Source organism: Sminthopsis crassicaudata, chromosome 4, assembly GCF_048593235.1.
Source record: "Sminthopsis crassicaudata isolate SCR6 chromosome 4, ASM4859323v1, whole genome shotgun sequence".
In the NCBI taxonomy this organism is placed as follows: Eukaryota; Metazoa; Chordata; class Mammalia; order Dasyuromorphia; family Dasyuridae; genus Sminthopsis; species Sminthopsis crassicaudata.
The window spans coordinates 221,796,827-221,868,915 of NC_133620.1; the positions used below are offsets into that span (position 1 = coordinate 221,796,827).

Below are 72,089 nucleotides of genomic sequence, written 5' to 3' on the forward strand. Positions count from 1 at the left end.
TAATCAAAAGACTGAATTTCAGAACCAAATGGAAGCAGAATCTGACTAACAGGAGAAACTTCTTAATGGCCAATCACCAAGCAGCAGGGAGGGAGACAGTGATAGAGAGAGAAGAGAGAGAGAAAAAAGCCCTGATCACCAGACGAAACTACTGCTTCAGAAAAACAGCCTTCTCTAATAATGATCCTCCAGGTTCAGCAAAAACCTGGGATTTTCAGCTGAGTCAGTCTGGAAACCAGGAAAGACTTATCCTGTAAGAAGTAACTGGACAGTAGCCTAGTTCCTCACTGCCTTTCCCAAAATGCCTTATTTTTTCAGACTCCTTTTATTCCTTTTTTGCCTCATCCTTCTTGTGGAAAGCAGGAATCCCAGGAGGAGACGCTGGTCTGGACAGCTGGAAATGCCCAGGCTAAGGTAAGGAACCAGAGGAGGGTTCTGAAATTCTTGGGCATATTCTCCAGACTTCCATGTAACATTTGTTTGACCCCTCTTGCTTGAAAAGGTCTTATTTTGTAATTAGACAATGTTTCTTGGAAGTCTATTATATGATGGAATTATATTCAGAGTTAACCTGCAAATTCCAAGGAGTTTGTCAGATTTGGATTTCCCCCCCTTCCAATGGTTTGGAATGTTATTGATGCTACCACCCCCTCACAGTGAATTTACACCAAGCAAGCTCCTCTTAGTCTTCCCAGAACAGTGTTCTTTAATCTTGCCGAAGCTGGGATTTCTAAACTGCTGTCAAAAAAAGGGCTAACTTCTTATAGCTCTGTGAAAACAGACTCAAATACAGTGTCCCTGGGCAAGCAGCAGGACTCAATTCATTCAATCGTCAAAGTTTTATTAATCCTCTGCCTACTGTGTGTGAGACAGACATAAAGACAAAAAGGGAACCAGTTAAATGATATATTCATTCATTTTATTATTTTCCCCAGATGAAACTCTTGATTTAAGAGGGAAATTTCTGAAAACTATGTGTGGGAGGCCTTGGGGAACAAAAGCTATAATCCTCAGATTGTACTTTAATTTCTCTTCACTAATATTTTATTTTTCCAATTACATGTAAAAAAGTTTTCAGAATTCATTCTTGTAAGATTTTGAATTCCAAATTTTTTCTCTCTCTCTTAGTTCCCTTCTCCCCAAGTCAGCAAGCAATCTGATATAGGTTATATACATACAATCAATATACTTTTCTTTCTCCATGTTACCATATGTGAGAATCAATGTAGATAAGTTCCATTATCAAGGAATCATGCATCTTCCAACCCTCTATCATCCTTGACAGATATATTCAGAGGGAAAGCCCCTTTCCTTTCGTGTGACAGTAGGACTTAATCATCACTTCATAGTTTAGAGGAAAAGATAAGCAATCCAAATCTGCCAAACTGAATTAAGTGAAATATTCAAACCTGGGACAATAAATATGGTGCTTGTTGGAAAAAGTTCCAAGAAATGTAGGTGAGACATGGAACCTGTATAGGAAATGAGTAATACTACCTGGGTCTTGCTGTTTAATTGTTTTTCCTTATACAAAGGAGGGTTCAAAGATAAGGATAGTTAAAATGACTGTGATGAAAAGACAAACGTCAACAGTAAAATAAAAATATTAACCACCTTCAGATCATGATTTTTGTAAATATAAGTTAAACATTTTAGATTTTTTAAATTGGCATTTAATTTTTTAATTTTAAAAAGACATATGAATACACAAAACAAAAATATATAAAATATATAATATGGTTTTCCATTGGGCATAAATAGAATCAGGATCTGTTAAGTCTGTGAAGATTTCATTTCTAAATATATTCTGAACAAACTAGGGAACAGCTAGGATTGACTGTTAAACATTGATATTGGCTCCATACAGAGTAATATAGAAATGTTACTGAATTAAATTTTAATTATTAAATATAGAGTGATAGTATCTTTGAAAATGAGTTTGTTACTTTATTTCTAGAGGGTGATAGTTTATTCAGGGGTTATCTGTTCTTAAATACATAAGCAGCAGTTCTTGAGACTTTTTCAATAACAAACATTTAAGCATTTTTCAGTCATAACCCTTTAAAATATATAAAACACACATAATTACTTTCAGTTTTGCAGATGTTTGTATTTGAATCATTAAGTTGCCAAATTTTGTTTTTAACTATGAAGATTTTATTCCCCCTTTTCCTACACATAAAGAATATGAATCCTTTTTTTTTTTTTTTTTTTTTTGAGGAGGAGGTTAGGAACAAGAGGAAAGGTCTAGATCTGTCACTCCTTCTATGGACACCCCCTTCACTTGTGTAATTCAATAACCTTTGTTTGACTTGTAGTCTTAGAGAGTGGTCTGGGGTACTGAGAGATAAGCAGAACTTGAATTCGTGTGATCCTGAATTCAAGATCTACCATTTCTTCCATTATATCATGATATCCCTTCCTCATATTGCATACAAAATATATGTTGTACAGCCTCATGAAATACACTGCGTTCTCTTCTTTCAAAGTTCAAAGGGGTCCCAACAAATCTTAATTTATTGCTACCTAACTTTATTTCCTCCTGCCCCCAAATTCCCCAAGTTATTTCTTTACCATAATGGATGAGCAGTTCATATTGGTAAAGGACATCACAAATGTAATACCTGAACTCTAGGTATTGTGGATCTTGGGAGTTCTGGCTATTAATATCATTCTCTCTCCCTACCACATAAGTTTTCTAGCTCCGGGCTTGACTGTCAGAAGACTTAACTTCAAGTCCCAACTCCAATTCTCAATCAATCAGCATTAAGTTCCTACTGTGTGTCAAGTACTGTGCTTCATGTTGGGATGCAAACTACAATGAAATTATCTGCTTTCCACAAGCTCACAGTTTTATAATAGAAAGCAAACATACACTTTTAAGTATATATATATATATATATATATATATATATATATATATATATATATATATATATATATATATATATATATATAATATTAAGTAATTGAGAAAAGGTAGTGCACTAGCCACCAGCAAACATACACTTTTAAGTATGCATATATATATGTGGATGATAAGGCTAGAAAAATAAGTGGAGCCAGATTGTAGACATATTTAAATGCCAAGTAGAAGGCTTTGTATTTGATCCTAGAAGTAATAGGGAACCACTGAAACTTTTTGAAAACACTGAGTGACATGAACTTATAGAAATTTATACTTTACGAAAATCACTTTGCGGGCTGTTAGGGGGATGGAGTGAAGAAGAAAAAGTCTTGGGGGAAAAGAGACCAATAAGGAGGTATTGCAGTAGTTTATGGGAAAGTGATGAGGGCCACTAGGGTGGTGGCCCCATGAATGGAAAGAAGAGCATGGATAGGACAGATTTATTTACTATATATTGTTTATCAGAGTTTATCAGGGCACTCATTCTTGCTGGAAGAGCTATTCCTCCACCATAGCATTTGCTTTTTTAAGTTCTTTGTAGTTATTTCCAAGGTCTCCTTGGAAAATCCCATGCACATTTCTTGCATGTGGCCCTATCCTGTGTCCATTACTATTTTCTTACACAATTCATTTGCATTTTCTTCATTTTTGTATATTGGTTGAATGCAAAATAGTCTCAGTAGAGAAGATATGGGAGAGAAATGTAGTCCTATTTACATGCAAATAAGAATTTGTCTGATAAGAAATTTCAAAAGTCAGGAGTAGTATAAACAAAATTAATCTTTGGGATGATAACTACGGACTACTTATAAGACCTTTTGTTAAACAGCTCACAAGTTTTGTGGAAATTTTTTTTTTATTCATGACACTCCAGGATTATGAAATACTAAGAAATATCAGTAGCAATCAGTTAATTTGTCCTTCTTTATCTTTGATCTCTAGCTGTTTTCAGGGTGGATACCTTAACCTGAATCTTCTATTGCCAGATAAAATGTATTATGGCAAAAATTGTCTCCAAAGCCGCCTTTTGATACAATTTCTGCATCACCCTAGGTTAATGCATCCATATAAAACTAATTATAAAGTTTAGATTCTTCCTTCTTTCTTCCTTTCTTTTGTTGTCTTCTTTCCTTCTTTATGTACATTTTTTTCTCTCTTCTTTACTCTGATTCCTTCTTTTTTCTTTTTCCTTTTTTTCCTTTTTAATGAGCTTTTTCTTCCTATCTTCTTGCTTAACTTTTATTCCTTTCTTTTTCTTCCTTCCCTTCTTTCTTTCTCTTCCTTTCTTTCTTTGCTCCCTTCCTTCCTCCCTAATTTTTCTAAAATCTCTCATATTCACTTGCTCCAGCTCATTGCCAAATTCCTACTTTAGCAAACTTCATGTAAGCCACCTATCACCTGTTGCCAAAGTCACTATTCACATCTGAACACTTACCAACAACCCTCTTTGAAGAGATGAGAGAGTGATGTCAAAATCAATCTGGAGTTAGAGTTAGAAAAATTGGGTTTGGATTGTTCCTTACTACCTGTATGATTTTAGTGCAAGCCAAATAACTTTTGGCCTTATCTAAAGATGAATGGATTGTACTAGAGAGTCTCTGAGGTCCCTGACCTCTTCTGGAATCATATAGAAATTTCTGACTCTAATCTTCAAAACTTTACATTCAGAGGGACCCTGGCATGGTAGAGAGGATAGAGAGGAATTCATCTTTCTTTTTTTTTTTTTTTTTTTTTTTAAAATTACAGCCTTTTATTTTCAAAACATATGCATGGATAATTTTTCAAAATTGATCCTTGCAAAAACTTGTTACAAATTTTTCCCTCTCTTCCCCCTATCCCCTCCCCTAAATGTTAAGTAATTCAATATATGTTAAACATGTTAAAATATATATATATATAAACTCCTATATATATAATATATATATTTATACAATTATCATGCTGCACAAGAAAAATATCAAAAAGGAAAAAAATGAGAAAGAAAACAAAATGCAAGCAAACAACAAAAAAAGTGAAAATGCTCTGTTGTGATCCTCACTTAGTTCCCACAGTCCTCTCTCTGGGTGTAGATGGCTCTCTTCATCACAAGATTATTGGAATGAGGTCATTAGTTTTGAAATAAGCAAGACCTGAGTTCAAATACAACCTGAGACAGCTTCTACCTGTGTGACCCCAAGCAAGTCAATAACATTTCAGTCTCAATTTCCTCATTATGTAGGGAGTCTGGTTGGATCTGTCCGGCCACATCTAAATCTATGGATTCATGATACACTGGTCATCACTACCCTGTCTGCCCTCATATACCTCTCTAGCCCAGTGTGTTATATTCTCTTCACTCAAGTCTTAACCTGATCCTTCCTCTTGCATTTGGTCCTTTTCCGTACTATGAACATTCTCACCAAACTGTTATAAATACATGGAAGAGAAAAATTTCACTCTTTTCTCTCAGTCTGGAGGACATCTGTTTCTGGAAGCTTTTCTAAACTAACTGGCCATTCTCTGGTGCACCAACATCTCCTCTTACTTCATTCATTCAGCCTTTCACTCCCCATTCCCCTTCTTGGAAATTTGTTCATACTGAAAACTTGTTGATCATTGCTCATGTTTTTTGTTTTGTTTTCTTTTGTTTTCTTTTTCTTTTTTTTTTTTTATTGTCTAGTTTGTAATGAACGACTTATCTTGATTAAGGTGCAGGTGAATTTAGCCATTGTATTAGGGAGGTATTAGAAAAAAAAATATTAAAAAAAATTTTTCCCAGCAATGAGAAGAATTAGGGAGTGAGGACAAAGAAGAGACTTTTCTTCTGTTTTAAATTAAATTTTATTTTTCAAAATGACTTAAAATCCACTTTCTCGCCTCTACCCCCATTTTGAAAAAAAATAGAAAAAACAAAGCTCTTGTAACAATATGCATAGTAAATAAAAATAAATTCCCAAATTGGTCAAATAGAATAATATATATCTTGTTTTCTACCCCCAATTCCATTACCTCTTTTTCAGGAGATGGATAATATGTTTCCTCATAAGCCCTCTGGAATTATGGTTGGTCATTGTGTTCTTCAACATTCTTAAGCCTTTCAAAATTGTTTGCTTTTTACAATATTGATGCTATTTTACAAATATTTCTTCTGGTCTTGCTCAAGTCACTTTGAGCAAATCATTGACTTCACACTAGTCTAATCAAATTTCTCTGAAACTATTCCTTTCATCATTTCTTACTGCACCTTAGTCTTTTGTAAATAAGTGGAACATACAAGATGAGCTGGAATCCGGGTATGTTTTTCTTTATTACCTAAATCAGTTAAATTTTATCATGTTCTCTTCATGGTTGCCCCTAGACTACATCCTTCATAGAAAAAAGAATGTCTTAAAAATTAAATGAATTATTTTAATGCAACAGGCACTTCCCAACAGATAACCAAAACAACTCCTCTTTCAAGTCCACTTCCTTTTCAATGAGGGTAGGCATACATCTCTACTCCCATGAAGCCAATGGGTTCACATTGTCCAGCCATTCTAACATCAGAAATTTCCACCTTCTTCAAACCCCACCCCTAGAGATCCTAAATAGATTGTAATTATAATAGTGTCACTCTCTTTTATTATAGTTTCTTTATTGTTAACAAACAAATTTCTTAATCAAGTCATCATCTATTCTCTCAATGTCTTAAAAAACACTCAAATCTCATTCCTTTTTTCTGATATTTATATGAGGACTTTTTCCATTTCCCACATCTGTAACTTTCTGAGAAAAACTTATATGAGAAATCCTATAGAATTATAAAACTTTTTCAACATAAAGCTTTCAGAAATCAGATCCATGCTTTCTAGATGCCAACCTCACACCCTTTGCACTACTCCTACAAATGACACCAAATATTTCTGTCCTAAGTCAAGGCTTGCTTTTTATTCATTTTTATTCCCTGAGAGCCTCTACAGCTGTGAATCATAACACTTGAAGGAGTTGCAAAGCAGCCTTTAACGCAGATATTCCTTGTGGATTGAAGGAATACTTGGAGGCAAAGAGGAAGAGGAGACAGGTCAGAGAACAGCAATTGCCTCTCAGTCTCCTTGTATCATCATTATCATCATCATCATCATCATCATCATCATCATCATCATCATCATCATCAACCCTCTCACAGGAAGAGATCATTCTATGGTCTGAGTTAGACCTTCGCAGCCACTGGCAGGGGGCTCCCTAATCACAACATAAGATTATCCACTAGTTCAAGACAAAAAAACAAACAACAAACAAAAAAAAAACTTTTCAAACACATCAATCACCGTCCCCAAACACACTAAGAACAAAACTACCGAGTACAATAGCCTATGCAGAATCTCTGTGATTTTATTTCACTTGGAACTCATAATGTCTCTGAAATCAGAGACCATAGTGCCAAGGCTATGCTTTTACTAGTAGCAGGCTGTTGTCTCTTGTGCAAAGGGTAGGTTGTTAATGGAGCAGGCTATTCAATAGCTGTTCCTCAAAAAGCAAACAAAAATCTCACAAAGAACCTTTCACTAATGGCCCCAGGATTTAAATCTGCGTTCTCTCCTCTGGACCACAGAAATTCAGGGACCTCAGTTACTATAATCCTCGTTTTTAAATTGATGTGGAACTGTGTTCTGGCAAAGAGGGATTTTCTCTTTGAGATGCATAGAGGCAGTTAGCTTGCCCGATTTATAATTTAATTTCTATGATCTGTTAAGCCCTCTAGTTGAGCTCTTCATCAGAATTCTTGGAACATTTCTGCCACTGAAGACAATACTCAATGTCCAGTTCTTGCTTATTTCTGTATCAAAAGATATGGGCTCCTCTTCCCTTTTAACAGAATTATCCCTTGAGACCATTCTTAGCCAAAAGGCCAGTTAGTTCTGGAAAGTCATGCATATGGTACTATTACTTTAACATTACACACCTTTATTTTCAGTGGCTTCAAACTGGGGTGCTATTCAAATTAAAGACATTTAATACTTCCTAGCTGTGTGACACTGGGCAAGTCACTTAACCCCAACTGCCTCAGCAAAAAAAAAAAAAAAAGGATTCAGAATGATTCTGTAACGTAGATCTACTTTAAAATGTAAGAAGGAATTTTCTGCATTCTGGAATTTCATCTATCTCATATTCTTTTGTAAAGTTAGTTCCACACAACTTTTTTGCTTACCAAATCTATTCTGAATGTCTCACCTGGAATATGAAAGCCATCTAGAAAAAAGTAAGCTCACTCTTTCTCTTCTCTGTCCCTCCCCTTTCCTGTCCCTCTCCTTTCTCAATCTTCAAAAATGAAGTTTTTGTTGGAATCTATATCCCAAATCTACATCTATTTCTTTACCTAAAGATAAAAAATGGAAACCAGGTAAGCTAAATTCTTACTGAAAGGGTATTCTACTTTCTGAACATGAAACAATTATAAATGAGAGCAAAGTAAAAAAAGCTCACTCAGTGCTTGGGAATGAAGGACTGCTTGAGAGAACAGAAAGAGTTCTTGACTTCTAGTTCTAGGTGGTGCTGTAGATAGAATGCTAGGCCTAAGGCAGTTACTAGCTATGTTGCCTTGTGCATCTTTTGTTTTAATTTAGTTTTCCTCTCCTCTAGAGTGGGAATAATCATATCAACTACCTCCTAAGATTGTTGTGAGAATCAAATGAAATTATATCTTTGAATTATTTCGCCTAGTGCCCAACATATAGTAGGTGTTATAAATGTTTATTCCCTTTCCTTTTTTCTTATTTTTCATAATTAAGGTTTAGGAGTGAGAATCATTTCAGGTCCTCTCCCCCATCTCCTAATCTCAAGCTTTTGACTAAAGCCAAGTCTCAATAAAGACTAAAAGAGTTTGTTCTCATGGAATTCTTGAAGGACAGGACTATCCCAAAAGATAGGTTGCTGGGAATGTCCCAATGGGATTATTATACTTGCTTATATATTTTGGAGGGTTGTAAAAGACTCTTTGCAAAACTCAAAATATATCAGAAATGGGAGCTAGTGTAATTACAGCAACAAGTACTGTAGTAAGTAGCCTGGCATTCAAGGACAGTGGAGCTTGACAACTTGGGAAAAAATTTAGGATTGAGCTGTGAGGTAAAACATCAATTTTCCAAGTTTGATCCTCAGACTCCAGGAGGTTTTCAAGATTCTTTCAGTGGAATCGATGAAGTCAAAACAATTTTCATCATAATTCTAAGATGTTATTTGACTTTAAAACACTCTTTCCTTTTCTGTGAAGTTAAATATTATTCATATACTTCAACTAGATTGCAACAGATTGAATACTGAAGCACATATGAGAATCCTGTTGTCTTCTATTAAGCCAAACATTAAAGGAATTTGCAAAAATGTGTAAAACAATGCTGTTTGTACTGATTTTTTTTTGTTTTGGAAAAGATACTTATTTTTCCTAAAAAAATAATTTGTTTATTATTGTTATTTTAAGTGAGTAAATGCATATTATAAAACTTTATCAGGTGTAATTTCTAAAACTATAAATATATCATATAGACCCTATATACACAAAAGTTTTTTGAGGTCTTCATTAATTTTTAAGTGTACAAATGGATCCTGAGATCAAAAAGTTTGAGAATTACTGCTCTAAAGTACAGAGTGAGCCAAAACAAATTGGACCTACCAAACCAACTAAGAGAAATAAGTTCCTTAGTCAGGCAACTTCCCATTCAAAGTATGATATGATATAGTTTTGAATCTTCATATGCAAATCAATAACCAACATTAAGTATCTATTGTATTCAAATTCCAAGGCCAGATGCTAGAAAAGAGCAAAGTTTGGATTTGATGTAGTCCCTGCTCTCAAGTACTTTAAAGTTTGCAAAGAGAGGTCCTCACAGCCACTTTGGAAAACAGTCAATCCCCATTTGACAAAGTTCAGGGGGACTTGTCCAAATTCACTGCTTCTATATTGTCTATAAAAGCTTCTTAAACTCTGGGCCACAGTCCCATGTCGGGGTCCCATAACTGGATGTGGGGATTATCAAAAATTTGGCAGCAGTGGAAGGTATCAGATATTCCCCCAAGATTTAATTCTTTATGTAAAAATAAATAATCTCATTATTATGCAAATTTTCTTATAGAAAAATATTATACATAATAAATAATATTTATATATTATAATACAATATAATGTAATAATTATTATATATTATATATATATAATATATTTCTTTATAAAATTGATGCCTTTTATTTTTATATCATTCATTTCTAGATATACCACCCTCTCCTCTCCTCTCAAAAGTTGAATCCTCTTTTTTCCCCCCCTGAAGCAACTGGGGTTAAGTGACTTGCCCAGCGTCATACAGCTAGGAAGAGTTAAGTGTCTGAAGCCATATTTGAACTCAGATCCTCCTGACTTCAGGGCTGGTGCTTTATCCACTGCACCACCTAGCTTCCCCCTTGAATCCTCTTTTGTAAAAAAGAAAAGCAACTTAAGCAAAAAAACATGTTATAATGACTGTATCTGATAGTATATATTACAGTCTGCTCCCATATTCTCCCACCTCTCTGATTAGAGGTAGGATATATGTTTGTTTCATGATTTGTTCTCTAAGATCATTACTAGGTATGTGTTTTCTCTCTCTCTCTCTTTCACTTACATTTCAACCATAACTTTTTGAGAAGTGGCAGAAAGTTCAATATAATTATGCCCAAGATTGTGCACAGGTAGTTCAGATGAGCCATACTAGCAACTTTATCCCTCCCAGTCTCCACTGATACTTCTAAATAGATATGATAGGAAAAAAAGATTAGCTATATCATGATAGAAAATTTTTTTCTAAAGGACAGGATGCTACAGTATATACCTTTTCACTATCTGATTCCGTTTGTTTGTGCTATGGAATAGTGTCCAATGGAGGAGGTTTTATTTTGTGTCTTTGCAGTTACTTATATAAGAAGACTCATGACATAACTAAATTACAAAAAGGAAAAACCGAACAACTTCTGAGAGTAGATGAACATGATTTCACCATGAGGCCAGCCTTTGGAGGTATGACATTTTTACTCCCTTTATTATCTGCGCATTGTGTCATTAGTTTTACAGAATCTTTCCCTCTGTTCTTATCTGTGTAGCCAATTCTCTGCCTAATAGTAACTCTGACATTTATATGGAGCTTTTAAAGTTTTCAAAGTACTTGACAGGCATTATCTTATTTGAGCCTAACAACAGCCTTTTGAGGTAGGGGCTGTTATTATTATCCACTTTTTCTAGGAAGGAAACAGCCTAAGAGAGGTAATAATGCCTTGTTAGAAAAGGTTTGCCTGTAAAGGGATGGGGTGGAAAATAACAAGTTCTTCTCAAACTTGAGGAGAATCTTAGGCCTTAACTTTTTTCAATAGATTGTAAGTTCCCTAAAAGTCAAACTTTTTTTTGGTCCTTGTATCCCCAGGGAATAATATCGTGCTTTATACTTAGTGGAAACTTATTAAAGACTTGTCATATTCAATTGTTTTGAGGACAAGTGGTATGTGCCTTTCATCTCTCTGGGAATGAGGTTTTAATTAGCATTCGTGTTTTGGAACTAGCTCATAATGGAGAACCAACTATTAAATTTTCATTGTAAACATTTGTACTATACTACAGTATAAGAGCTTGATTTTTATTTTGTTGCTCTTTTAGAATTAAGGAAGTGATGAGGAAAATATTTAATAATGCAGATTAAACTTAAAAGTGGATCTTTTATGTAGGTCTGTTTATTAAATATTTATTAGCATACACCTAAGATGTGTAGAAGTAGGGCAAGTCAACAACTCAATATAAATGGTATTTGCATGTCACATATAATAATTATGGAGTTAGGATAGAGCTCAGGACCTCCTGAACTGGTTTATAGACTTTTAATCCATTGTATTTGTTGTAAGATTGGGCCTGGTGGTCTTGAGACCACTGTAACAGTTTCACCTTAATGAAATATGTAATTTATGTGAATGGAAACTATTGATATTATTAGGCCTAAAAAAAAAAAAAAAAAGGATTAGGTTTGATAATTTTGAGGCAGTCTCCTATTAAGGGAGACTAAGAGCTTTTAAAATTTACTCATGGAAAAATAACTGACAATAAAAGTTTTGAAAGTTAGTACAACTATGTCCCCACAAGTAATATTTTGTCTACTGCCAGCTTGTCTTTCTCCCTGATAACAATCTCCCAAGATAATATTTTGCCCTGACCCCTGACATTCATTTTGGCAAGTGTCAAGAGACCATCCAAAGGCTTCTTCTCCATTGCTTACACTGAAACTTTGTATTGAACTGATTCCCATTGTTTTACATACTACTCCCAGCATCTAAATTCTTTAAAGGGTTGTTTTCCCAGAAGTATTCCTCTGGTCCAAGAGCCTTTCCTTAGATATAAACTGGGTACCCAGATAAGGACTTAATTTATTGACAGTCATATCTAGAATGGAGGAGAATATGACATGTGAATACAATTGTAGAAAGCAAGAGTCAGTAGGAGAATCCTATATCCTACCATGACTATATTAACTCAATTAAAATGATTTTAGATGCTGCACAGATATCAGCACTTCAAATATATACCAATCTCATGGAGTTGCTTATAAATATGACATTTTTTCAAATTTTTCTTATTATAAACCTAATAGCTAATTTTCTAAACTAAACATTTTCATATATAAAGAAAGAAAAGAAGATATTTGAAACTGAATTTCTATTATGTACTCCTTGGTTTTTCAAAAAATATATACTAAAATGAACATGGTACCAAACTTGATCTGCTTCTCTGGGTCCCTTTCTGAATTTTCTTCTGCTTTTTTTTGTGTATTTTAAACATTTTATTGGCATTTTTAAAAAATCTTAATTGATGACCCCTTACTATATCCCATAGTTATGCCCAACAAAAAAACAAAGACCCTCCCTTATATTGTACAGCATAACAAATTCATATAGCAAGGACTGTTTTTGGCTTTTTTTTTTTGTATCCTTAGTGCTTTCCAGGGTCCCTGGCACTTAGTAATCCTTATTGACTTCACTTGTTAAGTTACTCTAAAAGACTGATAATGCAGCATGCTTCCCACTTCTTCCCACAAAAATCATGGATTATAAAGGCATGTTGGGTTCAAATGTTTTATTGCTGATGCTTATTAATTGTGTGATCTTGCACCTGTGTAACTTTTAGGTTTTTTTTTTTTTTGTTTGTTTGTTTGTTTTTTGTTTTTTAAAGGGATCTCTAAATGTTTGATACTAGTTGGAATTTTCTTTTCTTTTTAAAAAAATTTATTTCAGTTTTGGTTTCTATGAGACCTGGCTCTACTTTCTGCTGAGTTTGGGTGAGGTGGTCTTGCCTTGAGTTCCCCTACTTTCTGGGGTTGGGACCTTTGGGATCTTTGAAATTCAGACTGATGGATCTTTCAATATGCCAGTTACACATGTAAAGCTTATTACACATAGAGTGGCACATTAGATAGACTGCTGGGCTTAGAGTCAGGAGGACCTGAGTTCAAATTTCCTTCAAATACTTATTAGCTTGTAAAACCCAGTGCAAGTCACTTAATTCTGCTTGCCTCACTTGAGTTGGAAAAGGAAATGACAAACTATTCCAGTATCTTTGCCAAGAACAACCCAAATGGAGCCACAAAAAGTCAGACAGACATGACTGAACAATAGCAAAAAAGGTTGATAAAATATCAAAGACTTAAACGAAATTGACCTTTGGAACTAGAATATATTTTTTAAAGGGGCACATTCTCAGATCCTAAGAAGGGTTGATTTAACCCAACCTTATTATTTAGAAGAAGAAGAGATCAAAACAGAGAAGTTAAGTGACTTGTTTAAAGTCACAAAAGTAGTAAATGGTAAAGCCAGGGTTTCAACCTAAGGCCAATGACCTTATTCATAATAATAATAATAACAGCTAATATTTATACAATACTTTAAGCTTTGCAGAATTTTATCTTTTTTTACAAATCTTATTTTACAATATTTTTATAAATATTATCTTATTTGATCTTCACGACAACCCTGGGAGGTTGGTGGTGTTATTATCCCCACTCTAAAAATGAGTAAACTGAGGAATAGGGCAGTTAAATGACTTGCCCAGTATCATATTACTAATAAATAGATGAGACCAGATATGAACTAAATGACTCCTACTTTAGTGTACTATCCACACAACTGATTCTAATTTAATAATCTAAGATTATTTGGCAATATATTAATATGTGCAGATTATGTAAACATTTCCATTTATTTCCTCTTCCTTAGGCACTTATCAGAACATTTCAGCCGAGTCTTTGAATAAGCTGCTTTAGTTAATACTTAAAATAGCTCTATCTCCTTTAGGAGGAAGTTAGATTTTCAAATGCTTGGTATTCAGGCCTGTTTTGGTTGGGCATTATTAGTTATCAGCCCTCACAGACTTAAGGATAGAAGGTAAGATCTGAGTCCTTTTTTTCCATAACTTGATCACCCATATCACTTCATGCCCATTCTATGGATTTTGTTCTTGCAATTTCCTAGTCACTTAAGGTTGGGTCTTCTACTTTCTCCTCCTTTTCTAATCAATCAATAAGCATTTATTAAGTATCTACTAAATTTCAAGCACTGTTCTAATGCTGGGGAAACAAAGAAAAGCAAAAGATAGCATTTTGCCATGTGTCATTGTAATTGTTGGAAGCAGGGATAAATCTATTCCTAAATGATGGCTGTTTGTGACCCTGGATTTTGGCTTCCAAATAATGCTTTCTTGGACACTGTTAATGGCACTAGCCAGCAGAGCAGGGGAATTGAATAATGCCTCTGGGTGGGAGTAAGGGAAGGGAGGAGAAGCTGACTTACCACTTATTCTAGTACTAAAGGGGTCCTTAAAAAAAGATTCACTGTCTTTAAATTCTTCCAGTCCTTAAGGGAAAGAGGGTGTGGACTGATCTCTTCAGACATTTATTATCTCTGTAACTCTGGGCAAGTCATTTGGGTTTCTGCAAATGTAAAACGAAGGGATTAAACTAAATTCTTTTTAAAACATATTTTTATCTATATCCTATTTTCCCATCACTTATATTTTATACTTTATTTCTCCCCTCTCCCCTTCCCAAAGAACTATTTTTTAATAATTTAAAGGAAAAAAAAGTTCTGAAAAACTAACCAATAAGCCCCCAATGCCTGATATATATAATGTTCACAGCCATATCCCCCTCCTCTCTTAAAAAAATGGGAGAAGTATTGTCAAAATTATAAAAATACTAAAATGTAGACCAACAAAGTTATCAGTAAATAATAATAAGTCTTTTTTTTCAGAGTCAAGGAATTGAAATTTATTCAGAGAGGGAAACTATAAACATAGGTTTTACAGCACACAGGAGGGGAGTCTAGGTAGATATATCTAGAACAGGATGTGGGTCACAAATTATTTATTGCAGAGTGGTAGCTCCTTAGGAAGCTTTGTGACACAGTGGTTAGAGCTCTGGACTAGGAATCAGGAATATTCATCTTGTTGAGCTCAAATCTGGCCTTAGATATTTCCTACTTGTGTGACTCTGAGCAAGCCACTTGACTCTGTTTGCCTCAGTTCCTCATCTGTAGGATGAGCTGGAGAAGGAAATGACAAACTACTCTAATATCTGTGGCAAGAAAACTTCAAAATACGGTCACAGAGAATCTGACAAGATCGAAATGACTCAATGACAACAACAAATGATAGATCCTTTCTGGAAAAACTATAGTATTAATATAAGCTGCTTCTAGGCAACAAAGGGATACCACTGACCATATCCCAAGCTAGGATCACTTGTAAGGGTCAATAGATTACCCAAATTGTAGGCAGGGAAGTATCTTTGCAACTGTCTTTGTTGGGAATAGGAATGGTTAGAAACTACTGGTGGGAACAGAGATTCCCAGGAGTTTACAGAGATGGAAGGGGCAGATGATTAGAAACTGCTATTCAGAACAAGGGGCCAGAATTCCCCAGAGGTTGTCAGTGTCTCCTAATATCTTTTCTTTGCGGCCAAGCTTGAATATTATAATTTTCATTATAAATTTGATTATTTTGTTGTTGTTCTTTCCATTTATATATAGTGATTGTGAGTATTGTTTTCTTGATTCTACTTACTACATTCTGCATCAGTTCATAGAGAGCTTTCTGTGCTTTTCTGTACTCCATAATGTTCCATTACATCAGTGTAACACAGTTTATTATTTAGCCATTTGCTTTGTTTTCAGTCTTAGCTATCACAAAATATGCTACCATAAATATCCTGTGGGTTAGATAAATTCTTAAAATTCTTTCCAGTTCTGTTTATGAGCCATAATCCCCATTTTAAGCACCTTTCAGGATTGTTTTGGGGACATCTTTTCCCCTTCAAGGCTGCCCTTTATGCTTATTTTAAATAATCCATGTAAAAATATTGGGGTGGGGTGCAATGAAATTGGTCTCATGCTCCACCACTACTCCCTGAGACATTTTGAGCCATGTTCCTATTTAGGCCTAGATAAAGAAAGAGATTTAGGGTCCAGAGTGGGTTCAAGTCCCAGCTCAGCATTTATTAGCTATAAGACTTTTTGAAGGTAGGTCCCTTAATTTTTTTTAGCCTTAATTTTTCTCCTGTAAAGTTGAGATTATGTGTTTATATATGTATATGTATATATACATATATATACATGAATATATGTTCATATAAATATGCATAATCAAGCAAAATAAATTCCTGCATTGGCTATGTCCAAAAACTATATGTCATTCTATACTTTAAGGCTATCACTTCTCTGTCAAGAAATGGGTAGCATGACTAAATGATAATTTCTGCAGCTTCAGCACCCCTTGAGGGTAAGCAGATAACTTGAGTAATGGTTCTGTGGAGGAACTATGAATTAATATGGATGTATTCTATGCTAATGTTGGGAAAGATTAAAGGAAAAAAGAAAAGTGGACAGCAGAAGATGAGATAGATAGAAGGTGTCATGGAAACAATGAACATGAAAACTTGGAGAGACTTCAAGAGATAATGGAGGATAGAAGGACCTGCCGTGGTATGGCCTGTGGAGTCACAAAGAGTCAGACATGACTAGAGGACTGAAATATAACTTGTTCCCATCCATTTTCTGTTTCCTTAACAGAATTTTCCCTGTGCACTGACCTTTAAGTAGTAGTTGATGGAGGAATTTGACTAAGCAGCTGAAAACCTTTTGGATGACCCTTTTAGTTTAGAGAGGGAAAGGATTAAAACTCTAGCAGCTTCCTAATGATCCCATGGATTAGTGAAATTGGAAATCTCTTGACATCTTTCTGTGACTAAACAGCAGCTGTCTCATTCAGCTATATGCTTGCTTTTAAGAACTCTGTGTGTTTGTGTTCCATTTGTCCTTAGAATTCAAAAGAAGCTCCAGATTTCTGGGGCTTTAGCTTTCCTAATATTATTCTTATAGGATTCTCTTTGATTTTCATACCTAGTTACCTGCTTCCCTTGCTGCCTCTTTATTAGTCAGAAACAGATACAAAATAGGACTTTCCCTTCTTGCATCCTCTAACTTCTGATAGATGGAATTGTCAACAAAGAAAGCCTGATCCCTATTTTCTCCTCTGTCTGTACCAGGTTTTTAGTTTTTTTCCAGAATTTTTCTTGTCAGTCATTTCTAACTTTTTCTTCCTTCCTTTCTTCCTCCCTTCCTCTTTTCCTTTTCTAATTTCTTTCTTCCCCCTCTCCCTCTCTCTCTCCCTCCTTCCCTCCCTTCCTTACTTGATTCCTTCCTGTCTTCTTAGATCCTTAGACAGAAGATTGTATTGCAAGTCATCATGGCATAGTTGAAAGAGCCCTGAGCTTTTGAATTAGAGAATTTAGGTTTAAATCCCTACTCTACGATTTACTGTCTATGTGATCTTTTGGAACCTCAGTTTTCCTTGTTTATTGTATAATGGGATTTGTATTACAGTTCTCGGAGTGTTGTTGTGAAGATCAAAGAGGATAGTGTTTTTAAAGTTCATTGTAAAATGCCAACGAGAGAGCTATTATTACCTTTCTTAATTATAATTTCTTTTTTTTCCCCAGTAAGTCTCACTCAAATGTTTTCCATCATATATCCCCTCTCTAGCTTGTAGATTCTAGCAAGAGTAAAGATTCTTGATATTCAATGACATGCCATCATTTTTTTTGTCAAATTTTTTCCTTTCAAATAGAGTGGATCATTCATTACCTTTTCAAATTCCAGTCATATGTCACATCCTAGTCAACATAAATGATAACTATGAGCCTTCCATATTTTAAGATCTTTAGTTTAAATTCATGTGTATTACATATACTTTGTACATTTACATAAGGACATCTGAGACTATGAGTAAAATTATTATTTCTGATTTGGGATTTAAGAGACTTTGTATCCTGTTAATTATTGGGTGTTTCCTTCATTTTTAGTTTAAGACCCTCTTTATCATGTATATAAATGTTTCTAGACAAATATAGTCTTCTTGGCTCTTGTTAGGTACATTCTAAACTTGACTCCAGGATCATTATTTCTACTTCCTTTTCTCTTGTTTATAATTCCAAATTCTATTCTCTGCCACCATCTTATTTATTTGTTTATTTATTTTGGATCATCTGGGTACCTCATTTTTATTTTTTTTTTATTAATTTTATAATTATAATTTTTTGACATTACATATGCATGGGTAATTTTTTTTACAGTATTATCCCTTGTACTCACTTCTTTTCCAAATTATCCCCTCCCTCCCTCCACTCCCTCCCCTAGATGACAGGCAATCCCATACATTTTACATGTGTTACAATATAACCTAGATACAATATATGTGTGTAAATCCCATTTTCTTGTTGCACATTAAGTATTAGATTCCGAAAGTATAAGTAACCTGGGTAGATAGACAGTAGTGCTAACAATTTACATTCATTTCCCAGTGTTCCTTCTCTGGGTGTAGTTGTTTCTGTCCATCATTGATCAACTGGAAGTGTGCCACCATCTTATTAACTAAATGTTAACTTCCTTGTATAAGACACACTCTCATGATCCTGGGGATTTTCAGTGTTCCTGATACACAGGTTTCTCTGCTCCCTTATCTCCATCTCCTAACTTCCCTGATTTCCTTCAAATTTCAGCCAAAATCCCATCTTCTACAGGATGCCTTTCCCAATATCTCTTAATTCTCATGCCTTCTCCAGTTTATCCTGTAATACTTCTTGTTTGTTCATAGTTTTTACATGTTGTCTCTTCCAGTCAAACTGTTGACTCTTTGTCTTTCATCTTTCTTTGTATATTTAGCCCAGTGCCTGGCACATAGTAAGCACTTAATGAGTGTTTATTATTAATTTTCTATGTCTCATTTTCCTTTTGAAACTCACAGCAGAAATTTTGGAAACACAACCTGCATCCCTAAAACCTTTAGTTTCTTGTCCAAAACCATCTGTAGAGGTGCCTTTCTAGGTTCCTTTTGGTGATTATATTTGTCCCCATATGAATCACCAGAAGCAGATAGTCATTAGTAAGTTTGCCAAATCTCAAAATGTTCTCTACAATGAACTGCTACTTTCTGATTTTTTCAGTAACCATTACTATGCATTTTTTCATCTCACAGAACCTCCAAATCTTCATCATCATTTAGTAAATGAATGGATGAAAAAGAATTTATTAAGATTTTACTAGGTACCAGCCACTATGCTAAGCACTAGGAGTCCAAATTAAAAGTGAGACAGTCTCTTCTCTTAAGAAACTTGATACTCTGGTTGGGAAGAAAATACATAAAAAAAAGATCAGCTACAGGGTGGAGGCTTGGAAGTCCTGAGAGTACAGAAGCAGAGAAGATGGCAAGACCCCAATAATATTAGGTTATATCAGTAGATCAGATGTCAGTGAAGAGGGTCTGGAAACTGAATAAGCAAGGCAGAGGATGAAGACTAGTGAGGGTAAGACCTTAATCTTTCCATAAAAAATAGATTTGATGACTTCTTTCTCATCTAAATATGTGAGCAACCAAGCATTATAGTTAATAATAATAGTAATAATAGCCAGCATTTATTTAGTGCACTCTATGTACCAGGTACTTTACAAATACTATCTCATTTGCTCTTCACAACAACCTTGAGAGGTAGATGCTATTATTATCCCCATTTTGTAATTGAAGAAACTGAGGGTAGACCAAGATTAAGTAAACTGCCCAGGGTTACACATCTGCTAAATGTCTGAAGTTCTATTTGAATCCAGGACTTCTTAACTTCAGGGTCAGCTGCTTTATCTACTGAGCCATCCAGCTACATCATTTGAATTCAGGGTGATTAGGGCTGGGTAAGAGAAGGGGAAAGCAAGGAGGAAGTCATTCTAATGGTAAAAAGGTTTTCTGATACTCAGCTCCCAGGACACGTTCTGTGGATCATGAGAAATTAATTTGTTCTTAGCATCTGGAATACATCCTGTATTGGAAGAATCCCAAATCTACTAGATCCCTAAAGGTATACAATGTTCCTTTTTTTTCCCCTTCCTTCTTAGTGATACATTTTTCATGTTCCAACAAACATGGATTTGTCTTCTTATTTGCCTCCTTAGATTTATTTTATCTTTGTTTAGCTCTTTAAAAAATAATTGATTTTTATTTACAAAACATATGCAAAGATAGTTTTCAACATTCATCTCTGCGAAATCTTGTGTTCTATATTTTTCTCTCTCCCTTCCCCTACTTCCCTCTTCTAGGCAGCAAGTAATTCTGTATAGGTTAAACATGTGCAATTTTTCTAAACATATTTCCTCATTAATTATGTTGCACAAGAAAAATCAGATCAAAAAGGAAAAAAATGAGAAAGGAAGAAAAAAGCAAGCAAACAACAACAAAAAATATGAAAATAATATATTAATGATTCACACGTAGTCCCCATAGCTCTCTTTCTGGATACAGATGGCTCTCTCCATTACAAGTTTTTTCATTGTTGAAAAGAGCCAAGTTCAACTTCGTTTAACTCTTAAAGCAATTTTTTTCTTCAAGGAACACATCATTATCTTCGATAAACCTTCATTTCTCCACCCCTTTTACCATCTCCTCTAATAGAGAGACAAACCTGCATTTTTTTTTTGTACATTAATACTACTTTTTGGCAGTGGTAAAAGCACAAATAAGGGTTGTCTCAAAGATCTTAATGTAGTTCTGAAACTTAATAGCTTAAAACAATCATTAAGACTTTTGATGTATCTTGCTTAGTTCAATCTCTAAATATCATTGGAACATTGACCTTTAGTCCCATACTTAGTAAAATTAAGACTATGTTTTCTGTGGCCCTTGCTGCTAATGCTGAGACAAATATTTGTTCATTGGGGGTGGGGGTAGGAAACCTGGCACAGGAGCTTCTTTCCACTCTTTGTTCTTGGTTTTCCCTTGAGCTCTCTCCCCAAAGGTTTCCTAAGCTGTTTATATCACTATTTTTTCCCAAGATCCAAATTGAGTAGTAATTAGCAAATTTCTAGCCACTTTCAGGCAGACAAAATACTTCCTCTGAAGGCCTTCTGAGAGGTAAAGTAATTTGCCCAATGTGCCGCAGAGCTAGTAAACAGCTGTTTTTTCACTGGGAATGACCCAGGGCTTCATTCAACAGGCAATTCTGTTTGCTGGTTTCTGACACTATGGATTGTATTTCTTTGTAACCTCCACACTGCTTAGCACAATGCTAGGTATGTAGTAGGCATTTAATTTCTGTTACTAAGCAGTAAAAGGAGCTCTGGGGCAGTGAAGTAATACTCTGGATAAAGCAGTCCAAAAGGCTCATCTTCCTGAGTTCAAATCTGGCCTTGGACATTTATTAGCTGTGTGATCCTGAGCAACTCATTTTACCCTGTTTACCTCAATTTCTTCATCTGTAAAATGAGCTGCAAGGAAGGAAATGGCAAACTGCTCTAGTATCTTTGCCAAGAAAATCTCAAATGTGATCAGTCAGACATGACTGAAATAACTGAAAAACAATGAGAAAAGAGCTCCATCATTGGTGTTATAGAACCCAGGTGCAAATCCCAACTTTTCTGCATATTTATAGGATATTGGGCAATCAACTTTCTAGGATTTGGCTTCCTTATCTATAAAATGAAGGGACTAGATTAAGTGATACATAAGACCCTGCTTGACCTTGCTTCTAACTGTACATCTATAGTCCTATGAAACAGGTAACAAATTTACTGTTTTCTGTGGCTTCCCATTCCTGAGCTCTGCCAAAGTATTCACTGCCTTATTCCCTGTGGAATGGAAAGAATAATCAAGGATTTCTGACTTTGCATTTAATATTTTGTTGGATTTTCATGATGAGCCTAAAACTCTCTTGATTTTAAGAAGCCTAAGCCTGTATTTAAAATTCAGTCTTTGTAACTACTTGTGGGTATAAATCCAGAGGTGTATTCCTAAAACCCAAGCTTCTCTTGCATCCTTGATTTTTCATCTGAGCTATTCTGGATCAAATATTTGAACAAACATCCTTGAGTTGGACACCAAGTTTCATGTATTTTGAATAATTAAAATGGAGGATTTGTTACAGTCTTTTATATGCTTGAGTCCTGATTTTTCTCATTATAGTTATCCTGTGCCCTGCCTTCTATATGTATTTTGTCATATAACTGGATCTTTAGAACCTTAAGGATAGAGGCTTTGTGTTTTCTTTCATACCATTGAGAAGATTAATATTGATGCTGTATCATTTTCATATCGATTATAGTTACAATTAATTGATTTTGTCCTATTTACAGCTTGTCATGATTTTTTTTTTTTGAATTTAGTTCTGAGTTCAACTGGTCTGCTATAGGCTAAGTTTAAAAGCCTACTTCTTGCCTCAAGGAATTTTGCTAAACTTGAGAAATGTGTGTGAAAGAAAGGGACTCAGACCTGGTATCTTTATCAACCTATCCTGAAGTTCACTGAACTTCAGTTTTGCAACTAAACATGTTGTACTGAATCCTATGATGTCATTTATTCTATTGTGTTCTTTGCTCTGTACTTCCCCAAAATCTATATAAGGGGACCTGTCTTCTTTGTGTCCTTGACATAAATGAACGTAAGTCACTGACCCATTTATTGATAGGTAGTATATCCCTGCTATTAAATCTTATTTCATGCAGAGTTTCCCCATTGTTAATTGCCCATTTGTTTATTTATTTTTTTGCTGAGGCAATTGGGGGTTAGTGACTTGCTCAGGGTCACATAACTAGGAAGTATAAAGTGTCTGAGACCAGATTTGGACTCAGGTCCTCCTGACTTCAGGGCTGGTGCTCTATGTACTGAGCCATCTAGCTGCCCCATAATTGACCATTTGTTAAATTCCAATTGCAACACCATCAAAATTTATGACATCCTAGATTTTGATCTAGAAGGGATCCTTTTATAACATCACAATGTTTATTTGAAAGGGAAGAAGGGACACCAAGTCCTTATGTCCAGAGCCAAGAGAGAAAATTTACCATGAGTATGTCTAATTCAGTCTCAGTTTCCTCATTTGTAATGTGAGAGGCTTGGACTAGTTCTAATTCTTAAAATGGTCTTGTGAGTTTCTGTTTGGTTTGTGAAGAAGAGTGTCCTTGCTCTAGGTTTATACATGTATTCTTTTATCTTGGTTATATGGGAGGTAGTAGTAGGTAGCAAGTCTGGTCAGGGAGGGAAAGGGGCAGATAAATTGGGACAGGCTTCACACAGAGCATGAACAATTGCATAGTCTTTGTTACTATGTATATCTCTATGCCTTGTCCATAAACAACATGACTGTAAGCATGGTGTGATGAAAAGAACACTGGGTTTGGAGTCCAATGCCTGGATTCAAATGGTGTGACTTTGGACAAGTTGTGTAATTTTGTGGTGCAGTGAATAAGACCTGGAGTCAGGAGTTTAAATCTGACTTTAGGGACTTATAGCTGTGTGATCCCGTTTGCCTCAGTTTGCTCCTCTGTCAAATAAGCTGAAGAAGAAAATGGCAAATCACTCCAATATCGTTGCCAAGAAAACCCCATATGGGGTTATGGAGAGGTGGACATGACATGAGAACAACTCAACAAACAGGTCCCTTCTTATTTTAAACAGGATATTTGTAAAACATTTAACATAATGCCTAGAACATAGTAGACAATTAATAAATGCTTATTACTTTCTCCTTCCCTTCTGCAGCTTTACCACTTACTTCCCCTTTCCACCTGATATTGGAAATACATAAAACAGCATCTTTGAGAATAATTTAATAAAATAAGGGCAGCATCATTATTCTTTTGGGAGAGCCACAAGAAAAAAACTTAACCCCAGTTAAGTGACTTGCTGAGGGTCACTCAGTAAGTGTCTGAGACTGGATTTGAAATCAGGTACTCTGGGCCCAACTCTATCCACTGCACAATCTAGCTGATCACCAGATCATAGAATTAATAGGATTTGAGCTGGGAAGTCAAAGTCATTTAGTTCACTCTTCTCTTTTTCCAAATGAGGAAAATGAGGTGCATGGAGGTTAAAGGTAATGTCAGGATTTAAGTCCACGTCCTCTAGGTCTGAATCCACTGATCTTTCTGAGGATATGAGGACATCTTGCTATGAAATAGCACAAGTTCAGACTTCAGTTCCTGCTGAGGGAGAGGCTCTCTATTGACTGTGACAAGAAGTCCAAGCTGAATTTTACCATCTTCCTAGTTATAGTAAGGTCTGTAACTCCACCCTGACTCCTATACCACAATGGAGCAATCATATGGTGTTTTCATAGTAAACAGTGAAGCCATCTATGACATCTGCTGCTGTAACCTAGATATCAGCCACTCCCTGTGTAACAACCTCAATTAGGTAGATCATTTCCTACTTCGTGCCTCTCTGCACTTTCGTGGAGTTCTCAATGTGTACTTCACAGAGTTCCAGATCAACCCCTTCCTTGTCCCCACATATACTTCCCCCAGTCACTTATTCATCCATTATCTGCTGAGGTCTTCCATAAGCTGTTCTCAGTAACTGAGCTCTCCAGTGACTGCTTTGAGCCCTGCAAACAGATGATGAAGACATGTTAAAATAAATACATGATCTATTGTATCCTGTATCTAATGACATCATTGCTGTCATTTTCATGATTAAGATGAAACAAATTATTCAGTTTGTAGATTGGTATCCCACTGGCTTCAAGATTGGTACAAATTATCAGCCATAAACCCTAGGGCCCTGGGAGGATTTAGCTAAAATTCAGTGAAGTATTCATGCTAAATAACATAAACTGTAGTTGATACCAAAGTGTGGGTCTGCTGAGATCCCAAGTTAGATCTATGTATTCCAGGTGGGCATTTACACTGCTATGTAGGTGAAAGTAGAGAGAGGAGAATTTGGCTGCTCCTGATAAAGGATTATGGGAAAATAGGGACAGAATTTATAGAAGGTCAAGATGAAAATAAGGAATTTCAAAAGGTACTCTGCAACCAAGCTCATCTGGAATATCCATTGTTTGTTAACTACAAATTGATTTTTACCACAAATTAGATTTTTCCTTACTTGAAAAAAAGTGACATAAGATATAAATAAGTCCAACAGTAAGTGCTATAGATGCACCTAAATACCAGAAACATTAGTAGAGAAAGCCACTCAGTGAATGTGGTACATGGTTATAAAAAGTTAGTCCTTAAACGGTTTGGTTTTGTTATTCTGCAGGCCCCGCAATTCCTGTTGGTGTGGATGTGCAGGTGGAAAGTTTGGACAGTATCTCGGAAGTGGATATGGTATGTAACTATAACCTGAGGCTAGTCTTGCATGGTCAGTGAAGAAGCTAATGCTCCACTGGGGATTAGAAAGGACTGTGTAACTGGAGACAGCACTGCCATTTGAACAAATTGTGTTTCTGCACAGGGAAATGGATACTCAGAGGTGACAAATACAAAACAATGAAAAGGGTACTGTATGTGAAATCAGAGATCTTTCGTATTTCAACTCTGCCATTGACACTAGTCTTTTACTCTCTGTAAGCCTCAGTTTCTTCATCTGTAAAATAGGGATAGGAATTAGAATCATGAGGGATTCAAGAGATCATCTCCTTCAAACTCTGTATTTTATGGATAGGAAACTAAGAACCAGAGATGAAAAGGGACTTGTTCAAAATCACACAGGTAGTGAATGTCAAACATTCAAACCCAGGGCTTTTCGTTACAGAGTGCCTCCACTGATTTCCATTTGCCTGTTGTTTTTCACTTGCTGTCCCCCAAGCTTGAAACTCTATCCATCTTCATCTTTGCCTTCTTGCTTCCCTGGCTCCTTTCAAATTCCAGCTGGTTTCATCTTCTATAAGAAGCCTTTCCTGGTCCTCCTTAATGCTAGCATCTTCCCACTGTTGATTATCTCCAATTTTTCATGTATCCATTTTGTTTGTATGTAGTCATTTTCATGTTATCTCTCTGCATTAGACTTAGTTTCTAGAGATCAAGTTCTGTCTGTCTTTTGCTTTTTTTTTTTTTTGATCTTAAGCACTTAGCACCACTTCTGGCACATTGTAAGTACTTAAGAGATGCTTGTTGATTGTGTGATTAACTGCAGAGTTTACTGCAGATTAACTGCTTCCTATTTCCTTGAACAGCATATGTCACACTAAAAATCTTCAATAAAGAGAAACTAAGGCAGAGTTTATTAGCTAGAGTAGCAATTTCCAGTAAAAGGGATCCAAGGTCCCTCAATAGCCAAGTACCCCTCTAATAGGCAGAACTCTTTAACACAGTTGGTCACATAAAGTACATAAGATACAGTGAGGCAAACTAAACTGAGACTATGATTGGTTTACCATAAAGATGAAGGCTGAGCTTACATTTACCTTGATTCAGAGAAGGGATTTCCAGGACCCAGGGCAATAGGGAAAACCAGAATTGATTCATGATACTCTGAAAAGTCTTGTGGAGGGCAAACATACTACAACCAGGTTAACTTTTACCTTTCCCTCCCTTTCCCCTTCCTTGGTGAGCAACAACTTACAGATTGAGTCTTTGTAGTCAGGCTGTAGCCTAAGGTATAGGGAAGGTAAACTCTTACAACAAACTTTACCACTGATATATATATATATATATATATATATATATATATATATACTCAAGCCTAAATTTGATCCATAAATATTGATTCTAGTGATTAGATTGATGTAATTCTTAATCAATACTTCAATCAATTTTTTAATAAGCAATTGAAAATAAAGCGGGGTGTCAATGATCAATTTCAGATAGCTCACAGCATTGCAAGGAAGAAAACTCTTTGTAAGCCCAATATGAGCCTGAGCTCTTCTTGCTTTTATTTGAAACAGGCTCAGAGCTTTTTGTCTGTTGGAGGCTCTGATTGCTGTCCTCCTCATCATCATCATATTCCATGATGGCATATGAGGTTTTTGCATGCTCTGGTGCTAGCTGATTAACTCCCTCCCCATCCAGGAAAAAACATAGCACATGTTTGGGAGAGTTACTAAAAGGGACAGGCCTAAAGGTCTTCAGGAAGCTAGAGTTCAAAGTGCCAGGCCATTTGTAATACTGCAGTTTAGTCTCTTACCTCAAGCTGGGGAAAGTCTGTTGGAGCTGGGTCTGGCTTTTTTCAGTCTTCAGTAACTTTGGGAGCTCAGGGGTAGACATATATTCAGTGGTTGGAACACTTGTTTAACAGATCTAATATCAGCCTGCTTTCTGGGGAGCTAGGGTGGGGGTATATTTTTGGCCCCTTAGGAACAACTCAAGTGAACTATATATATAGCATAACTTTTGGGCTGATCTCACCAGGCCCAAAACTGGATCCAGCAGAATAGAAGTGCCCACAACTGATATATGGTTCACATATAAGGTGGTCTGTGATCAATAACATCAGAAATGACTTCTGTTGGGATGTGAAAGAACTGTAAGGGGTATTTGAATATACCTAAAAAGAGGCATCTTCTGCCCTTGAATAGCTTACAGTTTAACTGGAATTATATCATGTACATATATAGGAATATACAAAATAGATATAGATATAGGTATAATAAAATACATAGATATAGATGAAATAATCTGGGGAGAAAAACATTCATTAGTGTGAGTGACTTAGGGAAGAGTAGGTCAGGAAAGGCAGGTGACATTTCTGTAGAACCTTGGAGGAAACTAGGGATTCTAAGAGCTGCATTTGAGGGAAAAGTATATTCTAGTCAAGGGACACTGCCAGAGCAAAGGCATAAAGGTAGGAGATTGAATACTGTGTGTGAGGAATGCCCAAAAGTCCAGTTTGGCTAAACTCTAGAGTGCAAGAGCAGGAATTATGTGTAATAAGGCCAAAAAGGTAAGTTAGGGTTGGTAAGTTAGGTTTGTTTATTCAGACATTTACTCAAATATTTCAGGCATCAACCAAGAAAGTGTAAGGAGACATTTAGGGAGCAGGAGTATGGATCTCTATTTAAAGCAGCCAAAATCACACTAAGTAGGCAACTGACTATTCTTCCTAAGGGGAAATAAGGTCAACTCTATTATGTGCATTATCAGACAATCTTTTGGTTTATAACTGCAAATTTTTCCTTTTAAAAATATTTTTCAAGTAATTTGTTGACTTCTCTCACTCTCAGCTTATTCCTGTTGGATCTGGAGTGGTTCTTTTTTTTTTTTTTTTTTTTTTTTTTTTTTTTTTTTTTTGCCTTTGACCTTGGAACTGTCCCATGGAAAGAAACACTCTTGTCCCATATTGTTGCATGCCAGGATTCTATATAACTAGAAGTCATGCTTCTAGAGTCATATTTTTAGGGTGTTCTTAAAACACCATAGTAAGTGTCTGAGGTAAAATTCATGAAGATGAGTCCTTCTGAATCCTTACTTTTCTTTAAAACCCAGAACTCCTACAAGCCTTTTCTGATTCCACAATTGGTAGTGCTGTCTATCTCTTGAAGTTACTTTGTATTATTTTGTTTGTTTTTATTCCTCTGTAACACATGTTGTATCTCTTCAGTAGAATGCCAGGTCTCTGAGGACAGCATCTGTTGCATTTCTGTCTGTATTCACAACATTTAGCACAGTTCTTGGCAGAGTAGGCACTTAAATAAATGCTTGTTTACTTGGATTGAAGTCATTACCTAGTGTCCTTTCTTTTTCCCACAGGATTTTACAATGACTCTCTACCTGAGGCATTATTGGAAGGATGAACGCCTCTCATTTCCCAGTACCACTAATAAGAGCATGACATTTGATGGGAGACTAGTGAAGAAAATTTGGGTCCCTGATGTCTTCTTTGTCCATTCCAAAAGGTCATTCACTCATGACACTACAACTGATAACATCATGCTCAGGGTATTCCCAGATGGTCATGTTCTTTACAGCATGAGGTAAGGCACCCATCCAAGTTTGTTTTCCCACAAGTACCATCTGGAGATCTGCTTAGGTACTGTGACCTTCAAGGTTTATAGTCCTGCTGAGGTGATCAGCAACATCTTCTTGTGGTTAGAGAACTGGCCAAATTTCAGAGAAAAGTCATGCCAGCCAAAGTGGTTTCTGGATAAGCCAGAGAGATGCAGACTAGAAAAATGAACTTGTTCAAGGAGGGCTGAGTCAATCTGTGCAAGGTTATTAAAGCGAAGTCTTTAGTGTAACACTGGTGACTGCTACTGTGATGAATAGAGCTGATCAGCCAGTACTTGACTGTTTCTTTCTTCTCCCATCTCTCTGCTAGATAAGGGGTAGACTGGAAGAGGGAAAGGGAGGAATTGGTTTGGGATAGTGTCTTTTCTCCAGTTATTACTGTCTCCCCTTACCCCTTTCTCTCTGAATATTTAATTTAGCCACACACGTTGTTATAACACTTAGCTCATTTTTTAGCACAGGGGCAATATAGAGGTCCTCAAGTCTATGTGGTCCCTTTCTCTATTTTTATAGAGTTTATTTCAGAGATAATTACAATTACAATAGCTTAGAATGGGCAAATTTCCTATCATTCAGACAGACTTTTGGCTTTTGCCCTGATTTAAAATTTTGCTTATCTCTAGCTAACTGTTGGCCTTTTTATGTTTAAGGGGAAAAGGAATCAGAAAATAAGCAATGTTGAGGAAAATAAATAGCAGAGTAAACTATGAGAGCCTATCTCCATTCTTTTGAAATTGAAGTTATGGAGAACAAGTCTATCTTCCTCCCCTTTGATACCATTTTTGGAGTCAGAGTACCAAGTTGGAGAGACCATTGTTGTGAACAATTGGCACTTTTCACAGGTTTTCTGTAGCAGATATTCAGAGAATTCTGGAAGAACCAAGCAGATCCAGAGGTAAAAACTATCCTTGCAAGTGCATGATGTAACTTTTCTTTAGGGAGAAGTAGGATTGTATAGTGAATAGTGTGCTAGCTAAGTAGTAATGGACTGGGAAAGATCTGGGTTCAGAGCCTAATTCTGAGACTTATTAGCTTTGTGACCCTAAGCACAAACTGCCTAATGCTTAGCTTTGAAATCATAGGCTCAACATAGATCCTCATTTTCATTTTGTGACTAAGGAGAAATAAGAGGATGAAAAGTCTTAAGTCCATGTCTTATGAGGATCAATTGAAGGACCTGAGAAGGTTTAGCATGAGGATGAGAAGACTCAGGGGGCATTGCATAGCTGGTAAGCATTTGAAGGCCTCTTATGTGGAGGAAGGATTAGATTTATTCTAATTGCTGAGTAGAAAATGCAAAGGGGCAAATTTAATTTTAATACAACTAAGAACTTCTTAACAATTTTTGTTGTTAGTTATATATAACCCTGTGTGACCCAATTTTGGACTTTCTTGAAAAAGATATTAGAGTGATTTGCCATTTCCTTCTTCAGCTCATTTCACAGATGAGGAAATGAGGTAAACAGGATTAAGTGACTTGTCCCATGTCACACAGCTAGTTAATGTGTGAGGCTAGATTTGAATTCAGGAAGACTTGGTACTCTGTCCACTATACCACCCAGCTGTCCCCTTCCTAAGAATTAAACCAAGTGAAAAGTAGAATGGGCTCCTTTGAAAAAATGGTAGATTTCCTCTCCTTAGAAGTCTTCAATAAAAAGAGCTCTATAATATACACAGAGTAGTGGAAATGCCTTTCCTAAAATGCACTGGAGAAGTTTTTTATGTATGGCATGGCCTTTGAGATCTTATTTCATTTTTAAATTCCATGATTCTGGGAGAATAAGGAATGTGCATGAGAGTTAGTGATAAAGATCCACAGACCATGGCTAATTATTTCATTAAAAGATTTGTGTATGTGATTTTAATACTCTTAGGTCTGCAAATCCCTGTAACAGATATCCTGGGTTTTGAAACCTTTTAAGAAAGTAGGAAAGAAATGGCCTCCCCCCACAAACTCCCTGTATTTTCCAGCACAAAAATTAGAAAAGCAAAACAAAACAAAATCCCAATTATCTTTTTAAAAAAATACCTTTTTTTTTTTTTTTAAATTTTCCAGGATTACAGTCACTGCAATGTGCAACATGGACTTCAGTCACTTTCCTTTGGACTCACAGACATGCTCTTTGGAGTTAGAAAGCTGTAAGTGGTTCCCTTATCTTGTATTATAGGCCTTCCTTCACCTTATGACTTCAGTGCCTTTTGAGACTTTTCCACCACTATCAGTTTAGTGTCACCTGCCAGCAAGAAGCACTTTTTAGTTCAAGATTGGGTTATGTTTTGTGGTTTGTGTAATTCTGATTTAAAAACAAATTCCCTTTCTTGTCTGCTCCCTCTCTAAGATGCATACACAGATGAAGATCTGATGTTGTACTGGAAAAATGGGGATGAATCCCTGAAAACAGATGAGAAGATTTCTCTGTCACAGTTTCTGATTCATAAGTTTCACACGACATCCAGACTGGCTTTCTACAGCAGTACAGGTATTATATCTTTGTCCCTGCCTAGAAGGCCACAAGAGAAAGAAATGATTGCCTAGTTGACCTCTGCAAAGCAACATGGAGGTGACATTTCTGCAGTTTGGGATGATGGAGATGTCCTAAAATCTTATTGTTAACTCTTCCTTGATTGTGGTATTCACTATCACCAGACTAAACTCAGTTACCCCTTCCAGGCCTAAGAGCACAAAGAAACTTTGTTAGGAGGAATGAAAGCTCAATAAGAAGCCAGACTCTGCCACCTTACTACCTTTCCAAGTGACCCTGGGCAAGTCACTAAATTTACTTGTTTTCTCATCTATAAAATGAGGGGAATTGGAATAGAGCTAAAGTTCCTCCCTACTTTCAGTCTGCTCTAATGCAGAATCCTTTCCTCATATCTTGGTTATGGCAATAATTCTGTAGGATTTCTTAAACTTGTTTCACTTGAGACCTCTTTTCTCCTGAAAAATTTTTACATGACCTCAGGTATATAGATATATAAAATAGACATACTAATCAAACATTGACTGATAATAAATCATAATTTCATGACTCCCACATTCAGTGAAGAGATCCCCATATGGAGTATAACCCACAGGTTAGGAAGCTGAACAAATATCCAGAAAAAGAAAAAGAAGTTTGAATGCAGATTGAAACATACTATTTTTTCCTTTTTTAATTGCTTTTTCTTTATCATGTTTTTGCCCTTTTGTTCTAATTCTTTTTTTTTCTTCACAAAATGACTAATGTGGAAATATGTTTAATATGATTGTTATATAACTTATATCAGATTGATTGCTTTTTGAGGAGGAGAGGAGGAAAAATGGAAATCATAGTCTTATAAAAATAAATATCAAAAATTAATAAATACATTTTTTAAAAAGAAGCTAGACAGTAGCCTAGTGGTAAGTATGTCTGTCTCAAGTCTTTCACCATTCCAATCTAACCTTCATTTAGCCCCCAAAGTAGTTACCCTAAAATACAGGTCTAATTATGTCACTCACCACCCTCCTCCCCAATAAACACACACACACACACACACACACACACACACACACACACACACACACACACACTAAACTCCAGTGGCTACTTTTTGCCTCCAGGAACAAATACAAAATGCTATTTGGCATTCAGAGCCTTTCACAACTTAGTCCCCTCCTACATTTCCATTCTTCTTTCATTTTACTCCCCAGCACCCACTCTTCACTCCAGTGACACTATCCTCTTAGCTGTTCCATAAATAGGATATAATGCCCATTTTATAGGACCCCACAACTAATATCTGAGGTCACACCTGAATTCAGTTCTTCCTGATTCCAAGCCAAGTGCTCTACCCATTTTTTTTACTTAATACCCCTCCCCTACTTTATGTAACTTAGTCTCTTTTTATCCACAAAATGGAGATAAAAATATTTGTATTTCCTATTTCACTGAGTTGTTATGAGGCTTAAATAAGGTAATGTTAAATAGCAACAAATTAATTATTAATTAATAAATTGATGTAATAAATAACATTGAGGTTAACTAATTTAATGAATAAATAAATTGATGTTAATAATAAATAACATAAAATGGTATTTAAAAGAGCATAATTATTAAACTTTTGGTAGGAGTGTGCTAGTAAATGTTTAACAAACAACTGTCATAGGGAGAAAAGTGCAAATAATACATTTTTAAGTTTAACCTATATTAGTAACACTTTACAGAACTAATAAGATATAAATGCTCACACTGAAATTTTAACAATTAAGGTCAGTTTGGTTCAGTAGATAGAGCACTGGCCATGGAGCAGTGTAGTCTCAGACATTTACTTGCTATGTGATCCTGGGCAAGTCACGTAATCTTGATTGACTCTACAAAAAAAAAAAAAAAAAAAAAAAAAAGAAAATTTAGCAATTGAGTATCACAAGCTGATCTGAGCTAGCTCCAGCATATTCTACTTTGGGGTAAAAATATTGGTTCCAGAGAAAGTTAAAATATTTATAAATAAATATAAAATAAAATAGGCAGAAGCTGTGTAAACATAATCCCCAATGAAAGTGTGGTGTAGTGGAAAGACCCCTCCATTTGGAGCCAGAGGGCATGGGTTCAAATTCTTGCTTTCTCACTTTCTGCTATATCATCTTGAGAATGTCCTCTCTCTGAGACTGTTTCCTCATCTGTAAAATGAGGAGTGGAGGCAGGTGGGAATAAAGATCCTCTGAAGTCTGTTCCAAGTCTGAATCTATGGTCCCATGACATTTCAAATCAGACTACAATTCACTGAATATTGCTGGACACTGAAGATATGTGAGGACCTCGGGGAACAGAACTACCATTAATGAAACAAAATCTGTCACTTTATCCCAGGTACTCTGAGTCTTTTTTTTTTTTTTTTTTTTTTTAAAATCACTGAATCCATGCTTCTACTTTGGAGAAGAATGCAGTTAATTGTTCCAAATGCCCTTTTCACGTTTTCTCCTTTTTTTAAAATAGAATTCTAAAATATCAGAGTTAGAAGGACTGCAAAGGCCATTTAAGCCAAGCTGCTCCCATAAAGGATTCCTGTCTACACCGTCCCCCCAAAGTGGCCATCTGGCCCTTTGAGAATTCTGTAGCAGTTCTCAGATTGAAGGCAGCTATATAGTTAGATGCAATGGTTAAAAGCTGTCTTGGGGATAAGGAGCAAGGAACAGTTTCATTCTCTTCTCGTCTCCCTCCCACCATAACCTCCCACATTTATCTTGTGTAAAGATGGCTCATTTTCAGTGTCTTTGTAGCACTTTCACTCTGGTATATGACACACTCCCCTGGTCTATTCATAACAGTACTCTTTTAAGATCCCCACTGCGTGATAGAGTTGGTTTTTTTGATTTTCTCTATTTCGGTAACCTTTCATTGAGGGTTTTCAGTGGTCTCAAATGCAGTGTACTTGGTTTGTTTTTCTTTTTAAGTAAGTTACTCTGTACCACCCAGATGAGCCTGCCATCACAGTAGTAGCCCAGTTGTTGTTATCTCAATAGCCTTTTTGGGAACACTTGATACTTATTTTTAAAGTCTGCATTTGATCCCCATTTTTCTAAGCCAACTATCACCTCTGGCACCTTAGTACTAAAACAAGAGGATCAGGCTAGTTCATAAAAGGAACACTTCCTTCCTCCAAGAAAAGGCACTATGTAAATCCAAGGTTTAGTGAGATTTTATAGGATCACAGAAACACACAACTATAAAGGAACAGAGGTCATTGAATCCATTTATCTCAGTGCTATCTATTCTGGATGAATGGGAAAAAGGGGGAATAATTAGGATAAACTGACTTTATGATGGAATAAAGGATGAAAGATAAATATACCTTGTTCACTCACTTGCTGGTGAATCTCATATTAACCTACATTCTTTTTTGTTGTTTAGTCATTTACAATCAGATTGGACTCCTTTTGGGATTTTCTTGGCAAAAATACTAGCTAGGTTTTCCTTCTCCAACTCATTTTACAGATGAGGAATTGAAGCAAACAGGGATAAGACTTGCCTACGTAGTAAATGTCTGAGGCTGGATTTGAATGTAAGTCTTCTAGGTCTGGCACACTGTCCACTGTGCTACCTAGCTGCTACTGTACTAACTTACCCTCATTAAAATCACTTCCTGTATTTGAACAAACACTGTAGCATGCAATTAAAAATATAACTGGAGCACCATGGTTGAGACTTTACCTCAGGCACTGACATCTAGGAGAAAAGTTTATTTCCTTTACTTATATGTTCTTGCTCTTTCAAGCATTCCACTGGCTTCCCCTCCCAGTAACATTGGGTGGGGAGAAGAACTGCCTCGTTGAAGGTTGGTCAATGAGATCTTGGACTATTGGAACTTGGAGAAAGTCATAAGAAAATATGCTAGGTATATTTCATCCTCCAACTGAATTTGTTTCAGGTGCTGGAATTCCTAGTTATAATTCTACTCTCAGTTTGTCTCCACAATACACTTGCTACTTTTCCAAAGGAACCCTACATTCTAATCATTTCCCCCTGGATGCACCAGACATATTCCTAGTTCCTAACTTTGTCTTAGTTATGTAATATTCTGCTTTTCCTCTTTACTTCCTCAGGTCATGTCCCTTTCTTTCATGAAGCCTTCCCCATCTGCTTCAGAAGATTCACAACCCCCTTCTCTTAAAGCACTTGTCTATGATGCTTAATGGACAAGGACTAGACCTGTGATCTCATTATAAATATTATGTAATGAATGTTTAAAGTATTTTATTATAGATATAATGAGGCAGTTACATTACAGGCAGTAGATGCATCTTGACGTCTAAGTTAAATCCAGCCTCAGATACTAATTAACTGTGATCCTGGTGGCTTAACCCTATGTGCCTTAATTTCTTCCTCTGTAAAATGGGAAAAATAATAGCATCTATCCTGAAGGGTTGTTGTCAGGATTAAATGAAATAACTGTAAAGTGCTTAGTACAGTGCCTTACATATAGTAAATGCTAGATAAATTATCATAAGTGATTCTAAAGTGAGCAAACTTCTTCTACCAATGCAGATTGGTACTTTCTCTGCAACTTCTCATTTTACAAAGCTGCCTAGAATTTTGAAAGGTTGTTTTGCCCAGGATCATATAACCAGACATAAACCTGAATCTTCCTGGCTCTAATACTGACTTTCTATTCCCAATATCATGTAGTTTCTCTTAATTAATAAGGTCTTTAATTGTTTCTTAATTGGTATATAGATTTTTTTTTCCTTAAACTATTTAAGGGACTATACTTTATCTATCTCTTGAGCTCTTAAATGACTAGCCCAGTACTGTTATGAAAAGATTCTCCTATGGCACAATAATTTTCCATTGCTGCTTTTCAGCTTGTTCAGCCACTCCTCCACTGATGGGCATTCCCTCAATTTCTAATTTTTTGTTACCATAAAAAGAGCTGCCACAAATACTTTGGCACATATAGGTTCTTTTTTCCTTTGTTATGACCTCTTTGAGATACAGACCTATTGCTGGATCAAAGGATATGTATAGTTTGCTTGCCTTTTGGACATAGTTCCAAATTGTGCTGCAGAATAGCAGCCTTCTAATTTTATAAATCCTTTAGGCCCAGAGGATTTAAACCCGTCTCTTCTACCTCCCAGAGAGGAAAAAGTTGGAGCAGCAAGTGAAAGTTTCAGAGGAAAAAAAAAATTCAGCTAAATATAAGGAAACACAGGAGGTTATGGATTCTCTATTAGTGGAGAATTGTCTAGGATGACTGTTCAATGGAAATATTGAAGATTGATTCTTGTTCAGGTGTAAAGTAACCTTTGAGGTACCTTCCATCTCTGAGATTTATTGATGTTTGGTGATATTTGTTGTTTCTTCATTTTTTTAGAGAAGGATTTTTCTCAGTGTCAGATTTTGAGCTGGTGCTAGAACTTTAGGATAAAGCCATAATTGTTACTTCTATCAACTCCCCCTACCCTTCTATAATTTACACAAAGATTAAGAGTTTGGCTTTAAATCACTTTGTGAATGAGTCAAGTATCAGAGTGCAAGTTTCTTGACTCTAGCTAAGCTAGTTGCATGGACAGTAGAGATTAAAGTCCCGATGGATTGTGATTATGAGCATGTAGTATTGTTTTCTTTCTTAAGCTAACCTGACACATCTCCAATTTAGCATATTACTTGCTGGTATTATACAGAGTTAGATAATATAGATTAATTTAATAGATTTATGAAAGTCAGCTATGAGTTCATATTAAGAATTGTTTTGACCTCTTTGAAATACCTATATGTCTATTTTTTTGACTTGGGATTTAATTGATTTAAATCTATATTAAACAAATAATTTCTATATCTGCTTATCAATCTCTAAAATCCTAATTGATATCAATATTTATATCTATATCTATACTGAAGTCTAGAACTGAAAATCTATTAGATATATTTCCACTATAGATATAATTTTCAATGGAATTTTTAAAAATTATTTATATGTTTCATTCATTCATGAAGCATATGAATATATATTTTAAGAAATCTGTTGAAAGTGAGAGATTTGGGAATGAGAGGATATGATAGGAAAGATGACTCGATTTTTTTTTTTTGCCTCAAATTATACCTCAACATATTATTTCTTCTGGTTAACAGGGTGGTACAATCGACTGTACATTAACTTCACCTTGCGTCGCCACATCTTCTTCTTCTTGCTTCAAACCTATTTCCCTGCTACTCTGATGGTCATGCTATCCTGGGTATCCTTCTGGATTGATCATAGAGCTGTGCCTGCCAGAGTTTCACTGGGTAAAAGATATTTCAACAAGTTCAGAATAATGTTGTCAATTATCCATTTATGAAAAAACATGTAAACTCCTCCTCAGAGGCATTTTATGCAGTTTTTGCCCAACTTGTACAAACTGAGTTATGACTGTTGAGATAGTGAAAAAGAAAACTTGAGGAAAATAAATGAGAGAAAAAAGTTTAAGGTATTGTACCTGCCATCCCCTTAGTTATGTACACATCCTTCAATAGACTATCAGATACCAGATGATTGAAATGAATGAGAGTGAAAGAGAATATTCAAATGCAATATTAAAAGCTTCTCAAGTCTAAATCTACATTTCTAGCTCTGTTAGCAAATGTGAGGCAAAATATTGTTACCTTGGGGAGGTGAAAGATACTTGCCAGGAAAATGGTCCTGTTGTTGAAGGTTAGATCCTGAGGACTCTGGTAGGGGGAGGTAGTGAGGAAAGCATATGGTAAAATCTCCCCAGATTTATAGAGAACAAGAAGGTGTACTTGTGAATCATGAATCACATTAGTAGTTAGGTAAGGAAACCAAAATAAGCCAAATTTTAACTTTTAATCTTATTTTATTGATTATTTTTGTTTATCACTTTTATTTCCATTCCATTCCATTTCCTTCTTCTCCTACCCAACATTCCATTTCTTGTAATAGGAAAAAAGATTTAAGAAAGACAAAAAGTAGTCAAATAAATCAATTCATCAATTACCAATAATGAACACCTTTTGTTCTCCACTTTTGCAAAGAGAGTAAAGAGATTAAGACACTTAAAAACCCTTTATGAATTCAATGTCTGAACTAACTTTGGGGGCCTTTCCAGGTAGTACAACTGTCCTCACCATGTCTACAATCATCACTGGTGTTAACGCCTCCATGCCTCGAGTTTCCTACATCAAGGCTGTGGACATCTTCCTGTGGGTCAGCTTTGTATTTGTGTTCCTTTCCGTGTTGGAGTATGCAGCAGTGAACTACCTGACCACCGTACAGGAGAGGAAGGAGAGGAAGCTTCGAGACAAGGTGAGAAAAATTTTCTTCTTTTTAGTTTGTCTAAGGATAGAAAAATAGCAAGAATTTATTCCTTGGTTATTTTGTATCAGGCAAAGCATTAAGTACTAGGGATACAAATAAAATAGCAAAAAGAAAGTTCCTGCCCTCAAGGAGCTTAGTTTTCTAATGGGGTAAAATGACACATAAAAGGGATCTCAAAAGGGTTGAGGCAAGGTAAAGAAGGTGTTAGTGGTAAAATCCAGACAGTCACAGCTGAGATGGAACTAAAGCATGGCTAGTGAAGGCTCATCCCTAAAATAGAGACCATGAAAGGAACTCAGAAATGAGACAAGAGTGCTTCTAGAATGGAGAGATGTTTTAGGATGGGAAGGTCCAAGGTGCTTGTAGAATCCCTAGGATGAGAAGGCCTGGCAATTAGGTTGCACAGTGGATAGAACACCAGCCTTGAAGTCAGGAGGATCTGAGTTCAAATGTGGTCTCAGATTTTAACCCTTCCTAGCTGTGAGATCCTGGGCAAGTCACTTAACCCCAGTTGCCTCAGGAAAAAAAGAAAAAAAGAAAAAAGAAAAAGAAATGCATAGCTGGGGAGAGAATGGGAAGAAGAAGAGAGATGCACATGAAAAGTTCCCAGCTAAAAGGGCCACTGCGAGAAGTGTCTTAAGAGTTAATCCAACCCTGCTTATCTTCCCCCAATAGAAGAATCAAATAATGTGAAAGTCTCTTTGGTTTAGTAAAATTCAGGTGCTCTTCTGAGTGTCTTTTGTCCCATTGGTAAGTGTAGAAACTCTGGAGAAAAGACAGATTCTAACTAAGGAATCATCTGAGAGCCACAAAACTTTTTGCTTGGAAGATAATTGTAAGATACTTGTTTTATTAAAATGAGACAAATTAGGCTAGTAATATTCATAGACTCATAGGATAACTAGAGCAGGAAATAACCTTAGAGATATCTAGTATGATCCTCTCATTTTATTAACAATGAAATTGAAACCCAAAGAAATCATAAATTATAGGATTGAGAGTTACAAGAGATCATCTAGACAGACCCCTTAAAGATGAGGAAATTGAGGCCCAGAGAAATTAAGTGACTTGCCCAAAGTGTGATATGCATATTACATCAAAGAGCCAATATTCAAACCTGTATTCTCTGATTTCAGATCCAGTGCTAAGACCCACACCTACTATATTAAGAAGTTAAACTATCCAGACAATATCCATTTGTTATCAACTAACTTACCATAGTTTAAAACCTACAATGGGTGTATCTCTAGAGCAGAAACCCACATTTATGAATATAATTATAATGCTAGTTATTATTGAAAATAAGGAAATGATTTTTACTTACAGAATTCTAAAAACAATTGAGGCAGTCCATTTTTTCCATGATGCTCTATTTTTACAACTGTCTCTTGAATATTTTATATATATATATATATTTTTGTAACTATGCTAGATAATTTGAGAGGATAAAAAGAGGGAGATAAGCCTTATCCACAGTAATTTTACTTCAACATCTGAATATGTTTTAACTTTCTGTTTTCTACTCTGTGATCATTTTTTGAGTATTCCTGTAGCAAATGCTAATTTTTTTTATTCTTTAATTTGCTGCATTTCCCAGCATTCTGGGAGCATTTGGTTCCTTTGCCTTCACTGATGCTGAAATGGTGTTACTGTAAGAAATAGCATCTGAGAAGGAAAATAGCCTGGTAGAGAGAGACTTATTGAGAGGGGTTATCCCCTCATAGCCACATCTGCAGATAATAGATTGAAATGGTCAAATATAAGGTTAGTCATAAGATTATGGGATCAAAAGTGAAAGGTTCAAGGTCCCCAATCTAGTTCTGTCTTTTAAAAATATCTTATTTATACCTATTATTTTTTTTACATCTCAGTTATTTCTAGAAAGAAACCTCTCCCACTCACATCTTTCAAATGATTTTTTCCTTTACAATAAAAGAAAAATTGTTATACAAAACCAACCAACACAGTGACTGCATCTGACAGTGTATATAGCGTTCTGCATCCATAGTACTCTACTTATTATTGAAAGATGCAAGGTGTTTCCTCATCTCTTCTTTGGGACCAAGAGGGATTTCTCAGTGTTTGCCAACCCTCTTATTTTATTAAGGAAACTTAGGCCAAAGGAATGCCTTTGAACATCATAAATTATGTTTCTTTATGATTTCTTGAAAATATTTAAGGAAAGACATGCTCCCTATATGAACTGGCTTTTATAAATCTTATATAGCTAGCTTGAGTACAAAGTACTGTGTAGGTCTGTATTCCCCCAATAATCCAAACCATTACTCACAAGCCCTCAACAATGTATTTATTTTTACCAGTCAGAGGAAATTATTAATTCATTTATAAGGTATTTATTGAAATGGCATAGTAAGAAAAGTAGCAACAAAATATTTCCCTACAAATTTGGGGCACACTGTCTCACAAATAAATGTACCATCAGTGGAAATAATAGACATATGTAGGGCATCTACATAGAGGGACACATAGCTAGGGAATATGTGTTATAAGAGTACACACATGGAGAAATGCACATGTAAGGAGTGCAAGTGTGTAGGCCATATATGTGGAGGGACATCACCTATAGAGAACCTAAGAGACATGGGATATACACAGAAGGGGAACTTGGGTCTATGGCACTGCAAGGTTGTTGATATTTTCTACTAATGTAATTGTACTGCTCCCAAGCAATCCTGCTTGCTCCTAGTTTCACATGAGTTCAGTCTCTGCCAGACAAGGCAGTAAGTAAGGAAGGAATTGCTCCCTGTTGGTTTTACATGGATGCTTCCACTCGGCATCAGTTGCTGCTGGATTTTGCCATGTACTGCTCTCCCAGACTTGAGGGTGTATGGAGCTTCTTTCTGCCTCCTGCTGGAGACCTCAACTAAATCACAGGAAAGATGGTCTCTGCCCACCCTTTTTTAAAACCCAGAGTTTTTTTTTTCTTGATGTAGTTCTTTTAGAAAAGGCAGAAACCCTAATACATATAAGCCACTGGATTTGAGAAGGATGGGGGGAGATCTAGCTAGTATTTTCCCCTAGAAGTAAGTATTTATCTATTTCTCAGAACCTTGACTAGGAATTTCCAGAAGAGTCTTTGCCTTTAGATGCCAAGCTCTTGGAATACTGAGCAACCCTAGCTAGCCAATGCTTTCAGATTTGTATTTATTTTTAAGCTTTATTTCCTGATCATGGGAAATTGTTTGGTTTTTTTTTTTTTTTCAGATACCTCTTTCTAACTTAATGTTAGAAAATCTCTGTAACACATTTCTTAATTTCCATAAGCCAAAACTATTCTCAAGCATCCTTTTTAATAGAAGCAAACTTCCAGGAAGTCCAAGGTTTTCTTGTTTCTTGATTCTAAAATTCTTTTGTTCTCTGCTACATATGAATATCGGGGGAAAGGCCCTGGAACAAAGCAAAGCCCAGGGAGCAAGGTCATTGTCTCTCTCAAGTCCATGTGTATGTATACCAGCAAAGTCTTTCTTAGTTTTGAGCCTTCTCTACAGATACAAGGAAGGGTTCCACATTGGGAAGTGGAAGGGAGGATAAGGGAAAATGATTAGTAAAAAAGAAAGAAAGAAAGAAAGAAAGAAAGAAAGAAAGAAAGTCACTTAACCTGTTTGCCTCAGTATCTGCATCTGTGAAATTAGCTGGAAAAGGAAATAGCAGCTCACTCCAGTATCTTTGCCAAGAAAACCCCAAATGGGGCTGGGAAGAGTCAGACATGACTGAAAAAATTGAACAAGAAATTGAACAAGACAAGACTGAAAGAACAATTGAACAAGACATAGATAGAGTATATTCTCAAAGAAAGACAATAGAGGCAACTTTCCTGCTACAAATATATAAAGCTAATTTTAATCTTCGCAGAGGACCTAAAAAATTATAGCTATCACATGCTGTTTATTTTAATAAAATGCAGCTTCAAAATAAATAAAAATGAACAGATTGTTATAATCATTTTACATGAAAAACATTGGCGCATATACCAAATAATAATAGAAATAGAATTAAATTACATTTAAATTATTTGAAATGATTACCTTTTCCCAATAACAAAGAAAAGACAAAGGACAATTTAGACATGAAGCCATTGTTTCTCTTAAGAAACCACACACAATATGGATAAGATATTGGATAGTAAGGGACAGCTAGCTGGTCCAGCAAATTGAGTGCTGGGCTTGGAGTCAGGAAGATTCATCTTCCTATGTTCAAATCTGGCCTCTGACACTGTAACTCTGTTAAGTCAGACATGATGAACAACAACAACAGTAAGAGCAAAAGGAAAGTTCTGCTCAATAAAGAATCAGAAACATGACCTTTGTCTCTTCAGACAATTCTTTTTTATGTTCCATCATATCTATTTCTTTTATTCAAAGAATTTTGAGCCCTAAGTTCTGTCTATAGGACCAAGGTCCCTGATTCATTTCCAGTCAGTTGCCAAATCTTGTCAGTTTGACTCCATCATGTATCTTGCTTGTATTCTTTTCTCTCCATTCTCACTGTCATCCTCCTTCTGTCCCCTAGTTTAGACCCTCATCACTTCCTATATACTATTGCAATAGACTCCTCATTGGTTCCTGTCTCTAGTCTCCTCCTTCAATCTGCCTTCCATAGAGCTGCTATATTGCTATTTGCAAAGTGAAGATCTGATTGTCAGTCCTTTTTTATGAAGCTCTTAACTTGCCTCTAAGATGATATACACCTTTCTCTTTAGTCTTCACAGTCTGGCTCCAGATTAGGCTTATTATATATATTAATTTTCTGTATTCATCTATGCTCCAGTCAAACTGGTATTCTGGTTCTTTTTTTTTTTTTTGTAGGTCCCATTCCATCTTCTACGTCTATATCTCTTTATTTTATTTTCAAAATCCCTGGTTTCTTTTAAAATTCAGATAAAGTATCATTTCCTACAGGAATTCTGATTCTGATCCTCCCACTTCCTAATCCCCTCTCCCTAGGGATCCTTTTTATTATGTAGCCCAGGCTCTACGTTGTTAGCATAAGCCCCTATTTATACTGCCTGTTTAGGTCCCCAGAGCTTGGCTAGTTACTTGTCCTCCCAATGGCACTAGTACAATGTCTAACACATGAAAGGTGCTCAATAAATGCTTGTTCCCTTCCCTATTTAGCTGTGTACATGTGGTTAGCCCTGATGGAAGTAAGCTTCTTGCAGGAATTAGCCCTTTTTAAAAAATCTTTTTTATCCCCAGCATTTAGCTTAGGACTTTGCACATAGTAGGTGCTTAATAAATGCATCTTGATCAGTGTATATAATCTCAGGCAAAATCATAAAGTGTCTATATTACAGTAGTGCTTTCTAAATATGACCCTTTAGGATAAAAGAAGATTTGGGATGTTTTCTTCTACTGGTCTGAATATGGCTTCCTAATAAGTAAATTTCTGATTTATGGACATGTTAATTTGTAGCTTCAAGAAATATAGGAAAAAGTAATTCAAATGAACTTCATTAAATACCAAAAGCTATTGCAATTACTGGAACTCAAGAACAAAACACATTTTGTTTTCTTTTTTTCTTGTAACTTATTTATAAATATACAAATCATAACTATCAATCCTAGTGTTTTCTTCTTTCCCTCCTCCTCCTCCTTTATGGGATAAAGCAGAAATAGAAGCACAGAAACCAGAGAATTAGAAAGTAGTGCTTTGGAAGTTTGGGAGATTTATGCTTTAAAACTTAGCTGTGTGAATTATTAGCTGAGGGGCCATAAGTAAGTCACTTTTTCTCTGAGGCACAGTTTTTTTCTGTAAAATGAGGGAATTTAAGTGTTTCTCAAAGTGTACAGAGTCTTAGGTTTCCCCAAGACTTTTTTCAGGGATCTATGAGGTCCAAATTATTTTCATAATACCAGGATGTTATTAGTCTATTAAGATACTCCTCCCTTTTCCAACAACATATTTTTATGAAGCTACATTTTCTTTTTAAAGTAATATCAGCCAAAACAATCTCTCATAACAGATTGCATGCAGAAACATGAAAATCCAGCTGTCTTCTATCAAGTCAGATATTAAATATTTTACAAATATATATAAAATGCTATCACAAAATTTTATTGTTTTGAAAAGTATTATTATTTTCATAAAAACATGTTATTTATCAAACATAATTTTATTATTTTATAATAGGTTAATGAATATTTGTAAATTTTATCAGTTTTTATTTCTAACATGGCAAATATTGATAGCTATAATCCACATAAGAAAGAGTTCTTTGGAGTCATCAATAACTATTAAGAAGTTAAAGGAATTCTAAGATCAAAAAGTTTGAAAATTGTTAGATTAGGTGGTAGCTAAGGGCTCTGCCAGTTTTAGATCCTGTGATCCTATGATCCTATGAGGTCTGGATAGACCTTGGCTCTTCCATTCATTTGTTCTTATGAGTAAGCATTTTTCTTTCCCTGGTACTAGTTTTCTTCTTTTTCAAGTGAAGAGATAGATCCCTAAGGCCCTTTCCAATTCTAAGCTTATGATCCCATATTATTTTGGAATGAAAATAGAAATCCTTAAATACATTGAATAATGAATAAAGGTCAGTTTTGTGTATTTCATAAAACTACAGGTATACTCATTCTTCTGTGCTTTAATGGATATATGATACTTTGGCCCCACATATTACTATGTATTTATACTCAGATTTGAAAGAACTAAACTTTAAAAGTTGGTCATTCATCTAAACCTTAGCTAATATCTTAAGGAGTCAATAAACTGGGATGTGTTAATAAGCTGATGTAGAAACATGTCATTTTTATTTTCAGGATTTTTAAAAAAGCAATCCCTAGCTTCTAACTTAAAACTTGAGAGGAAAAAAGCCTTTTTCATTTTCATGAAATATTTCAGATTACAAATTGGAAATACAATAAAATCTTGAGAATTTTCTTTTTTTAAAGACTGAACTTCTAAACCTAAAACTCCTCTTTCACATAAAAGACAATAATTTCAGGCCAATTCTAATTTTATCTGAAAATTTTAAAAAATTAATATTTTATTTCTAAAATTTTGTGTTCTAAATTCTCTCCCTTAACCTCTCTTCCTCAATGAGAAAGCAAGAAATTTGACATAGCTTTATATGTATATATGTACTCATGCAAAACACATTTCCATTTACATGAAATTATTAATCTCTCTTTGCCATATAAAATTTCATGACATTCACTGGAAAATTTTAAAGCTCTGCAGAAATAGGAACAAGTTGGATAATTTCATCATCTCTGTTTCCCAGATGGAGAAATCAGGGCATTGAAGGATTAAGGATTAAGGCCTGCAGGCACAGCATGAATCAGAGATGGAGAGAGCCAAGAGTAAATCCTGATTTCCAGTGCAGACTTTGATATATCTCACTGCCTAATCAGCCAAAAATGTCCCCAACTAAACTGTAAGATTTAAGTAAGCAGGAGCTATTCTTTATACATTTTGGTGTCGAAAAGCTTGCCTGGCTTTAGTTCAATTTAATTCAATAAATGTTTATTAGATAATTACTAGTAAGGTAAGCAACTAGGTAATATAGTGGATAGGGCAGCTGGATTCAATGTCAGGAAAACCTGAATTCAAATCTGCCACATATACTTGCTAGCTCGGTGACCCTGGGAAGGTCACTTATTCTCTTTAAGACTTCAGTTTCCTTGACTATTAAATAGAGATCATAATAGCATCTATCTCCTGGGGTTGATATGAGGATATGCAAATTCTTTTGAAAACCTTAAAACACTATATAACTGTTAGTAACTGTTGCTGTTCATCCTTTGTTTTTGAAGAGGACCAATGACATCACTAGTGACATCTTGACTTATACATGAATTGGATTTAAGTGAAGCAGAGCTGTGCAAAGTCTTCAGCCTCATTCTTTCTTCCTGAATTATTGACTTAACTTTTTTCCTGATATTGATATTAACTATTATTATATACAAGAAAATTTTCCTAGACTCTGATGATAGTCAAAGAAAAAAATGAAATCATCTTTACCCTTAAGGTGTTTACATCCTATGATATGATGTCTATGTAGTACACATTTATAGCCACTTTGAATTTAAATCTTTTGCAGGTGCCTACCCAAAATACTTCCCTCCTCTCCTCCATAAAAATGATAAATCTAACTGATAAGAAGGAAATGATTTGTATAATAATATTTGTAAAAAGGGATTGAATTTGTTCTATTTCATTCCAGAGGGCAGAACTAGGCTTGATGTCAGAGAAAACTTCCTCACATTAAGAGCTGTTTCAGAGCAAAATGGGTTACTACAAAGCCTATCACTTGATGGACATCTTAGGGGCAAGGAGCAAAAAAGACTCCAATCTCATCCAAGCGAAAACTTCAATGTCTTTTCAAGCAATGGCAGGATGATCACTTACTAACTTATTATACAGAGGATTTCTGTTTAGGAATGGATTTGACCTTTAAGCTCTGAGGTTCTGTGATTCTATGAACTTAAAAAAGTCAGTGGGGCTTCATGTTAAAACAAAGAAAGCATCATCCTAATTGGATTTTTTTAATTTATACTTTTAAATGACTAATATCTACCATTTTTCCTTTGATTGCTCTTAGGTCCCATGCACATGTGGGATGCTTCATTCAAGAACCATTATATTGGATGGCAATTATAGTGAATCAGAAGCCAATAGTCTAGCAGGCTACACAAGAAGCCACATAGTGACTGATGAAGAAAAACAGGAGAAAATTGTGGTGCATTTGGCCCTGAGTGATGAATCTAATACATCCAGAAAGAAGGGACTGAGGGGCCATGTAGGGCTACGGATCATTCAGAACACTCATGTCATTGACAAATACTCCAGATTGATATTTCCTATTTTCTACATATTTTTTAATTTAATATATTGGTCCGTTTTTTGCTAGATGTGATATGACAATACCTGTGTTAAAGATTAGGTGTGTTTACACAACTGGTACATTCACTTCAGGGTGAGAAGAACACTGAATTTGGAGTTGGAGATCATCTCTTCCATTTGCTGGTGTGATTGTGGACTGTGTCAGATTCCTTCTTGGTTATATGAGGAAATTGAATTAGATTAATTATAAGGGTCCTTCCAGTTCTAGTTCTACATCCATAATCCTGTTATGTGATGAAATTTTCCCTCCCCCACTAGATGGCACAGTGGATAGAGCCCTAGAGTCAAGAAAAATAGAGTTCAAGTCCTTCCTCAGACTTCGGAGAGAATTTCTCTTTGGGTGAAATTGGAACCTTTTTTTTTTTTTTTTTTTTTTTTTTTTTTTGTCTGAGAGCAAAATATCTCAGCTCAAATTAAAAGAAAGCACTGAATTCTGGATCTATCTTCCATACTTGTCCTGGGAGCTAACTAAAGAAGCTCTCATTGATAGTTTATGTCTAATATTGTTGTTGTTAACCCTTTGTTTTCAAAAAGGGCCAGTCACATCCTGGGTGATGACTTTTGTGTGAATTTGAATTTAAGTGGGAAACCAGCTAATATCCCAAAAGACCTTTAACAAGCTGATGAATCGAAAATTTATTTATCTAGGGAGATAAGGAGAAAAAAAATGAAATGGAGGACAACTTCATGGGGATTGGAATATTGGAGACTGGACACTGGAATTCAAAGTAACCAAAATAGCAAAGGGGAAAGACCCCTAAATACATGAACTCCAAGCCAAAAGTGACTCATTCTGTAAAGGAACTGGAAAAACGTGTTAGATTGTGATAGATAGTTAAGTAACATTGTTTGCTCTTAAGAACACCCAGAGGAGGTTCACTTGTCCCTTTGAAGCCATGCTCAAGTTTCTCTAGGAATTATCAGGAATTATAGAGCAATTTATGCCTTTGCCTCATGGCCTTACCTCCTCATGCTAGCCAGGATAAGGTACATGTTTAGAGAAGGAATAGAGACTTGATTATAATTAGGTGACAAATGTTTGGTTTTGGGGAAGAAGACAGAATCAGCTTCTTTTTGCTTCCTTTTCACATCTGTGCTCCTTTCTTATCCATGCCTGGTGCTATATGGTTATGACAAACAGACAGTTCCCCATCCTGCCTCTCAGGAGTGTTGGTTGTTCCAAATGAATCTCTGGTAAAATTTCAAGGAGTGCTGGGAAGCTCTTTGAAGGGAGAAGGGCCTTCTCTTATATCACATCATTCAAGCAACAGTTTATAGGTAAAGCTCTGGAAAAGACAATAAGAGTGGGGGTTATAAACAACCTTTTCCATCTCCTTTTCCAGATCCACGTTTCATCCCGCTTCCTTCGCTATGAGTTGGAAGAAGTCACCTGCTGCTCCAACTCTCTTTCACTATTTTAGTAGCTTGTGGAGAATCTGAGACCCAGAGTGCTTCAATCTCCAGTAGTTTATGAAGTCGCACAAGACATGGGAGAGTGCTATCATTATCCAATACGTTCACTGGGCACTTGCCTAAGGACCTTCAAGCTCTAAGAATCTTGGAGATTATTAGGAGAAATACTTCTATTTCATCACAAATGATTTCCCTTTTTTTGATTTGAGGGGACAGGGAAAACAGGCAGGCCACTTGATGAGTGAATTATTTGGTCATGGCAACCCATGAAACAACAAACAAAACATAAAATGATACTGAATCGTGTGCCTACCTTCTATTTCTGTAGAGTGATAGAAAAGCAATGCAGAAGGAATTATTTACACATTTTAACTTAATTGTTTGTACTCTTAATGTGAAACTTTGTAAGTGACCAACCAGCAGACTTACTACTAGAGGAATTGGATAAAATCAGTGTTTACCTTCTTACTATAAATAATAATGAGACAAGAAATAACTATTGATGTATTTTGCATTACCAAATCAGTTGTTCATGTACACAGGATGTTAACTCTTAGAAAAGATAAAAATCAACATCAAATTGAAAGAAAACATGAAGATATGGGTGCAATTAAAACAGCTTAATGCTGTTAAAATTACTATTGATAAAAACATTAAATAGACACAACTAAAGACATGACCATTGATAATCACCATTTCCTAAGGAAGTCAAATATCATTAATAATTATTACAAAAAGAAGAATAAAAGAACTTCAAAATTACTTCAAGCAGCAACTAGGGGTAACATTGGTTTATAATATAAACTCATTTGCAGAAGAAGATTATGAGGTATATCTCTTCAAAAAATTGAGAAGTTCCATAAGGAAGAATTAGTTTACAGAAAGAAACTTAGCATGAGAATCAATTAGTCATGCTAAAAGTATTTGAGAATGAAATAAAATGAAGCATTTTTTTTAGTGCTTACAATATACTAAGGGCTGGGGAATACAAATGCAAAAAAGAAAAACAGTCTGTATTCTCAGATACAGTATCTCAAAGTAAAAGACAACACCACTGGCAGCCGGGGAAAGGAATTTTAGTTAAGGGTTGGGCAGTTAATCACAGACATTATAAATTGATCAATTGACATGCTCATTCTAGAAGAAATGGTACTATTGATCTGATAAGTACAGCAAGATATGGAAAAGCAGAGGAAGGGAATCAAGTTTATAGTTAGCAGGCAAGTAGTAAAAAGGCTTGGGAGAATGACTATGTAGAATGTGATAATGATGTAGTTAGCTTCATGGAGTGAAGTAAGCTTCATGGTCCAAGTAAGTTGGACCTCATCAAAGACATATTTGATGAAAACATGAGAAGGAAACAGGCAGGATTTTGCAAATGATGTATAGTAGACCACTTTTTAATCATACAGTTGGTTGAAGAATACATAGAACACAAGATTCCACTGTGCTTATTTATGGCTTTGAAAAAGCATTTGACTTCATTGGATTAAAGATTCTATTCCTCCAAAGTATAAAAGATTTCTTGGTATATATAACATTAGTGCTAACTTTCTAGCGCTAACCTTCCTTTCAATTTCAAGTTATAAGACAGAAATGTGCTTGCCAGAGGTAGAGAGAGAGAACTATCCAAGGCAAGGTCCAAATAGGAGCGATTCTCTTCAGATAATGAAATCCTCCATAGGATTCAGGTTGGAAGTGATTGTGTTGATTACAGCAAGCCCTAGAACATTGCAGAGCCTCCTAAAGGAAATCTATAATTGCTCAAGAGTTTGGCCTAACTATCCATGTGAGAGGGAAATGTATAAAGATTGGCTCTTATCCTTACTATGATGGGCTCTATGGACTGATACATCAATTCATATGTCACAGGCAGGCATTGCAGTTGGGGAATTGAACAGGAGGAGGAGAGTAGGCCAGATTGATTTTGGAATTTTGGAAAATTGCACCATTTTTAAAAATGATTTCCAAACTGAGGCCCTTGTAGAAAATCCTCATCCCTAGGGAGCTTATACTCTACATAGTGTAACAAGATCATTAGACTAATATACACATGGTCAGGCTGAATTTCAGAAGAAGATTCCCTCTGATGTGTATTGTTGCCTTAGTATTTTTTTTTTTATAGCATGCAGGTTCTTAAAGAGGATACCAGTAGAACACAAACTCTGATAAGTCCTAGTGAGATGGAAATATTTAGGTATAGACCTGGCAACAGAGAATATACTTGTCATCCAAGGATAAACCTGGATAAGTGTGGAGATTGTTTAAGTCATAAAGGAATTGCAATCTACATGGTAGAGGAAAAAAACATACATACCAATGAAAACATCATCATTGATTTAGAGCTAAAGATCATAGGATCATGACTCAAGAATTGGAAAGAACTTTTTCTATCTTACTCTCACTTTACCAATGAGTAACTGAGACCAGAGAAGTTAAATAAGTTGTTTAAGGTAATAGTGATAGAACCAGAATTAGATCCCAAGCCTTCTGACTTCATATCTTGTTCTCCTTCTAGTGTGGTAGTGGAAAATATTAATTTTATTAATTAGTTAATAATAAAATCACAGATCTTTGAGATTTTAAAGTGGTCTGGTTAACCAGTTCACTCTTTGTAAGCTTTGCATGTGACACTTCATTTCTCATGGTGTTTTAGGTGTTTCAGTCAATGTGACTTCTTTTCCTCACTTTGATGCTCAGAAATGACATTAAAAAGGGAAGAAAAGACATCAGATTTTAATTTAGGCTCTCTGCTCTCAGATATTGGCATGTACCTTGGGATTAGATGGCTATATCCACTTAAATCATTTAATACTCTATCCTTAATGTGAAATGATATTTAAACATTCAGAGTACCTAAGATACTTAGATTCATACAAAGAGCAGTGATAACTTATATGACCCTCTGAATGAGACCATTCTCTTAAAAACTATGTGTTGAAGCCATAGGCATTTGGATGTTAGGGATTTTTTCCCTCCTTTTCTTCATTTTCACTGAAAAAGAAAGAATACCTTAGCTTGAAGCATTTCCTGGGGATTAGTTGCTGGTTGATGAACAGCTGATTCTCTTAGTTCTCATTAATCCCAAAGAAATACTACATGTGTTAGTCATCTGTGCTTAAAACTGCAGGTAAAATTGAAGGCTTCATATCCTAAATTCATCCAAAGAATAGTACTCTGAATAGTTCTGATTAAAAGCTAAATCCCAGAGGCAGGTGGGCCCTCAGTGTCTGACTATGCTTTTCCTAACAGAACTGACTAGAGAGCTTCTGTAGGCTCTTGACCTGGAATATATAAACATATCCCATTAGCAGATTGGGATAAAACACTGAATGCTGGTATTATGGGAAAAAGCTCTGACCTGATCGGCAGACCCTTAGATGTCTCATTAGGTCCTAAAGTCCTTTATCATGAAATGGCATTTGTGTCATCCAGTGAGAGCACCAGATTTTGAATTATTTCAAAAGATAATTTTAGGGGGAAAAAAGAGAGAATGATATTTAAGGAAAAGAAAAAAGTAATAAGGGAGGGAAGAAGAAAGGAGAGAGAAAAGCAAAAGAGGGGAAAGGAAGGAAGGTTGAATGAAAAGAAAAAAAGGACGGTCTTCAAAAACAACAAATTCCTGTTCATACTAAGTAGTCAGGGAATAATTTTTTGGTTAATTTAATATTTGAGTTAACTTAGCATATATATATATGTATGTATACTTTACACAAATTATCACATTTCAAAGAATTCAACACTAAAATCTCAAGATAATTTAATATTACTTTGATGATTCAAAAGATAGTGTATAATACCTCCTGGCCACTAAGAACATTAATCATCATTGTACTGAACACTCCAGAAATGATCCTTACCATCTAAATTGTCTTATTTGGATTCCATAAAAAACTGCTGGTTCTAGTTCTTTGTTTTCTGGAGTTCACTGTCTTCTATGAAGTGAAAGCCAGTTAATTTGTAAAATGAGTCAAAAAAAGGTTTTGTGGATTGTGGATTTCTTGACTCAAGGTCACTTCACCTTTGGTTTTCGTGGGATTTGGAGACTACAAATGATGGCTCATTATAGCTCTAAGAGATAAAATAACATTTTACCTACTCTGGAATCAATGATGATATTTCATGTTAACACTATTTCACACCTGGTACCCCTACATCCCTTAGGACCTTGTTATTTCTTAAAATACTGTGATTTCCCCTTACCTACCTCACAGCATGGATCACAGTGTTTTTATTAGCATATTAATATTTTAAGTTTTGAGAAATATTGGCTTACCCGAGATCCATCTTGATTGTGATATTGTCACAAACTTGACTAGCCTCTGGCTAATCTGCTGGGAAATGTATTAAGCCGACTCTATTTCAAAGATTGCTTTCTCTTTGTTTTCATCAATAAATTTCTTTTTTTATATACAACCACAAGTCATATAACATATTACTGTGAGACTAGACTACTTTTACAAAGATTTGGTTATGCTTTTACTGAAAATCTATTGTCTAATGAATAAAGTTTAAATCATTTTGCATGATATTTAAGACTTTTCACAATTTTGTAGCACATTGAATTTTCAGCCTTATGTTATTCTCATCTACTCATGCTATGTTTGAATGAGTTGCTTTGTTTCCCTGTGCCTCAGTTTCCTCATCTATAAAATTAGACTATATGGTTTCTGAAGTTTTTTTCAGTTTTTATGTCTATGATCCCTGAACATGCCTTTCTGTGCCTTTGTTTACTTAGTTCCTAGAATATCTCCTTTCCCCTCTTCACCAGTTAGATTTTTATCTATTCTTTAAAAACCAATTTAAATATAAACTCCTCTATGATGCTTTCCTTGACCTCCTTAAGCAGTAATGACATTTTTTTCCTCAGCCTTCACATAGCACTTGTATATTGATAATATACTTATCATCAATTATTTTGTATTATAGTTATCATGTACTTTTTTGCATAAGCATTTTAATTTTTGAATTTTAACAGTCAAAACAAATGTCATCTATATAACATAAATATAGGGTATATGCACACAATTTATAACCATTTACATAGATGCAAGAATACAAACCTCACAAGAATGACAATGTATTTCAGCTTTCATGGAGTCAACTATTTAGATATAACTGATGGGTTATAATTTTAAAATTCACATATATAGCAGTATAGACAAAAAAAATTTAAAAAAAAAAACCCAAACTACACAAACTCCCAAGTGTTATTAGAATTTTCAGTTCCTAGAAGGATTAATATAAAAATGAGTACATAGGTAAGTAACATGAAGAATAAGTAAGAAAATATAGGGCTGGAGTGGGGCAGAAAGAGCACATTTACCCAATGTAAATTCTGAGCGTTTTTTACACAGTTTTATTAAAAATGTCTTTTTCCAATTTAAATTGTTTGGAAGTAATATCTCAGCACCATGTACTTATCATATTACTTTATTGAATTCTAAGAGGGCAGGGACTTGAATAAACTTTATCTCCTGCCTAGTATAATACTCTGCCCACACTGTGTAAGTCACTGTTGTTGAATTATTTGAATTGAATTCTAAAAGAATTGTCTCAATAAACATTTTAATTATCCAATTATGTGAAGTTTTAGAAAAAAGTTTTAGACTGTAATCAGTCCTGGTTACATATTAGAGGCATGGTTTATAGCAATAAATATTATAGTTTAGGAAATTCCTGATCCTAAAAAAAAAAGAGACCTCACATCTCTAACCCCTAAATAGGATAGTCATGTTTGAAACGTTTTCATATGAAAAAAAGTCCTTCAAGGTGTGGGCTGGAGATGTTTAACAGATGGAAAGCAACAACTCTTTATCCTAAACTTTGTGTGTGTGTGCCATCATTTTTCAGCTCCTTTCTTTAGGTTTCATATGGGCCTAACTTTTCCTTTAGTCAATGACCATGGTTTCTAATCTGGTGTTGGGAAAGAGAAATTTGTTTGAGGCTTCTCTGCCTTAGAGGGGGGAAGGGTTTAACCTTTTTCTGCTCACATCCTCCCATTAAAATGCTATTGGATTGTTCTGTGTCTAAATATGTTACAAAGTAAGTTTTCCTTTTCCTGCTATCATTAATATCTTTAATTATAATAATAGTGATAATAATATGTATCAATAACATCTCTTTTGTTTAACTCAAGAGTCCTACTAGGAAAAAAAATAAAGTAAAAAAAAAAGAGAGAGAGAACTTTCTTCTTTTTTTTTGGGTGACCATAGTTTCTTAAAATGCATTGAATCTCTCCAAGAATACACTCTCTCACACACACAATCTTAGATAAACTGCTTTCTTTCAAGAACTTATGACTAATGTAGAAAGTGAACAATTTTACAGATATGAGGAATGGGATATAGCATTAGGAAGAGAACAAGAGCAAGTAAGGGCCGAGAAGGGATGAGAAGATATAGATGTTTCACCAGTTTTTTGTCCTGACTCCAGAAAAACCACTCTCATTTTGTACTGGCTTTAGGTGACCTTATATAATTCAGCTATAGTGTTTTTCCAGCATCTTAACTGATTGGAAATAACAGGAACAGAAGTAGTGAAGATACTGAGCACCTGTCCAAGGTGCTGATTAATATAGCGAGTCTTTTATTCTTGTCAGTTGCTTGACTCCCACTTGCTTTTCCCAAGGTTGTACTTTTCTGTCATCCACAGGGCTAAAAGAGTCATCTCACTGGCACAATTTCTTGGCACTGAGGACTTGTGTAGAAAAGGTTCTCCTAAGTGTTATTAGAATTTTCCGTTCCTGGAAGGATTTATATAAAAATGAGTACATAGATAAGTAATATGAAGGTTATAAGCAAGAAGAGATGTGACTGGAGTGGGGCAGAAAGAGCACATTTACCCAAAGATATTTCTGAGCTCCTTTTACACAGTTTTATTAAAAATGTCTTTTTTCACTTTAAATTCTTTGGAGTAATATCTCAGTACCACGTATTTATCATATTGCTTTATTGAATTCTGAGAGGGCAGGGATTTGAATAAACTTTATCTCCTGCCTAGTATAGTACTCTGCTCACATTGTGTAAGTTGAATTATTTGAATTGAATTCGAAAAGAATTGTCTCAGTAAAAATTGTAATTACCCAATTATGTGAAGTTTTAGAAAAAAAGTAATAAAATGAGGCCCTCAAAAGCATCCTGAGATCCTGGGAATTGTTCCCTTTGGCAGTAAATCCAACCATGACCACGGATTTTTTAGGAGACTAAGAGTAGCTACAGTAGATGATTAGTAAGAAAAGCTGCAACAAGCTGCAACTCAGGGAAGGAAGTAGAGAAAAAAATAATGTTTTGTATCACCCTTAGAAATAGAGGTAAAAAAATGAAAAAGTGATGTACCTTCCTTCACGCTGCAACTATTTAAACTTTCTTTTGGTTTCAGATTTGACCTTGAAATTAGCAAGGAAATCTCTTGGAAAGTTGGTTTGTGTTATATATAGGAGGGATTAATGGTTTCTTATACAGGTTCCTTTTTATTTTGAAGTGTTTGTGTTTGCTGATATTTGCCAACTTCGGAATATTAAGGAAACATTTTAGTATATTTTAATGTGGTTAAATATTTTCCAGTTACACTAAAATTTTTTAATGTTCATTTAAAAAAATTCTCTCCCTACATTCTCCATCCCTTGAGAAGGCAAGAATTATATTGATTATATATTGGAGGTCATGTAAAACACATTTCCATATTAATCATGTTGTAAAAGAACACACACACACAATAACAAGAAACATAAAGTGGGGGAAAAAAAGTATGCTTTAATTTGTACATCAATTTTCCCTTTGGAAATGGATAGCATTTTCCATCAAGGATCCTTTGGAATTGTCTTGGATCATTGTTTTTCACTAGTTAACTTTTTCATAGTTGATCATATTTACAATGTTTTCCTGTTTCTTTCACTTTGCTTTGCATCAGTTCATATAATTTCCCCCTATTTTTCTGAAACCTCTTGTTATCTTTTATATCACAATAGTATTCCATCACAATTCTATACCACAATTTATTTAGTCATTTCCCAATTAGTGGACATCCTCTCAATGTCAAAAAGAGAGATAGTTTAAAAAATTAGTGAATCTGAAACCAGCCTGGTTTTTAAAATATGGATAAAAATGGAAACATAAATGGGGATGAACAGTTGTCAGCCTGAATTAGAAAAGGGGAAAATTACTGAGAAAAATGAAAAATAAATTGAGATTAAAAGGGCAGTTTAAATGAATTTATCAAAGTATTTTGTGATTTGTGATTATGGTAGTCAGAGATAGAAGAGATGATTGAGATCAATTTTCTCAAAACACTGGAAGATGTTGGATAGTATAATTCAAGATTGTCTGGGTGGGGTTAACAAGCCAGAGAAATGAGAATTTTCCCTAAATACACCCAGGCCCTTAATACCAGGATAGAGGTTCTAATCTAAGGGTTAAAATTCAAGCTCATAGGTCCCTTCCAGTCTAAAACATGATCTTTATGACTTGAGTAGGGATTAGCAGAAATAGGATATAAGAAGGAGAGCTGGGGTGGGGTAAGGTAACCCAGAAGGGAGGAATTAAAGAACTATTGATAGGGAAGGAGTGACTGCTGCTAAAGATAAACTTCAAAGACAAACTTTGCATGCAAACCCACAAATTCCCTTTCTTCAAATGTGCTGGGTTGCCCACTGAGAAGCAATGTAATTGAAGTGCATTTAGAGTCTAATCTTAGCTTTGCTTCTCACAGTCTGACCTTAATTTGCTCATCTAAAAAATAAGAGAGCTGAACAATCTCCATGGATTGTTATGAAGAAAGGATTTGTAAACCTTAAAACCATTCTCTAAATATGTTGTTATTTTTATGTTAATAACTAACCTTAGTATGAGTAATAGGTATTACTGACTGGTATCATGACAAAAATAACTAGCAATTGTGTAGTGTTTTAAGATTTGCAAAGGACCTTACAATTACCTTGGCCTTTTAGTGTTTTTCTTATTCCCATTTTATAGACGAAGAAGCTGAGGCAGGCAAAGATTTTTAAATGACTTGGCCAGTATCACACAACTAGTATTTCAGGCAGGATTTGAACTCAAATCTTCCTGATGCCTAGCCCAGTGCTCTTACCTATTTCATCACCTAGATGCCTCAATAGTGAGAACACTAAATGTGGAATTAAAAAAAAAAAAAAAAAGGAACTGGGTTTGAATCTGAACTCTGCTATTTACCACCTGCATTACTCTTAAAATAAATTACTTCCTTTTTTAAAGTCTCAATTTCCTCATGTATAAATGTATAAATGATCTCTAAGTTACCTTCGAGTTCTAAATCCCATTTTGCCTTCTAGATGATCCTAATGAATCTTTTTTCCTAATAAGAGTCTACATTTGTAGGAAAAGTATAATCCCCTTTCATCGACACCTGAAAAGCTCAGAGAATTAGGGATTCTAGAGTGTGTTGGACTCATAGATTCTAGATGAGACTTGGTGTTGGAAGCACAGTCATGGAATCAAGAAATTGGAAGAAACTTTAATGGCCATAAAATCCAACCCTATCCTGAAAAGAAAGTAGCACATTGGGATATGATAATATATGCAATAAGTAGCTTATTCATTTATTGTTGTTAGGAAATATTTTTCTGTCATCAAGACTAATTTTTTCTTTTGCACCTTTCCCCCTTTGCTTTGGGCACACAGAATACATCCAATCCCTTATTCTACTGGACAGCTCTTTTAGGATTTCCAGACAGTTATGTATGCTCTGAGTATTCTCTTCAACTGACTAAACAAGTTCCTTCATCTGGTCTTCATATAGCAAAGACTACCCTTCTGTAGATTCTCCAATACTATATTGTGGTATCCAGAATTGAACATAATAACCTAGAGGCAGTTTCACTAACTAATCTTACTCAGATTCCAAAAAGAGAACAAAGGCTTCCAGACCCACATATGGTCCTAATTACCATTGTACTCTTAAGTTTGAGCCCACTCTTCCTATGAGTACTGTTGTTTTGTTGGTCATTAGATTAAAAAAAGTACTGGCTTGAGCTAGGAGACAAAATCTGGAACTGGATCTGGTATTATCTTCATATATGCTCTTAATAGAGAAGTCCCGGGCATTTGAACTACTATCAGCATGTTCACTATAATTCAGTTTTATTATTAAGTATTAATTACAATTAGTTTATTATAATTTGTTGTTAATTACAGTTTATTTTATTATTGTCAAATATACTTTATTGTAATTAATTTAACATTAATTAATGTTAGAAATCTTATGAATGTAATTTATTGTAATATATATAATGTTTATATAAAGTATGTAATGTAATTATAGCTAATGTTATAATTAATAAACAGCAATAGTATTTAGTACATCAATATGTTTATTATTAAATATTATAATTTATTATAATAATTATAATTCAGAGATTAGGGCTGGATAATACTATGTTAGTTTTGTTGTTTTACAGGCAATTGGGATTAAGTGACTTGCCCAGGGTCATACAGCTAAGATATAATAACTGTCTAATGTCACATTTGAACTTAGGTCCTCCTGACATGTCCATGGTTGATAATCTATCCATTGGGCTATCTATATGCCCCAGTCCAAATTATTTTTAACATAGTATTGTTCAGGGGCCGGCCTCATATACTTGATACTTCCTAGCTGGGCAAATCACTTAATCCTAATGGTCTCATCTCCACCCCCCCAAATGAATATCTTATACCCTATTTTTAAATTTAAAAAGAATATTATATGATTAAATGAAAACATGAAACCCCAAGACTTGTTTTACTATTTCAGTAGAGTACATAAGAAAAAGAATACAAATAATAGATAGCCTTGATATCAGTTTTAGGGTTTGCAAAGTGCTTTACATATATTGTTTCATTTGAAACGAGCAACAATCTTGTAAGTTAGATGTTATCCCCCTTTTATAAATGAGAAAACTGAGGCTAAGAGATTCATTTGCCCAGTGTCACACAAACAAGCAAGTGTCTGAGATAGGATGTGAAATTGGATTTTCCTGACTCTAAATTCAGTTTCTGTCCCTTTATTTATATTTTTTGAAATAGCTGCTTATGCAAGATACATGTATAAATATGTATACATATATTGGATTTAACATATATTTTAGCATATTTAACATGTAATGGATTACTTGCCATCTAAGGGAGGGGTGAGGGGAAGGAGGGGAAATTTTGGAACACAAGGTTTTGCAAGAGTCAGTGTTGGAAAATTACTCATGCATATGTTTTGTAAATAAAAAGCTATTTAAAAAACTAAATTTTTGAAAAAGAAACAGCTGCTTATATAAGTCAAGTTATTTCCTGCATAGTAGTCAGAGGGAAAGAGAAAGATGAATGATTATACAGTGTCACGATAGGAGGATACATGCTATGAGTGATCTTGAGCTTTTTATCTATTTCTCCAACATCTTGATTTCCAGTTCAGCACTGATTATGTTGTATGACAATCCATACTTTCAAATTAAGTTTATCCTGTAATTATGTTAAAGTACAAAACCATTTTTTCCCTTTTTGATACATTGGGATATTCCTGGACATACTCAGCACATGCCCTTAATGTGGAGTGACTAGTCCTTTGAAGTCACATTGGCTCTTTATAATCACTGCTTTCTTTTCTAAATGTTCACTAATCATCACTTTAATAATATGTTCTAGAAGAAAACTTAGCAATTACCCAGTGTAGTGGGGTTGATATATAATTAATCCACAAGGTAAATAGAATTGCAATTATAGTTCAGACTCATATAGGACAGCTCAATTAGGGACTCCATACCCTTACAAGGAATGAATAAGATAAATTTTGAAAGGGCAGCTAGGTGACATTCCTAGGAATTCCAAGCTGGAGTCTTTCTGAGTTCAAATCTGGTCTCAGATATTTAGTAGCTGTGATACCCTGGGCAAGCCACTTAACTCTGTTTGTCTCAGTTTTATCATCTACACATGAAGGATTGGACTTAATATTTTTAATGTTCCTTCCAACTCTCAATTTGTGATCTTGTAATGAATCCAAGATCTTATTCATGTGGATACTTCCTCCAAAGAAAATAATCAATTCATGCCTTATGACTTTCTTGTGTGGTTTGTGTCTATATCCTCCTGTGAACTGTTTCTAAAGGATCCATCCAACATGTTGGAAATATTCTGAAGACACCAGTATAGAACTCAGACTATATCATTATCCCCCATCTGTGTCTTGTCTACCTCCTTTTCTGCCCCAGATAAAAAGATGTGATCTGTAAACTGTTTGGCTCCAGTGACTAATGCTAAATCTAGCATATAGTGGATTCTTAATAGATGATTGTTGAATTTTAATTTAAACTTGGCCTCCTGGAAGTGATTTCAGTTTCTGTCTTAGACACAAGGCTTAGTTTCAGTCTCCCATCTAGACTTTGGCTTTTTGAGCATAGTTTAGTCTGTCATATCACCAACCTACCTTTTGTGGTGGCCATACTTCAACCTGCCTGTTTCTGGGATGAATCTCTACCTTTGTTCCAGTCCCGACTCTCAGCTTTACTTGTGAGTACCATGGCTGATGTTTAATTGATTGGCTTATGCTTATATCCCCAGCTAAGGGTTAAATTTTTGTGCCATCTCAAGCCCATCATTAGATAAACTTTTAAAAATAAGTTATGTTGGAGATAGGAAAGTAGGAGAGGGAGAGTAGAGAACATAGTGAGACCAGACTTCAGAAGTTTACCTTTGTGGTTCATTATTTTAAGCCATTATTTTAAGTATTCTTGCTAATTAGCTTCTAGGTTCAGCTGTTTCAGTCCTGCTAAAAGACTTTAAGTATTATAATCACTCTTTAAATGTAAAAATATTGGTTCAAAGCCCTAGTCACCCTAACCCAGGTATAGTTCTACTTCAGCTCAAGACATGCTTTTCAACCCCACAACTTGATAATTGCCCCATCTTAGACATTTCTTGATCTAAGACCCAAGAGCCATCTTATTATAGATCCTCTACCAGGTTTTGGTGGCCAGATTAAATCCTTATAGCACAGGACTAAAAATATTTATTTTTGTACTGCCAGGTGTTCCATTTCCAAGTGCTTATCCCATGGTCTCTTCTTGTTCTCAGCTATCTCCCTGACACCATAGAAGCTATTAATTCAGATGTTAACTAATGACTCAGAAAGTCCTAGAATCATAGATTTAGAACTAGAAGTGACCTCAGAGATCATCTACTACAATGCTTTCATTTTACAGATGTGAAAACTCAGATCCCAGGAAGCCTAACTTAATTGTCTACAATATCAGAGGTGAAATTTGAAGTGCCTACTATGTGTCAAACCCTTGGAAAGATCAAGAAGATGGAACTGAATTCTATGTAATTGTAGTGACCAAGTGTGGCCCCAAGAAAATATGATAAATTGATCCATTCTTTTTTTGTTGAAGAAGCATGGGTATGGGATGTTGAGTATGTTGTCAGACATAATCAATGATTAGTTGGTTTTGTTGAATTTTTTAAAAAATAAATCTTTGTTACCTAGGGTAGGGAAGAGGCGTATAAAAATGAATATGATGTCAAAAATTAAAGTCATCAATAAGACTTTAAAAAATTAAACTACTAATTTTAAAGAGAAAATGAAATTACTTGCTCTCTCTAAATACTGTGGGTGAGACAGAAACTAGGTTTGGGACAATCATACTTCTGTTACAACTAATAATGGACACAAACATTCTCTGTAGCTGCTAAGTACCATTTTGCTAGAGGCCAGTCTAGTTTAACTGGTTTGTTTCTGATAATTTCTGTTCTATGCTTGAAGGAAGGGTTTCTAACATGCTTACAAGTGGAAAAAATTATGAGACCATGACCCAAGCCCTTGAATCTCACATAAAACATTTGTACTACTTGAATTCATTTATCATGTATTTTTTTAAAAATATTTTTGTTTTCCCCAGTAATATATAAAATATTTTTTACATTTGTTTTTAAAACTTTGAGTTCCAGATTCTCTCTCTTCCTCCTTACCAACCCTCCTCTATTGAGAAAGCACGTGTGAAGTTATACAAAACATTTCCATAAAAATTATATCATGTATGTTACAGTTAGCAGGATACATATTTTATCTTACTAGACATAACTGTAAACTCCATGAAAGCAAGATTTACATTTTACCTAAACCTTTTATTTCCTCCTATATCTAGAACAGTGCCCTGCACACAGAAGCTACTTCATAAATGCATATTTACTTGAATTGTCAAACAGAAAATTGTGATTCTATTAACTTCTGAGATAAAGGAGTTAAAGTGTGAAAAGGTTTGATGAATTGTCATTTCCACAGGTTATTTCTAGAAGTCTACATCTCAGAAGTTCTGAATTAGCTGAATTCTCTGTTTCAGAACTGAACAGATGAATAGAGTAGCAGCTGCTAAATTTTCTGGTGTCAAATTCTCTGGTAATAAATATTTCACAAGTCTTTCTCTCCCTTCCTTCCCTCCTCTACATTCTTCAGAAGAGGCAGTTCCCAAGAGCAAAGCTACAGACTTGAAACTAATAGTTAGGTAGTTGGTGTGCCAGTTTTCCCAGCCAGCACCTCTCTGGGTGTCAGGGATTCCTTCAAAATCCCATACCATTGTCACTGGAGAAGGGCAAAATGCCCAACCCAAATGAAAGACAGGATTTACCTCAGTTACAAAAGAGGATGTGATCATTCCTTTATCACTCCTTGGGATAGTTTAAGACTGAAAAGACATCAGAGAAGGAGAAAAGGTTTGCAACATCTAATTTCCTTGGGATCAGGCAACTTTCCAGGTTAGGTAGGCATCTTCCTGGTGGTCTTTGAGCTCTTTAGAGAGTTCCCTTTCTGAGAGTCAGGAGGGGACAACAAGCATTTGTAGGTTTTGGAATTTCTGCCTACTGGCATGGCATCATGGGAATTCAGACTGAATGCTTCCAAATTGTTTTGCTATAGAGAAATTGCTATACCAACTCTGATGGTATAACTCTGATAGTTTCTAGTTTTCTTTTAGCCAGTCCTCTTGTTCTTTCCTATATATTTCCCTCAAAGCCCCTAAGCCAATATCGCATGTTGTTCATGCCTTATTGAAGGAGTTCTTCTAATAAGAAGCAGTTCTTCAACTCTTGATACAACTGTGATGCTAATTATGTTTGGTAGTATGAAAAAACAAAACACTTACTTGAAAACCAAGGTTGAGCTCAAATTTCACATGACATTCATTAATTGTATGAGTTAAAGGAGGGAGACCGTCATTTAACCTCTTTTGTTTCTATTTGCTAATTGGATTAGATGATGTTTGATGTCCTCTCCAGCTCTAAAATCATAAAGAATGATTCTGTGGAGAATAGCAACAAGTTGTTCTCCAACATCACTAAGGCAGAATAAGAGTAAATGAATTAAGCTATTATAGATGAGACTTATGAAAAACTTCTTCATATTGAACATGTATCTCTCTTGTGGGAGTGGAATAGAATTTACTTTTTTTCCATGAGAATCCTGGGATATGTAATATACTCTTAAGAGAGTTTTTCATTAACAATGAAATGGCTGACACAATATACAAAGAATTTGATAACACCCTCTAGATTAAATCAATATAAACTTTGATCCTGGACTACTTCATGGAAAGGTGAGAAAAGGTAAGAATGGGGATAAATATATGACAAAGTATGGCTTAGGAAGAAGCAGTAAGAGAGGCCAAAGGATTTCTATTACACTGAAGTCTCATGATTTTATAGCATGAACTTTATGTGAGGAAAGTATTGATACCAGATATGATGAGCACCAAATAATATCTAATAATCAAGAACAAGATAAATACTATTTTAGTGGAGAGACAAAAATTGTTATTGATGAGGAAGTTATTCTTGACTCAACTTTCTGTGTATGGGCAGACAATCAGTTTGTCAGAATGAATCACAGAATTAAATAATAATGATAAAAAGATATGACATATAATTAAAACAAACTATTTCAACAAGTAACTTCCAATAAATGATCAAAACCAGACAGAAGTGACATTGACATTCATTATAATAATTTCATCCAGAAGTTTGACTGGTATAAATTAATTTCAATAACAAGTAAACCACAATAGACCAAAAAATATCTTACTCAGCAAATAGCTGATGTAGTTGCTAAATGGAGGGAGAAGTGTGCCAAAGGCAATCCTAGGTTAAAATTTAAGCTTTTTATAAAATCTCATAAAGTTGACGGAATATCTTCCCAACCTCCCCATTAGACTATGAGCTCCTTTTAGAGCAGGGATTATTTTTTCTTTCTTTGTTTCTCTAGCCATTAACACAATATCTGATGCATAGTAGGTGCTTAATAAATGCTTGTTGACTTGAATGACTATGAAAGAAATAACCTTATAAAGCAGTGAAAAGTAGAAATAACTCAAGGACATTTCAGGAGGAAAGTAAAAGAAGGACAATAAACAAAAGAAAGGTGGGAAAGATTTGTAAAAATTATTATAAGAACTGTTTTTTTTCATACCTTATGGAAGAACCATTCTGTACTTGAATCCTAATAATATGCCTGTACTGATATGCTTATAGAGAAGGGGTTCTTAATCTGGTATCCAAGGATAGATTTCAAGGGGATCATGAACTTAATTTTTCTTGATAACTATATTTTTAAAAACTGATTTCCTTTAAAAACATTATTCTGAGAAGGGATCTATACACTTTACCAGAGTGCCAAAGGGGGCTGTAACACACTAAAAACATGAAGAATTCCTATTTTAAAGATGTTTTAGACTAGCAGGGGTTCTCAAACTATGGCCTGCTGAGGACATTTATGCAGCCTGCCAGGTTATGGCAAATGGGCTGAAGGGCAGAGACAGAGTGTGAGCTTTTGTTTTTACTGTAGTCCTGCCCTCCCACAGTCTGAGGGACAGTGAACTTGCCCCCTATTTAAAAAGTTTGAGGACCACTGTTAGAGGAAGAGAGACATCTCTTTTTCCCTTTGTCTTTTATTGTAAGGTATACTTGTCAAAGGGGACTGCCCTCTTTGATCTTTTTAATGTTATCAAAGGGGATTTCCCATTTTAATTTTTATCATATCATCCATCTTTTTTTTTTCTTTCACATTGTCTCCCCTCATAAGTTCCATAGTTGGAAACTCCTGATGAAGTGTTTGGTGAACATGTTTGTCTTTGTTCTGATTGTCTTTGTTCTAAAAGAAATAGACAAATAACCATCCTTTTACATTAAAAAATCTGTTGGCCTTATTAATAAAATGATTCAATTGCCAAAAAATGATTCAATTGTCATGTTAGAGGCAACACATTTATGAATGTATTGAAAGACCAATATACAAATATATCTAAAAGAAGGGGAAGATAAAAAGGTATGGGAGGGGGGTATACTTAGACTTTGTAAATACTGAAAAAAGAGGCTGTATGTCTGCTGTTCCATCTATTCTCTTCAAAATCTCTATTTTTCCATTTTTACAAAAATTGAGGACATCCTTGAAGAAAGAATTAGGAAGGACCAAAAAGGCTTTCCCAGTGACATTAACAATTAGTACAATTTATCATTTTACAATTAACCTGAAAGCTATAGAAAATATTAAATTCCATTGTGTTTGCTTGCTAGTTGACAACAAAATTTATTTTGTATAACAAAATCTTATAGAGTTAGTTACAACAAAGTGTCTTCCATCTAGAGAAAACATCAAAATCATTCAAGATTCTTTGGAAGATATAATAATAATAGGAATAACCTTTATCAATGACTACCCTACAGAAAAATGAGGTGGATCATAAAACAGATATCTGTAACTCAATGGAAGTATTTGCAATTGTAATGAAGGAAATTAAATACAGTGTTAAGGTTAAAGAGGGATTTTTGATAAATGAAGTCCTCCAAATGTGCTGAAGTTTTCAGATGCCATTGTGTTGATTATATCAATTCCCAGAATATTACAAAGTTTCTTGAAAGAGATTGTAATCCACCTGTCAAATTGGCTAAGATGACAGGAAAAGATAATGATGAATGTTGGAGGGGATATGGTAAAACTGGGACACTGATACATTGTTGGTGGAACTGTGAATGGATCCAACCATTCTGGAGAACAATTTGGAACTAGGCTCAAAAAGTTATCAAACTGTGCATACCCTTTGACCCAGTAGTGTTATTCCTGGGCTTATATCCCAAAGAGATCTTAAAGGAGGGAAAGGGACCCATATGTGTAAACATTTTTGTGGCAGCCCTTTTTGTAGTGGCAAGAAACTGGAAACTGAAGGGATGCCCATTAAGTAGAGAATGACTGAATAAATTATGGTATATGAATGTTATGGAATATTATTTTTCTGTAAGAAAAGACCATCAGGATGATTTCAGAGAGGCCTGAAGAGACTTACATGAATATCAGTTAAGTGAAATGAGCAGAACCAGGAGATCATTATACATGGCAATAAGACTATATGATGATCATTTCTGATGGACATGATTTCCTTCAATAATGAGATGATTCAAACCAGTTCCAATTGTTTAGTAAGGAAGAAAGCCATATATACCAAGAGAGAGGCCTGTGGGAACTGAATGTGGACCACAACACAGCATTTTCATGCTTTCTGTTGATGTTTGCTTGTATTTTGTTTTCCTTCTCAGGTTTTTTTTTTCTTTCTAGATCCGATTTTTCTTGTGCAGCAAGATAAATGTATAAATATATATATATATATATATATATATATATATATATATATATATACATATATTGGTTTTAACATATTTAACTAGGGTAGAGTGAAGGAGGGGAAAAGTTGGAACAGAAAGGGTTTTTTTTTATTTAGAATTTTTTTCCACAGTATATATGCATGAGTAATTTTTTTTATATTTTCCCTTGTATTCATTTTTCCAAATTGTCCCCCCCTCCCTATATTCCCTCCCCCCGATGACAGGCAATCCCATACATTTTACATGTGTTACGATAACCTAGATACAATATATGTGTGTAAATACCATTTTCTTGTTTCACATTAAGTATTAGATTCTGAAGGTATAAGTAACCTGGGTAGATAGACAGTAGTGCTAACAATTTACATTCACTTCCCAGTGTTCCTTCTCTGGGTGTAGTTATTTCTGTCCGTCATTGATCAACTGGAAGTGAGTTGGATCTTCTTTATGTTGAAGATATCCACTTCCATCAGAATACACAGCATTGAAGTGTACAACGATCTTCTGGTTTTGCTCATTTCACTCAGCATCAGTTGATGTAAGTCTCTCCAAGCCTCTCTGTATTCCTCCTGCTGGTCATTTCTTACAGAGCAATAATATTCCATAACCTTCATATACCATAATTTACCCAATAATTCTCTAATTGATGGACATCCATTCATCTTCCAGTTTCTAGCTACAACAAAAAGAGCTGCCACAAACATTTTGGCACACATAGGTCCTTTTCTGCTCTTTAGTATTTCCTTGGGATATAAGCCCAATAAAAGCAATGCTGGGTCAAAGGGTATGCACAGTTTGATAACTCTTTGAGCATAGTTCCAAATTGCTCTCCAGAATGGCTGGATTCTTTCACAACTCCACCAACAATGTATTAGTGTCCCAGTTTTCCCACATCCCCTCCAACATTCATCATTATTTGTTCCTGTCATCTTAGCCAATCTGACAGGTGTGTAGTGGTATCTCAGAGTTGTCTTAATTTGCATTTCTCTGATCAGTAGTGATTTGGAACACTCTTTCATATGAGTGGATATAGTTTCAATTTCATCATCTGAGAATTGTTTGGAACAGAAAGTTTTGCAAGGATCAATGTTAAAAAATTACCCATGCATATGTTTTGTAAATAAAAAGCTTTAATTAAAAAGAAAAAAGAAAACCACACACAAAACAAAACAAAGAAATGAAAAAGATTGAAATCACTTAAAGGAGTTTGGCCTGTCTGTCCACACAAAGAGAAAGTGGATAAAATTTATTGCTTTGATTGCAACATAGATTTGGATGAATTTGTCTAAATGTATGTGCCTCTGGGACAAAAGATAGATTGCTAACAAGTTGTGCTCAAAGTTGACAAAAGATTTTAAATGTGATCTGCACTGAACTTGTCTCTAACTTGTGATGGCCAGAACTGGACAAAGCAGGCCAGAAGCAGATGAGTCAGGAATCACATAGCAGTTTAATTTCAAAATAAGGAAAATGCTTGCAAGTGGAAGTCCAACTTCTTAAGAAGAAAGGCTTGCTCACTTGTGGCAAGGGTAGGGCTTTAAAGCATAAAAACTAGAAAAGGGTGAGTCCTACAGTTATTCTTGGGTCTTGATTAAACAGTTCCCATAACAAGCCTATACATGCAGGCATTTTTTAGGATAAAACAGGCATTCTTGGATCCTATGGGAACATTCTCCAAGTTAGCAGCATCATTGACCCTTGTGATTGTCTCAGGCCTTAAGGTTCTTTAAGTCTTGTGATTATCCAGCAAAGTGAAGAACTAGAGTTAGCACGCAGCTTCTTTATTGGTTCACTTAGCAATTACAAGTGTAGGCATCAATGTTCAGAGTATCAGGAGATATGACTGATCACTTTCTGTTGCATTATGTCAATTGTAGTTCCAATTCTCAGGTCAAGATCCCCTGGAAAACAGGAAAATCATGTCTCAGTTTTGGGGTTTGTCTGTGTCTGAGATCATCCAGAGGGTAAATAAAAAGAATTGTTATACCAAGCTCTGGAAAATAAGGTGTCTCCTAATATCTCGATAGAATTAAATAAGAGGAAAAGAGATGGGGAGATGACTTTTAGGAAACTATAAAGCTACTTTTGTGGACTCATGTATCCTATGGAAACAAAGGCCCATTTAAAAATTACCAACATTCTAGGGGCAGCTAGATGGTGCAGTGGATAGAGTACCAGCCCTGAAGTCAGGAGGATCTGAGTTCAAATGTGGTCTCAGACATTTAACACTTGCTAGCTGTGTGACCCTGGGCAAGTCACTTAATCCCAATTGCCTCAGCAAAAAACAAACAAACAAACAAAAAAACCCAACATTCTAGTGTTGCTTTGTGCTAAGAAGACATGGAATTCAGCAATCTCAGAAGAAGGACCTATGTGTGCCAAAATGTTTGTGGCAGCTCTTTTTGTTGTAGCTAGAAACTGGAAGATGAATGGATGTCCATCAATTAGAGAATTATTGGGTAAATTATGGTATATGAAGGTTATGGAATATTAAAAATGACTATCACACCTCTCCGTAGTTTCTAGAGCAATAGAAAAGATTATAGTGAGTATCAGCTGTAACCTAGAGGAATGCCAAAGAAAAATAGGAATAAAAGATATCATCAAGGAATTGTGTGATACAGAAGTATGGTGGATTTCAAAAAAAATTTCATTCCAGCAATATCTGGTGGTGTCAATGCCCCTTGGATGTGGGAAAGATGAATAAGTGCTGCAGGATGGACAGACACGAATGTAATGTGCTTTGTTGGAGCAAACAGCCAAATGAATTTTTTCACAGCTCCATTTGAATATTTGGATACTGCTAGGGGAAAGTGTGGCTTTCTCTCCTCCTAAAAACCTGAAAAACAGGAAAAATAAACCAGTTTATGTAGATACAGCTATAGTGGTAGCTAGAGGGAAAGGAATAGATTAGATGACCTCTTTGTAAACTGTTATTCATGCTGAGGGGCAGAAGTGTGCAATGGGCCTAGATGATTTTGAAAAGAATGGCCAGGGCTGGGTTCTCTGAAAAACTGTGTAAAGCTAGTAAAGTTTTTCTTCGCTAACTTTCCTTTTCTGCTCTGTGTTTTTCCTTCATTTTAGGTCTACATTATTATTCCTTCTTACCCAATGAAATGAAAACACTTATCCTTACCCTTAAATACATGTTAACTAATCCCAGCAAAGGGGTTAATGAGTAATTAGGGTGTTAATTTATAATGGAAGAAGGAGGCCTTTAAGGTTTTTTTTTTTTCCTATGAAATTTCCATGAAATCAGAAAACAGCAGGAACACTATTCTCCAAAGAGCTCAAAGAAGGAGGAAAAGGATCCAAAGTACAAAAATATTTATAATAGCTATTTCCAGTTTGGCAAAGAAGTGGAAACTAAGGGGATGCCAACAAATTAGAGAACTGATAGGCAAATTATGGTGTATGAATGTGATGGAATAATGTAAAAAGAATATTTGCTCTTCAGGACTTACAGATCGTTAGTGAGGCAATATATAAAAATAATTTTACTATATAAATATAGCTATACAGATATCACATGGGCAAGAAAACATATGGTTGGTAATTTCTTTGGGTTTAGCACTTCTCCTCTGGCAAAGTGCCCAAGGAAATAAATGGATGTATTATCATATTATTATAAGTATCTGCATCACTGTCATCTTTTTTTTGGACCATAAACTTCTTGAGGGTAGAAAATAGATTTTAGCTAATATTTGCATTTTCATGGCACCTAATATATTATTCTGCACATAATAGCTGGCATTTACATGGCTCTTTAAAGTTTCCACACATTTTATATATGCTATCACATTTGATTCTCTCAATCATATTGTGAGGGAGGAGTGTTGTGATATGGGAGCTAACTGCCAGTGGCTGCTGGAGGTCCAACTCAGACCTGTAGAATGTGGATCTCTTCATGTGAGAGGATGATGATGATACAAGGAGACTGAGAGGCAGTTGTGTTGTCTGATTTCCCTACTGAGAAGCATTTGTGTGGTTTGACCTCTCTCCTTTTCCCTCTGTCTCCAATTTATTTCATTTCCAATCCACAAGGAATATCTTCGAAGGCTGCTTTGTAACTCCTTCAAGAGTTATGATTCACAGCTGTGGAGGCCCTCGGAGAATTGACCTGCCCCTTTACTTAGGCATGGTCCTTAACAGAAGTGCTATTATTTTTCACATGAGGAAACTGAGGCTGAGACTAAGTGACTTGTCCAGAATCACAGAGC

The 72,089-nt window shown here is 35.3% G+C and overlaps 1 protein-coding gene across 2 annotated transcripts; it reads left to right on the forward strand.

The window, feature by feature from the left end:
• Nucleotides 1-243: 243 nt before the first annotated feature.
• On the forward strand, nt 244-48,088 carry LOC141541231 (gamma-aminobutyric acid receptor subunit rho-2). 2 transcript variants are annotated; one of them, XM_074265424.1, is made up of 9 exons: nt 244-414; nt 10,804-10,910; nt 25,494-25,561; nt 28,922-29,145; nt 31,236-31,318; nt 31,519-31,659; nt 37,768-37,920; nt 38,742-38,938; nt 47,514-48,088. In XM_074265424.1, exons 1-9 carry the CDS (start codon nt 302-304, stop codon nt 47,820-47,822), a joined length of 1,395 nt encoding a protein of 464 aa, XP_074121525.1. In that variant the 5' UTR covers nt 244-301; the 3' UTR covers nt 47,823-48,088. The 2 variants fall into 2 exon arrangements, with proteins under 2 accessions (XP_074121525.1, XP_074121524.1); XM_074265423.1 differs by lacking the exon at nt 244-414 and having other exon boundaries at nt 10,810-10,910.
• Nucleotides 48,089-72,089: the final 24,001 nt, after the last annotated feature.

What these genes read in the sequence shown, in the direction of transcription:
- LOC141541231 (XM_074265424.1), top strand. Translation starts at nt 302, where the DNA reads ATGCCTTATTTTTTCAGACTCCTTTTATTCCTTTTTTGCCTCATCCTT. An exon ending in GTATCTCGGAAGTGGATATG is followed by an intron (nt 25,562 to 28,921) that starts GTATGTAACTAT and finishes TTTTTCCCACAG; the next exon opens with GATTTTACAATGACTCTCTA. An exon ending in GGCTTTCTACAGCAGTACAG is followed by an intron (nt 31,660 to 37,767) that starts GTATTATATCTT and finishes TCTGGTTAACAG; the next exon opens with GGTGGTACAATCGACTGTAC.